The following is a 60,948-nucleotide window of genomic DNA, read 5'->3' as shown; positions in this document are numbered from 1 at the left end:
ATTTCCTGTGGTGGTTACCCCCAAAGCTTTCTTCCCGTCACATTTTGAAAATTGCAAGCCTCACATGACTTACTCATAAGTAAACATTCCCAGGGCAGAGACTTTTCCTGGCTGCCCTGGGTCCCAGAGGGCTGGCAAGGTACTGTTTCCAGGCCTCCTAAAGCCCCCTCTCTGGAACGCATGCAGAGACTGTGCCAGCAGGCAGCTTGTTCCCCCCATGTTCTCTGAGTTGAAAGAGGCCAGGAGGCCATAGCAACTTCTGACAGTAGGGCATGCTCTGAGGATAGCTCCTCTTCCACCCAGTAAACTTTTGAAACTGGCAGAAAGTTTAATTTGACCAGATTGTCCCACTTTTGGAGGGACATCTGGGGGCACCTGGTGAAATGTTGAAATTAAAAAATAAATATTACTATACTATTTTTCCGTTCTATGCATTCTATGAAACTTTCTGTTGCTCCATATAGACCAAATTTTTAATCAAGAACCCCCCCCCCCCACGGTCAATGGTGTCCCGCTTTACCAATGTTAAAATCTGGTCACCTTAAGGAAGTTGGAAGTTATTAGCTTTTCCTGCCTGAGAGCTCCCTCCTGATTGGTGCTAAACTACCAAAGTGGGCCATTCCTGGCTGAGGGCCATGACTTACTCATGAGTAAACATTCCCAGAGCAGGGGCCATGAATTACTTATAAGAAAACATTCCCAGAGTAGAGGCTTTTCCTGGCCAGCAGGGGACCATTTCTGGGCCTCTTGCAGCTCCCCCTCCAGAAGACCTGCAGAGGCTATCCCAGAATGCAGCTTGCAGCTTGCAGCTTGCAGCTTGCTCCCCCCCCCATGTCCTCTGAACTGAACCAGGCCTGGAGTCCAGGGCAACTTACTGGCAGCAGGGTATGTTCTGAGGCTGGCTCCTCTTCCACCCAGCAAACTGCCATAAAAGTGGCAGGAAGTTGGAGGTGGAGAACTGATTAGCCTTTCCTGGCTGAGAGCTCCCTCCTGATTGGGGCTCAACTATCAGGGTGGGCCATTCCTGGCTAAGGGCTATCTCCATCTCCTAATGGGGGAATATTTCCAGGGAGGCAATCAGGTAGAGAGTGAGTCATCTGCAAGCAATTTGAGCTGATTGGCCCTCTTTTATAGAGGACAATTTAAACTAATTGGCCCTTGTTGGCATAGTCCAGTTTGAGCTGATTGGCCCTTGTTGGCAGAGTGTACTTTGAGCTGACTTTCCCTAATTGGCAGAGTACAAATTGAGGTGATTTGACCTCAGTGGCAGACTGCAATTTGAACTGTGTGGCCCTCATTGGCAGAGTGCTCTGTCTCTATTGGTGGCACAGAGTCAATCAGGTAGTGGGTGACCTGTCCTTTGGGGAAATAGATGGTTTACTGATGATGATGTCCCCCTTCCCCAAATCTTGCCCTCTCAGGTTGAACCATCAAATATCCAGGACTTTCCCAAACCACAGTTGGCAGCCCTAGGAGGAGAGGGGTCTTAGGGAAAAGAAAATGATGGGTAGAAAAAGAGTGACAAAGATATCAAAATACAAATGACAGAGATTGTGAAAGCTTGGCATCCAAATGACTAGAAAAATCCTGAGAATGGTAAATTCTCTTGTAAATGAGATAAATGTTTTTTTTCAAGTTTCAGTATAATTCTGTCCAAATTCCAAGCAGACTAGGCTCCTCAAGGCCTAAAGTATATGCATAGTCTTTTATTTTTATCAAATTCTTATGGGGAAATGAGTTCTTTGGAACCTTTAAAATGCAACTGCAATAATCTCCTTGACCTCCATAGCTAAATAAAAGCTTCTCTGTCCCAGCTCTTCAAAAATGTTGCAGTGGAAGAAGGGACAATTATCAGGGGCTTTCCTCACTCCTTCAGAATTGCACAATGGTTGCCAATTGAAAATGCTACTGATTTGCCATTATGCACAACGTCGTTGACAATCTGCCACACACCTGAAACTGATCCGCAAAAAGCGCTTCGTTGTAGCGCTTTCAGGGAAATCCCCAAAAGTGGATTCACCCTCCGGAAAGCGCTACACTCCTGCAACCAATCTGCAACACTAGCGGGAAAGTTCTGTGCGTTACCATTGTTGCGGTTTCTACAAAGTCCCTCCCCCTGGCTCTCTCCTCTGATCTTCCGGCCAAGCGATCGCCATTTTTTTTTCTTCGAGCGAGCGGGGATCAACGCACCGGCGAGCCTCTGTTTAGAGGCTTCCCCGGCTTCAGTCCCTCCCCAGAGCTGTTTAGTCACTAAGCACAAACAACAAAATACATTTGCTGATGTATTTTCCCTTTATTTTTCACACTGTTTTCGGCCGAAAATCGTGCCCGTGAGGGGGGGGGATTTTTTTTTCCACTCGGGAGGAGCGTGGCAACGATGAAACGGCAGCTCAAACACACCTGCAAGCTGGATGGGTCTCTCCGTTGCAACGAATCAACACAGATTCATTGCAACGGGTGTGTTTTTTTAAAAAAACTTTCTTAAAGGGAAAGGGGCTGTTTGGGAGCATGCTAACGGCCACCCATTGGCTGCTTGACAGCCAGAGGCAGGACGAGCTTGGCAATAGCACTTCCTTTCTAGCGATTTTTGCCGAGACCGGAAGCCTGTGGGAAACGATACAAAACGCAACTGGATTCCACTACAAAGGCAGGCATGCATAATGATGAATTCCACTATTTTAAATGGCGATTTTTCGTTCAGCAAATAATTTGCTACAAGGATCCCGATGCGGAAAGCCCCTCATTGTTTGCCCCGAGGTCACAAAATCCAAGTTTTGCTCACCAAAATTTGACAGATGTCACTAGGTGTTCAGTTATAAAATGCACAGTATTGTCCAAACTAGCAAACTCTATGATGGTGGTAAGATCTCTCCCCCTATATATTAGTCATGCAGTTTAGTTAAGCCCTTGGAAGAAGGGCTCTCAGCTTCCCAGGTGATGATCTAGCACATAGCAACCTTGTCCCTGCACTCACAGGGCACAGTTAGGAGGACTAATTCTTAAAAGTACAGAAGTCTCTAAACTATAATTTTACCACTTTGTATATGGCACAGAGAATTTATTATTAACTTTATTCATTAAAAAAAAATCTTTTCATTTCAAGATCCAGCAGGTCCCTGAATTTTTGAGGCAAAGCATCAGTTTTCCATTTGTCCAGCAGATGTCTCTTTAGAATTACTTGTGACTATAGTTGGAGCCGCCAGACCCACAAAACTTCACTTCCATGGTACAGTTTGCAGCTAGGAACAAGAAGAATGCTGAATCAAAGCCAAGTGCTAATAACAGTAAAAATACTTCTGTAGTTTTATACATATACATATACCCTGTCATCATTTGGAGAGAGTATGTCTGTGAGAAGAATGTTGATATATACATTTAAGGAAATGCCACAAATGAATAGGAAAAGTTAAACTTGCTGCACACCTACAAACAAGCATTGTTTAAAAGGATTTTTAAAATGTAGCTGTTAGAAAATCAGCAATTATACCACTCATCTTTTAGAGGAAGGAATTGGGGAGGACTATAATCAGCTTCCCAACCATCCCCCAGCACCAGCGGTTGGCACACTTGCTGATTTTCAAAACACGCTTATACAGCCCTAGTAGCTGGACTGAGGCTTGAGCTGCACATGCAATACCTGTTGGCACGTATAATTTCCCCCCAAAAGGGTTAAAATAAGGAAAAGGCCTTTTTGGTCCTGGCCCCTGCCTGGTGGAATGAGGCTGTGGGCCCTGTGGGATTTGCCATCCTTCCGCAGGGCCTGCAAAACGGAGCTCTTCCGCCAGGCCTATCGTTGAGGCCGGTGCCCCGCCCTTTTTAGATCGGGGCCCCCCCTTTACATCTACATCAGCAGTGACCCCTGGTTTTTCGGATAGTTCTGCCACCATCAGGTAGGGTGGGTTGGGTGTTTTAGGTGTTTTATGTACTAGGGGTTTTATGGGGATTTTACATGTTACCCACAGTGAGCCTCAGGAGAGCAGCGGGCTAGAAATCTAACAACAACAACAACAACAACAACAACAATAATAATAAAATGTGCTCAAGCCTCTGTAAGGTAAAATGTATTGTAAAACTGAATATTAATATTTATTAAAATTAAAAACCCAAGGCTTAAAATATGGCCTCATTAAAATCCAAGTGTACATTAAAATCCAAGTGTACATTCAGGCTAATGCCACCACTGACCAGACACATTTTGGCATGACTACCTTTATAAGTGGTCAGGCATAAATAGAGCAGCATACTTAAAATTGACCTCAGCATATTTTGGAGAAATGCTGGCTCCTAGGATACTCACTGGATACTCAAAGTACTCATCTGGACCAGGGCCAGCTTTAGTGTAGCGACAACTTGGTGTAGTGGTTAGGAGCATGGACTTCTAATCTGGTGAGCCACATTTAATTCTGTGCTCCCCCACATGCAACCAGCTGGGTGATCTTGGGCTTGCCATGGCACTGATGAAGCCGTTCTGACTGACCAGTGATATCAGGGCTCTCTCAGCCTCACCTACCTCACAGGGTGTCTGTTGTGGGGAGAGGAAAGGGAAGATGAATATAAGCTGCTTTGAGACTCCTTCCGGTAGAGAAAAGTGGCATATAAGAACAAACTCTTCTTCTTCTTCCTCATCTTCTTCCTCTCCCTCTCCTTCTTCTCCTTCTTCTTCGGAAAATAAGAGGCCTTAAAGAATTGTATCTGGCCTTCTAGTCAGACTCGATTAAGGTCCTCAGTATCCTAAACAGTTAACAATTTATATCATTGTATGTAAAGGAACCAATTGTATATTTGTATTTTCCCCTGTATTTTATGGATGCTGCTCTATTTATGCCTGACCATTGATAAAGGCAGGGATGCCAAAATGCATCTGGTCAGTGGTGGCATTAGCCTGAATGTACACTTGGATTTGAATGAGTCTATATTTTAAACCTTGGGTTTTAAATTTTAATAAATATTAATTTTCAATTTTACAACAGGTACCCTACAGAGGCTTGAGCACATTTTGATCCTTTTTTTTGGGGGGGGGGGGGGCTTTTGACTTGGGTCAGAATATTTTCTCCTTTTTGTTGTGGGCACATATAATTCTTCATCAGCTATTTATATGCAGGAATTTGTTTCTACATGCATTCCTCATAGATTAATCAGGGTTATTTTCCTACTTTCAGATCTAAGAGGCACAATTTTTCTGAATATGGAATGGACAAAACTTTCTCTAATTGCAATCAAACTGATTTTATGTTCTACCATATGTATTATTATTTCATTGCATCAGATGCATTCCAGTTCAAAATATTTGCACTGACTTTCCTAGCATATGTATATTGCATGGACTCAAAGGCGTTGAATTTTATTTAAGTAAAAATGTCTTTCAAATAGTGAACTTCCGGTTCAATTAAATTATTGCCTCAATCTCTACCCTGAATAAAATACTTGCATTTAGTCCAAGACCTTGATATCCAACTAGAGTAAGTTTTATTGCTATACAATAAATCCATAAAAAGTTATTTACTGTGGCAGCGCTGACATAGCCTTACCACTTGTAATGTGAAGTGATGCTATAATTAAGATTGATGTTCATGTGAAGACAATTGTAACTATTGATATCTTGAGAATGCCTGGAAATGGAATTTCATTGATAGATGTTTAACCTGGAAGATATAAATTACAAAGTGAACAAAAGTCATATTAATTGAAACATGGGCAATGTTTGCAGTTTAAGTCTGGGGAACAACAAGAAAGAGCTCTATAGTACTGCAAGCTGAAATATAGATTAAAAGGAAGAAGTCCAGTCTTTACATATAAATATTTTAAAGGCTTTTTCAGGACAATCTTTTCAGGCTCTTCTTTCTGATATCACAGGAGAATCTTCCTGAAAGTTTTTTCTTTATGTACCTTAGTCGTTCACTCATGTATGAGTGAAATGGGGGTGAGGTGCTAAATTCACTGTGTCAAAATCATACACTCAGGGCCATCTACCACACAGAGGACTCACCCAGGTGTTATGCTGTGCTGACCCCTGTGTTCTTGCCATAGGCCGGCTCCCGATCTTTTCCAACAACCAAATGGGAAGCCTTTAGCTCGCTCTTCCCCATTTTTGCCCTCAGGATTTGTCTACACATGGCATATCCAGGGACAAGAAATCAAAACTTCCCACTGTTTGTTTTACTTGTCAATCATTGTCATGTGGCAAAAACTCCCTAATCCCTTTCCAATGTCATTTGAGCCCACCCCTCCAAGTCCAAAATAATTTTTTTTAATTACCATGATTGCCTTGTAATACAAAGCTGTTACAACCATTAAGAGGATAAAAGAGGATACTGCTGAACTGAACACCCCGCCCCCAATGATAGTCCCTATCCAGTTATAAACTGATACGATAAGCTGATAATATTAACAAATGCTGAAACATCCTCTGTTTCAGCTGATGTTCTTTTCACCAGTCACAAAAAATAAGCTGAAGGACTATTTGTTGACTTGTTCACGGCATTTCAGCAGGCCGTTCCTTCTTCACAGTACTGTATAGTGCTGTTGTGTGAGTTTACAAAGTCCCATGGAACTCAACTTCTCCTCTTGAAGTTCTTGAAGAAGTTATGTCAATCACAATCTATATAAATCAGTCATAAATGCTGTGTTTTAAGGAAAAATCCTACTGTTCAGTGTTTCTCTACATAGGGATCAGCAACGTTTTCACTCGTGCAGTTTTGCAAAAATCCAATGCACACCACACCCATTCAGTGGGCATTTGAGTTATTTGGACCCAGATCAAACAGCTGTGTGAACAGCTCACATTTGATCACCAGCAGTCAAACATGTTAAATATAACTGTCAAACACATTTGCTGTCAAATTTGCCATATCCCTAGAATAGCCAGCAGTAAACCGTGCCTCTACCATGCTATATAACATGTAATTACAATACAGCAATATTACAATATTTCTGTACTGCTTATCTCTGTACGAGCAACCGACAGGTCATTTGTAAAGCAGAGAAGTCACAACGCTTCTTTGTTAAAACTATGGGCCATTTCGCACAGAGCTCAAAGTTGCTATTTGGTTGCCGTTTGTGAAAGCGCTACTTCAAGTAGCGAAATGTAACTAGCCGTGCCCGTAACGCACAGCTGCGGTTTTTGCGGAATTTGGCACTTTCACTTCTCGCCACTTTCGTAACCCACAGGCTTCCGGTTCTCCGTCTTATCGCTACAAAGGAGGTCCCTTTTTAGCGCTTCTGGCCTCCCGTGCCCGTCAATCAAACTGCAGGCACACCTTTGACCTCGACCCTAAAGCCGGACTTGTCGTGGTTCCCTTTTTTTAAAAAAAACCCAGGAAACCCCGTAGCAACGCGTTATCGTCCAATCATTGGCGCCCTTGGAACGTGTTTTCTATTGTTTTCTAGGAACCAGATGCATTGACATGTTTGATTGGTTAATCCCCGCCCACAGTACACGCCCACAGGTTACCTGCTTATATGCACCTGGGCAGACACGCGGTCGGCCTCACTCTTTTGTTTGCGTAGCCTACTGCCCGCAGCACAGGTCAACGTTGCAATGGAGAGGCTTATTTTTCAATTGCTGGCTTACATGCTCGCGGTGGTCCAGCGCATGAATACCGCCTTGTCGCGTCGGACGTCTGCTATCGCGGAGTACCGAGAACGGGTGACCGGAACGCTGACCAGCAGCAGAAGACGTTCTGTAAGGGTAACCATGGCAGCCAAGAAACGCTGGCAAGCTCTGGCAGAGGTCCGGTTCCCCAGACAGTTCTGGGTGGACGAACGATCCTCTGACTGGTGGGAGAATTTTGTGTGGACTCGCTGGGATGATGACCACTGGATTGCCAACTTCAGGATGTCGAGGGGGACATTTTTTGAACTAGTGGAGGCTCTACGTGGCCGCATGGAGAGGCAAGTCACTGGCATGCGGCGCCCCGTTCCAGTTGAAAAAAGGGTGGCTGCCGCGTTGTGGTACTTGGCCACCCCTCAGTACTTCCGGACAGTAGCCCAGCAATTCGGACTCGGAGTCACTACGGTTGGCGATATCCTTAAGGAGTTCTGCCTCGCCATGGAGGCGGAATTGTTCAGCAAAGTCGTGTGCCTCGGAGACCGGCTGGGAGCGGTGAGTGTCATTCTATCCCCTTTGCCCTTTAAATTTTTTTTCTTGCTTGACAGGTCAGCAACGAAGACGCGATACACCCCACGCTGACATGCAATGGCTTATATTCTTTTCTTTCCCTTATTCCAGAGTATGGACGGGTTTGCCAGGCTTGGATTCCCGCATTGTTTTGCGGCCGTCGATGGAAGCCACATCCCTATCCGTGCCCCCGGGGGAAGCATAAAAGAGTACGGGAACAGGAAGGACTTTTGCTCTGTTCTCCTGCAAGGAACAGTGGACTTCTCCGGCCGGTTTATCGATGCCGAGGTGGGGTGGAGTGGCAGGAGGCATGATGCCCTTGTTTTCAGGGAATCCAACCTCAGGAAAGCCATGGACGAAGGGGTCTTTGTTCCAGGAAACCCCACCGCCACCATTGAGGGCGTGCGTGTGCCGGCGTTGGTCCTCGGGGACGGAGCCTACCCATTACGACGCTGGCTCATGACTCCCTACAAGCGGCCAAGGACGGACGTGCAGAGCCACTACAACCTCAGTCACTCCCGGGCAAGGAATGTAGTGGAGCGTGCCTTTGGACGTTTGAAGTCACGGTTCCGTTGTTTAATGTCACGACTCCATGTACATATTGACAATGTGACTCCGCTGATAATCGCATGTGTGATTTTGCACAACATATGCGAGGACAAGGGACATAACATCCCCTTCCCTGAGGACGAACCTGAACCTGTAGTCCTCCAGGATACACAGGACATCCCTGAAGCAAGGAGAAAAAGGATATATGCTGAGGGGTGCAAGGTTCGGGACGCCATAGCCACCCACATCTACAGAAACAGGAGGCGTGTTTAATTGTTTTTCCTACTCTGTTGTTGAATAAAGTTTTGTGTTCTTTGTTTAACCTTGTCTTGTGCGGTTTGTGTACTTTGCCAGCAAAAAAACGGGGATTCTCTGGTCCAAAAGCACTGTGACAGCCCTAAATGCTAACTCCCCACTGAAATTGACAAACACAATACGGAAGCGCTGAATGGGGAAAGTTCGGGGAGGCGGGTAGCCAGGAAGTATTGGCGACCCCTGTCAAACCGGAGGATCAATCCACTTATGTTCCAATGAATAATTTTATTGGTGGGCAGCTTTGATACATTTAAAAAACGGGGTGGTCGATCGGAGCAACGTACGTTCGTTCCCTAACCGTCATTCCGAAGATGCCGAAGCCACGGAAGGGCTCCTTCTGGCAGCGCGCCGAGGCTGAGGCACTTCTGGAGCTTGTGCTCCAATCGAAGAGTGTTGGCCGCCTTATGGCCAGCACCCACTGCCACACCAAGGGTGCTTACCTGGTGTTGGCTTCAAAGCTGAGGGAGAGGGGCTACGTCCGGACCTGGGAGCAGGTCCGGACAAAATTCAAGCGACTTAAGCTGGACTTCCTAAACAGTCTGGAACAGTGGGGGGGGATCCCGCAGCCCAGTGGGAGAACGGTCTTCCACGACCAGATGGTTAAAATATGGGAGAAGGCTGGGAAGCCCCCCCTGGACATGAGGAGGCATATGGGTGAGTGCTGCCCTCGTTGTGTTTTGCCCTTAAACATGCATGGAATGACTAGCTGCCTCTTTCCCCTGCTGTCCCCAATGAAATTCAAGAAGGTATTTAGATGCTGTCAACCCCCTCAGACTTAGCCAGCCAGTACTGTAGAACCACTTTGGTTATGCGCTTAGACTCTAACTGTGGTGTGTCCACCAGCTGTGTTTCATCTCTGTTTTGTGTGCTTTTAATTATGATTTGTCTTTTTCTTTGCCCAGCCACACAATCACCATCCAAGATGGCAACAGCACCTGAGCGTGAGGAGGGGGAGGAAGAGGGACCTTCCACCTCGGGACAGGCTGCAGGTGAGAGTTTTATGTCTGTGAGGGAGACCCATGTGTGTGTACCCCCATGGAGCCATATGGGAGCCTGATGTGATGCTTCCTTTTGGAGTGTGATCAAATTCTTTGTTTGATTTCTATAGCTGAAACTGTGGAGGCAAGGCTGCGTGCCATGGAGGCCAGAGTTACTTCCCTGGAGGCTCAAGTGGCAGAGCTGAAAGGGGAGATTGAGCAGCAAAGGCAACAGAGGGAGGCGGAAGAACGTAGGTTATGTTCCCCACTGCCCAACTCTTCTCACACTGTGGCTAAGGCCACTTAAAAGTGTATGCATGTAAACTAAAGAAATTTGAAAATATGTGTGGCACTAATGTGTACTTTTTCTCCCTCCCCACACAGTTAAGAAGAAGGAGGATGAGGACCTCTTCCGCCGCAAAGTCCGGGGGTCCGTGGGAAGGTTGAGCAGGAGAGTGAGGGAGATGGAAGGGGCTGGGCAGGGGAGCAGTGGGACCTGAGTTTTGTTTACTGTTTGTGTTTTGGGGTAGGGGTTGGGGGGGGGGGGCTCCAAGTTTCATTCCCTAATGTTTTTCCCCCTGTTAAATGTATACTTTTGTTAAAAAAAATAGGTTTTCCAGGGGGGTGGGGGGTGCTGGTGCTGGTGGGGCTCCAAGTTTCATTCCCTAATGTTTTTCCCCTGTTAAAATGTTTTTTAAAATAAAATGTTATTGCAAATTTTATAACAAGATTCCAGTGTGACTTCTTAAACTCGCACATATTTAACCCCACACCACACTCCTAAAACTCCTTGAACTAACACCCCTCCAACCTCCAACCCACACAGCAGTACCACAATATAGACAATCACTAGAGAGGCCGCTTTCGGCCTTGCAGATTCTACATTAGGGTACACAGAGACAGAGTCAAAAATATAAACTTTATTCAACAAACAACAAAACACAGATAACATGAAATAGAAAAAGTGGGCAAAACTAGGAGGGGGAGTACTTGTCTGCTGGTTTTATTTTTCTCTTTCCGAGAATAGTCCTCCTTCTTGTTTGGGTGGAGGCATTCTGAGAGGGAGTCGGTGGGGTGGGTGCTGGAAGTGGTGGTGTTGGTGTGGGTGGTGGTGGGGGGGGGGCCGATTTGTGGAGGGTAGGCCCTTTCCATGACCACTACAGCCCTCTCCATGAGTCTCCTTATCAGTCGCACCTCCTCCACGCCTTCGCGTAGGATTTGGTTTGTCTCTCTAAGGACTGCCCTCAATTTTCTCCCCTCCTGGGCAATGAGTGTGAGCATGGCTTGGTCAGCGGCCGCGGCACGCCGTGACTCCTCATAGCAGTGCTCAAGGAGCCTCTCTCCCACGCTTGTCAAGACGGAGACGCGCCTCAGCCTGCCGCGTTCCCTCGTAAGCCTCTCCTCTGCTGGGAGCGCACCTCTAGGTGGTGGGCTGCCTGGAGCCAGGGGTGGTTCCTCCTCCTCATCTGAAAGAACCTCTGTTGGCAAAAAATGAGAAACAAAACTGTTAGTAACATCAATAAAGTCAAAACACACCATGGTGGACATGGTGTTCTTTTTTGTCCCCGTGTTTTCCTGCCAAGAATTTAAACAATCCCCGGCGAGCACATGGCTATTGTTTGTTTGCCCATGGTGTGCTTTTACTTTTGCCTACTTTCACAGCAGGACTCTCAACAATTAAAAGGGAGCACATGGTTAGTGCCTAGCGACATTGTCCTGCAGCTATGGCTCGAAAGGAACAGGTCATGCACGCTCACCATCTTGAATCTGTATCCGCCTGCGCCGGGCAGGAGGTCCAAGCACCCCAGGCTGTTCCTCCTCCTGTGTTCCGGGTATGAAATCTGCAAAAAAAGGAAAAAAAACAGATCTAGGACCAAAGGGTGGCAAAGCCAGCTTCAAAGCCTACACCAGCAACGCAGAGGGACTCTCTTCTTTCTCTTAGCAGTGCTGCTGCCCTGCACAAACAGAAAAGCACAAAGCAGTTAAAACAGGCCCCCCCCTATTTTAACTAATACTTACCAATGTTAGTTGATGCCCCCGAATCACTATCCACGTCAGGTGCTGCTGGAGACTCTAGGGGCCCCGTCCCTGGCAACTGTGTCTCTGTGGACAAGAGCAGAAAATAGTGAAAAATGAGCAAGCATACACCATGAACCACAAAGCAAGCTCCCAAAGTAGTGAGCCAAAGTACTGCAGAAGGCCTATGGGCGAGGCATGCAGCAAATATTTTGGGGCTGTTGGTTAAACATTACCGTTTCAAATAGTAACCACATCAAGCACTCCACAGCCAATCATCTTATTAAATCTTTTAAAAATTAAAATTAAATTATAAAATTAAAACCGTTTCAAATAGTAACCACAGCAAGCACTCCACAGCCTACCATCTTTTAAAATCTTTTAAAAATTAAAATTAAATTATAAAATTAAAACCGTTTCAAATAGTAACCACAGCAAGCACTCCACAGCCTACCATCTTATGCGTTGCAACGAACACACGAGAAAACGATGCCCAAACGTCAGAACACACATTTGCTCAAAAGGAAATATAAAATAAAAAGAAAATCACTTACCGGAGGCAAGGGGCGTTTGCTCAGGAGCCTCCTCTGGCTCCCCAGGAACGATGGCGATCAGGTCCAGCGTTACCGATTCCGCGGCTCGTTGCTGGACGGGGGGTGGAGGGCGAAAGCTGGACGAGGTGCCCTCGCCGGGATCCTCCTCAGCGGGTGGTTCCTCGACCGGGGCAGCCGGCTTCCGAACCACCTTAAGGCTCCGGCCGACGCGCTTCGGCCTGCCGGATCCTTCCCCGTCTCCGTACAGCTGGCGCTGCTCCTCGAAGTAGGGGCAGGTAACCTTTTCGTTGCCGGAACCCTTATTATGGTTCACGGCACGCATGTACTCTGCCCTCATTGTCTTGGTCTTCGACCGGCATTCAAGGCCGGTCCTGTTGTGGCCCAGGGCGCGCATCTTAATGGCCACTTGTTCGAAGACCTCCCTATTCCTGTGGGAGGACTGGAACGCGTCCTGGATTTTCTCCTCCGAGAAAATCCCGATCAGGTCCCTGATCTCCGCGTCCCTCCAAGTTGGGCCACGGCCGGTTGCAGTGACGGACGAGGCTTGAGAAGACGATTCCATGTTGCTTTCGCTAGTAGCTGAGCAAAATGGTGGTGGGAGGTGCAGGGTGCAACGGATCATATACCTTCCCGCACACAAAGACAAAGGGACTAGCCGGCTCCTGATTGGTAGAGGGCAGTAGGGGACACGCGCATTGGCCACATTAGGTCACATGTCACGTTCAAAGCTCCTCGCGCGGGAACAGGATCTGCTCCTAATGGCCAGATTGGCGCCCTTGTTGTTTGACTTAACGCATGCGCTGATTCGTTTACACGCGAGAAGAGCAGTTTGAACATGCAGCGGGAGCCATTTTAGGAAAATTGTCCGCCATTACACAAACGCATGCCGGTGTTCAACCGAGAGCAAGTGCGGCAGTACTCGGCAGTTCCCCAATAATATTCACCAGCCACAGCATAAATCAACCAAACATGACATGTTACTGGCGTACGTTCGTTGGCACGCTCAGAGGAATGGTTTTTAAAATGAACGGGGGACGGCGACTCCGCTTGCCGGAGGTCTAGCCGCCAATGGAAGGGGTTGTCCGCACCCAAGCACAAGCACGCACCGGGAACCACACAAAGACCCACTACACATAAGCCGCCCCTCATGATATCACCACGAATCATGTCTATTGAACCCCTGTAAGCTAAGCAGGAGACTGCGAGCGGCGACCGTTCGTTGGCACGCTCAGAGGAAAATTTTTTAAAATGAACGGGGGACGGCGACTCCGCTTGCCGGAGGTCTAGCCGCCAATGGAAGGGGTTGTCCGCACCCAAGCACAAGCACGCACCGGGAACCACACAAAGACCCACTACACATAAGCCGCCCCTCATGATATCACCACGAATCATGTCTATTGAACCCCTGTAAGCTAAGCAGGAGACTGCGAGCGGCGAACGTTCGTTGGCACGCTCAGAGGAAAATTTTTTAAAATGCTCCCTGTACGTTGACTCCGCTAGGACTGGCCGATGGTAGACGGGGTTTTAAGCTTTGGGCAAATTTTGGGAACGTGACGGTGTGTGCCACTGTGCTTGTGAAAAACTCTTGTGGTGTCCGGGCAGAATTTCCGAAAGTGATCGTGCTTGAAAGCCAGTCGCTGTCCCGTTGCCTCGTAGATCCCCGCTCGCTCGGAGAAAAAAAAAATGGCGAACAGTTCGCCGGAAGTTTGGAGGACAGGCTCGGGAGGAGGGACTTTGAAGAACCCGCAACAATGGTTACGCACAGGTCTTTAGCGCTACTGTTGCAGATTGGTTGCAGGAGTGTATCGCTATCCGGAGGGTGAATCCAGTTTTCTGGATTCCCCTAAAAGCGCTACAACGAAGCGCTTTTGGCGGGTCGGTTTCAGGATTGTTGCAGATCGTTTACGACGTCGTGCGTTATGGCAAATTAGTAGCGTTTTCAATCAGCAACCATTGTGCTATTTTTAAGCCGTGGGAAATGCCCCTATATTAAAGCAATAGACCTGCCCCCACATAGCCACTGTGACCAGTTTATTTAAAGTCTTTCTTAAATAAAACCCTTGCACAGCCTCTGTAGGGATGTGTTTATAATATCGATCATTCTATAATTCGTGAGGGGAGTTGACTCTTGAACACACATGAAGCTGCCTAACATTGGTCCATCAAGGTTAGAACTGTCTACTCAGACTGGCAGTGGTCCTCCAGGATCTCAGGTCTTTCACATCACCCATTGCCTGGTCCCTTTAATTGGAGATACTGGGAATTGAACCTGGGACTTTCTGCATCCTAATCATCCTTTTTGAGACTTAGTGGCAGGTCAAGCAGTGGAGCCCAACAGATTTGGGTGCACCATCCCATAGCGTGGTATAAGGGAGGAGGGATCAATTTAAAATCAAACTCTCTTGGCTCAAAAACTAATACGGATCCCAAAACAAAATACTGAATGGGCAAGTGAAATGCTTAATGGTTGAAAATTTAGATATTCTCAGTAGGCCGCAGATTTGTAAATAAAATTTAATTTCATTCAGCACATCTTCATTTTTTTTGCCATGCCCTTTTTGAAATTAAATATTTTTGAAAAACCCATTACAGCTTTCACTGGAGTGGTTCCTTACTTAGAACTCCAAATGTTACTGACCAGTTACTGACCAGAGCCTCTCATATCTTGGCTTAAATCAAGAAACACTAGTTCCCCATGAGATTACATTTCAAGCAAGGTTCTTTGACCACAAGGTTCCATGGATTTTAATTAAAATTGAATGTCAACACATTTTTTCTCTTGCCTAGCTTTAGCCTATCTTACTCCCCCCCCCCCCATGTCTTTTTCAATGCCATGGTGTCCCTGCAGACAGATAATCTTGGCAAAAGAATCAATAAAGTCGTATTAATAATAATTAAACCATTAAATTGAAAAATTTTGTTTCCCCTCACCCAGAATACATTTGGCTTCCTGACTCTGTATATGTTATGTTTGTCCCTAAGAAGCTTTGAGGGTGTCAGATTCAGTTTTTTGCCCTTATTCCATAAAGCTGGTCTGATGAAACAAAATGGAGATTTGGGTCACAGAAGAGCAGCTATTTCAACCTTTGGGAAAAGGAGGCTTAATTCCCCCCGCTTTCTCAGTCACCTTTAACTATGTGATTTAGGCCCAGGAATAGCAGACTTTAGGCCTTTCTTTTGTTGAAATGTTGATTTGGTTAACTTCACTTTGTTAACTTTAGAGCCAGTTGCCAGCATTTATTTTGTGTGAAAACAAAAATGAATGCAGAACAGCCTTGATCATCAGGAATTCTTAAAGAAATATCAATGGTATCACTTTCATTTAGTATACATGCTTAAACAGTGTAACATCCCCACTTGCACTGTAGTATGAAGCTGTAGTATACTATATCACAGAGTGCTATATGAGAGACAAGGGTGGGTTATACATGGTGATTTAAAAGGGTCAGCATGCTGGCTTCAATGAAAATCTTTACATGCATAACCCACCAAGGGGGGGAAAAAGTTTGCATTTTCTTCTTCATGGTCCCACACAGGTAAGCAATGAAGGAACAATGTAGCAGTAGGGAGTAGATTTAGTTTAGTTTAGTTTATTAAATTAGATTTACTTTATTAGATTTTTAGACAACCCTCCTAGGAAGCTGGCTCAGGGCGGTGTAAAATAATGATAAAATACTCAATTACAACAGTGGAAAACTGGCCAGTTGGCAACACAAATCCTAAATGAATTCTCTATGTGGTTTGTTATTATCGCTTGTACTTTTTGATCATACTTTGAAGAATAAGGAAGGGTTCAGACCAAGGAGAAAGATAAGATGCAAGGGGCCAGAGCGGGGTCAGACATGGGAAGGGGGGGGTACAACCATGGATGTCCAGGAGAAAAGTAATGGAACAGAGAAAATTGTACACAGTTGGTGTGACTGAATAAAAGGAGAATCCGCAACCCAGCTTTGAAGTGCCTATGCTGTTTCATGAAGCAATTACCTAGAGCTGGAGCCCTCAAGAGGCTGCATTCATTCATTCATTCATTCATTCATTCATTCATTCATTCATTCATTCATTCATTCATTCATATGCTGCCCTTCTCTGGGGGCTCAGGGTGGCTTACAAAATGTTAAAACAATAAAACATGATTAAAGCCTTACCATTAAAATTCAAAAAGTCAAAAATCTCCCACCTTCTCTCCAGTGGGAAGAGAGGGGGAGTGAAGTGCTATGATGTTGTTGACAATGGTGTACTAATATCGTGTTGTACTGCGACTTTTCTTGCTTCTGCCTTTCCTCAGTGGCCTCAAGTTCCCCTACCTCAAGTTCCAAACAGGATTTTGAAGGGTATTTCTGCTGCAGGGAGGGGGAAAGGTAAGGAAGTTATACTCCATAGGTTTGCCAGACCCCCTGGTGGAAATGGGGTCCCCCATCACCAGGACCTCCTCTCCCACTACCAAGCAGCTGGCTGGTGGTAGAACTTATCAATAGAAAGAAGGCTTTGTTGTTGGCATCACACAAGAAACGACATCATCATCATCACGTCAGCAATTGCCCGCGATGTTTTCTTTTTTTGGGATAAACTATGGTAGAAACTGTGGTATTATAGAGTTTTTGTCTAATACCAGGGCATCGGTCAGAAGTTGATGGAATGATGACATCATTTCCTGTGGGATGCCAACAATGTAGCCTGGACAGTTCTCTTTCTCCTGGTAATTCCCCCAGTCCTCTGCCAGTTGCCAGGTGGGACCTATTAGCCCTGCTAGTCCGGAACCAAGCCCATATGTGCAAACGCCCATGAAATGTGTCAAATATTCCCCCCCTCCTAGAGTGATTGGATAGAAATAGAATGATATTACTTACAACCCCTCCTCCACAAGCCTCATCAGCAGTTGCTGGTACATAAAGGTTTAACAGAGAACAATTTGTCTGATTCTGATGGGAAAATTCTTCCCCCTTTGTTGTTAACTCCAGAACTGTATGTCATGTACTTTGCAAGTAGCTAACCTTGTGTCCTTTTGTGTACCGCTTTGTGTCCTTTTACAATGCATGTGATTGCATAGGCCCTTTTCTCCTCCTCCATTTTTAGAAGGTGGTTGTGATTTATGCTATTAAATGCCCCCCCCCACATATTCAATTCTCAATTGAACAACTTCATCATGTATACAGTTTATAATGAAACGTTTATTTGATGTGACTCACAGAGTCCTTCACTTTTCTACCTACTATTTACTGCAGTTTCCTCACAACCTTACTTTGCCCCTGCAGGAGAAGTTTTAAAAATACATAAGTGAAGCCCAGAAGGCATCTGGGAACTAGACAAAACTAGCAATGGAAGAATTGTGCACCGGACAAGGGAAGGGCCCCAAGAAACCTGGCTCTCTCTCCAGATGTGATTCTATGTAAGTCTTTTTGCTTACTGGGCTTAAAGTGAAGCTTGCTTTGTGATGTTCATGTAAAACTTCTGTGACAAGAATGTTTATGCACATTACATGCAACCCTCTTTCACTTTCACTTCTGCTTTAATAACAATTAGCAGTTTATACTACTCAGTGCATTCTAATCCTTACATTTTGTTTATTCATTTAAAAACTGATTTTCCACTGTTCCAAATAGTTCAGGGCAGCTTACTGAAACCAAAGGATTAAAATCCTGCTACCTACAATCAATCAAGTTAAAAATTTAAAACCTAATTAATTAATCCAAACACAGTTCAGCAATAATACAGAAACAATAGCCACCTGAATTCTTGGACACCCTGTGAAAAAGAACAGAATACAGAAAGACAGTAAGGACAGAGGATTACAGACTTCTAGTTTCAAAGCACAGGAGTCATGATTAAAGAAGTAAGCTCTCTTCAGAGAAAGTTACACTTGATGTGTGGACAAAACCATCAACAGAATTTTGGGACTGATCTACATTGTCAAATGAGTGTATTCCCAGAGAGCTGATCCTCCTGTATATGGGTCTCAGTGCCAACTGGATCAAGGTGGTTTGGCCATCCTCGTACTTTTAGACCTGTCGGCTGCATTTGATGTGGTCAAATATGAGCTGTTAGCCTGCTGCCTCACCGGGATGGGGATTAGGGCAACAGCCATTGCTGTTCTCCTTTCTCCAAAACAGAACACAGAGAGTGGTGGTGGGGGAAGAGTTGTCCTGCCCCTTCACGCTCCCTTGTGGAGTGCCACAGGGATGGTATTCTACCCCACACTTTTAAACAAATATATGTGCCCTCTGGCACAGCTGGTCCAGAGTTTGGGGTGGGCTCTCACTCAGCTCTGTCTCCTGGAAACATTTGCCAGATGTTTGGAAGCAATGTTGGGATGGCTCAGGCAGAGTCACTTGAAACTCAACCCCTCCAAGACAGAGGTCCTGTAGTTGGGCAGAAGATGATAGGGCCAGGAAGTGTACCTCCCCTATCTGGATGGGGTACAGCTTGTTGCTGCACCCACTGCCAGGAACTTGGGGATTATCTTTGATGCCTCCTTATCTATGGAGATACAGATCACTAGGGTAGACCAGGCTACTAGCACCCTACCTGTCCCCAGAGCATTTGGCCACAGCGATCCATGCAATGGTCACTTCCAAATTAGACTTCTGTAACTCGCTCCATGCGGGCCTTCACTTGTCCTTGACCTGGAAATTACATTTGGTACAAAATGTGGCTGCTAGGGTCCTCACAAGATCACCATATCCAGCATGTGCTGAGGTAGCTGCATTGGTTGCCAATCAATTACTGGATCAGGTTCAAGGTTTTGATACTTATCTTCAAGGCCATTCACGGCCTGGGCCCTGCTTATCTGCAGGACTGCTTGTCTCTAATGCCCCTTGCAGGGTGCTTCGCTCTGCGAGTTTGAATCTGTTGGTGGTTTCCAGCCCCCAAGAAGTGTGCCTAGCCTCAACCAGGGCCAGGGCTTTTTCAGTCCTGGCCCTGGCTGCTGGAATGAATCCTGGAAGAGCTGAGGGCCCTGCCAGAGCTACCACAGTTCTGTAAAGCCTGCAAGGTGGAGCTCTTCTGCCAGCCATTTGGTTGAGGCCAGGGTAGGAATATCTGGGTCCCTTCTCTAGGGTCCCCAGGCTGCCCATCCATCTAGGGTGACTGCCTCTCCTGAGGATGGTAGGTGGTTGGGGAACTGGGTCTGCAGTGGTGGTTTAAGAGAGAATTGATGGAATTATGCTGCTATTAGTATAAGTTTTATTCTGTTTTTATGGATTTTATTGTAAACTGCCTTGAACCGGCATGGTGGTCAATAAATTCAAATATAACTAACTAACTAACTAACTAACTAACTAACTAACTAAATAAATAAATAAATAAATAAATGGACAAACAAACAAACACATAAATAAATGGTAGTGGGCTCATAAAGTCTATCAAATTGTATATTTCAAATGTCCTAGTTTCATGGAATTATTATTTGCACCACTACTTTCTGCATTGTTTTTGCACATACACATGATGACAAAGAACAATCGATCAAACAAAACTAGATATTGCAGAAGATTCCAGAGAGAATGTTGGCTATGTTGCTGATTCAGAAAGAGCATATGTGAGACCTACTGAGCCTTGTAGATTTATAAGAAATAACATTTGGGTTAGGGCTGTGGTTCAGTGGCAGAGAATCTGTTTCGCATGCAAAAGGTTCAGCCTCAAGCATCTACAATGAAAGGATCTGGCAGTAGGTGATGACCCTAGAGAAGTGTTCCCAGTCATGGTAGAAAATACTGACCATGATGGATCAATGGCTTGACTCCATACAAGGCAGCTTCATGTGGTCAAGTTTTGCATTGTAGAACACACCTATCATAACAATGGCCTATCATTATCCATTGCAGAAGTAGTCAAGTTTTCAAACTGCATCAAGGAATCTTGTCTACATTTAATGATCTGGTCCTTTGATAGGATTTTGATAAATCTTAGGCTGCCATAGCTACAGTGGTAAAAATGCTATTCAAAACAGACGAGACTTTAGTCTAAGTGAACAGAGCCCTTACATCTCAATGAAATGACAGAGCTTTATAAACTGCTAGAAACTTCCCTGAGAGCCCGGGTTAAGTAGCGGTGGCCTCTAATCTGGAGAACTGGGTTTGATTCCCTAATGTTCCACATGCAGCCTGCTGGGTGACCTTGGGCTAGTCACAGTTCTCTCAGAACTCTCTCAGCCCCACCTACTTCACAAGTTGCCTGTTGTGGGGAGAGGAAGGGTAAGGGGTTTGTATGCTACTTTGGAACTCCTTTGGGAAATGAAAAGCAGGGTATAAAACTAGCTCTTCTTCTTCTTCCTACTGATTTCAGTAGAACTTAAATGCAACGAACTTTCTTAGGCTTGGGATGACTGGTTGAAAGAAAATGATGGCGAGAAGGAGATACTTAGGGGCTCTGAGTCTCTGGGATTTATAGTCAGTGAAATAAGTCCTAAAGTTGGCAATCAGTGGTACCAAAGCACCAGACTGAGACAACCTCATGAAACTGATACAAACGTAAAAGAGCTTTTGTAAAACCAAGTGATGTGTGTCTGCTGGCTGTTTGAATTACTTTGTCCTGGACTACTGTAGAGGTTGACCTGTTCTGTTATCCAGGACTGTGAGTTGATAAAGAACTTCTTGGAGGATTATAGACCGTGTGCTTTATTGGGCCATGTTATCTTTTACAAGCATGCCTGCAGAATCCCCTAGGATGGATGGGGGACAATATTGAAACCACTGAGATGAATCTGTTTCTAAGAAGGAGCAGGGAGAGCTGCCGTAGCATCGCCCAGGCCCAAGAACTGATCTGATGCAGCACATTACAGTTTAGTTTATAGCTAGGATATATCCCTAGTTACCAATATGATTATAGACAGTTAAAGATATTGAAAACCGTCAAGCCAACCAATCAGCCATATACTATATGAAGACATATCCTTATGAGACCCTGTTAAAAAAAATACTGGTTGTTTCTTATAGGAAATGGGGGGAGGGAAATATTCAGTACCATATGTTATGACTACTCAATAATTCCACATTTCTTTTAACAAAATTCAGATGTCTATCAAAACCCACTGACAATGAAGTAGCTTCAAAAAGAAGTCACTTCAAAACATTTTTTTTTCACTTCGGCCTGATTTTCCATATTTGCTGCACAATAGCCTGTTTCCTGGGTTAAGGTAAATCTACTTCGATTGAATTTTGTCATCCAAATATTAATTTTCACAGTGCCCAGAACCTGTCTTGTGGACAGATCCATGAAGATGGATATTATAGATATGTGAGTGGGAGGAACTTGTGCAAGAGGAGTTATCTTTTCTTCCCCTTCTTCCAGCAGCAGCCCTCCCTTCATTCCAAAACCCATCTGCTTAGGGCCAGGAGATTCTTATGAATAAAGTGTTGTGTGGCTTGGAGGGTGGAAAGAGGAGGGAAATGGGACAAAATGGCTCCCTGCTTGGCATAGCATGAGCAGGTATGCACTCTGGTTGATGCATACTTGTGCCCATATGAATGTTGTTCATTATCTTGTGTTTCTTGTACTAGGATGTGCTTGGTCACACTCAAGCAAAGCAAGTTAATGGTTGCTCTTTTTAAAAAGAACATGGAGTGATGTGATGTGATGGAAGCTTACCTCTAGATGAGTCATGTGTAGTGATACTATTGTTCATATGCCTGCCAGATGTGATAGATGGGTATCTAGCACCTAGTGACATAATGAGTGTATATGTACATGGCATGCACATGTGCCACAAATTCCTTCTCTTTTTCTGTTCTGTTCCCATGCTGCCACTGCAAAAGACACAAAACTGTCAGGCTTTCCAGTCTTCCCAGCTGCATGGGACTTTAGGATTCTATTGTAACACCATGCATAAGTCAGAAGACAGTGAATAATTTAGTTCTAAGAAATCAAGACATTCTTTCTTTCATGATAGAAGTTTGGCTGAGCAAGGTGGACCCAGGTCTGAGGTTAAGGTGGCAGGAGCGGCAGGAGAGTGAGTCTTCTAGACCAGGGGTAATCAACCTGTGGTCCTCCAGATGTCCATGGACTACAATTCCCATGAGCCGCTGCCAGAAAATTCTGGCAGGGGCTCATGGGAATTGTAGTCCATGAACATCTGGAGGACTAAAGGTTGACTACCCCTGTTCTAGACAATAACTTCTTTATGACTAATTGGAAAACTCTTATGGACTCCTTGCAGAAAAGAGGAAAGAATGGCTGGATGATTTGCGACTTTAGAGATGAAAGAAATTAAATGTGGAAATAATTTTAATTTTAATTTTAATTTTAATTTTAATTTTAATTTTAATTTTAATTTTAATTTTAATTTTAATTTTAATTTTAATTTTAATTTTAATTTTAATTTTAATTTTAATTTTAATTTTAATTTTAATTTTAATTTTAATTCAAAGAAGTAATTTTGATATAAATTGACAACTTTGCATCATAGATTATAGTTTATGGTTCAGTTGACTGGAAACTTAAACAAATATTGTTATGAAGTTGGGATGACTTTTTTCTTATTTTATATGTCTGTTTTTATCTGTATTAGAAATCTTTAATACATTTTGTTTTGGGAAAAAGAAACATCTATATGCTGGTCTATAAGAAAGCCTTAAAATGGCAGTGGACCTCAGGAAAGGAGGAGGAAAGAAAGTTGCCTGATTTTTTCATGGGGGCTCAAGCAGGCAATCTCCCATCTGTAGTCTGAAAAGGAAGAGCTCTAGGAGGACAGCATCATGTGGTAATTGGGTGGTATATCAACAAAGGCAAGCATATGAAAAGGAGTAAACCCCCAAAGTGTTGAGTTGTTGCTTTATATGTCATGTTTAAGGAAGGATTTCTTTGTTTCTTGCAGCTCTGACCCCTGGTTGAAAGCTGCCACTGCACTGTCTTCTGCTGCGCCTCTTCTACTGCATTTGCTGTCAAGACTCTTTTCCGGAAGCCACTTTCTTCTTCCATCATGTTGACAAAAAACAGAAGTGAGATTTAGCTCCGAATATCCTGTTACTGCCAAAGTCGTAGGGAGATGCTAAGATGGTTTAGCTGTGTGCTACACAGTTAAACTCTCTGGGAGTTATTACAAAGAAATTCCATTAGCAATATTTAAATGCCATCTTTGAAAGGCACTCAATAATATGTGTGTTGGCGCTGATCAAGAATAGTACCTTTAAAGATGAAAAAGTAATGTGGCTGTTAGTTTAACATAAAAGTGTCAAGCTGTGGGCAGTCTCTTGTCATTTAAAGAATCTGGGCTATTCCTAATGGGAGCGAGGTTGAAGGGAGAAAGGAATGTGGGTTCTAAAAATTGTACATGTGCATTTCTATATGGAGAGATTATTTGTTCTGGCACACATGCTACCAGCCCATTTGTGGGGATAATGCAAACAATTGTAAAATGGCACCACCTTGAACCCCCTTAAGGAGACACTTAGAAGGCGGGGACTGTTATTAAACTTATTTTTAAAAGCAAATGGTTCTGCATTCATGAACATTATAGTGAGAGGAAATGAATTCAAAGGGGGTCCTTTTAGAAAGGCTTGTTTTCAAGTATAGACTCTTCCTACCTGATTTTAAGAAGATTCTGTGCCAGCCGGAGGAAACAGGCCTTGCTCTCTTGCGAGATGGTGCAGTTAGTGGGCAGACCATGTTGAGAATTGCTGATGAGGCGTTTGTTCCTCTCACCTGTCAAGCTCTGTTAGAACACTTGGGTGTATGCATAAATAAAACACATTTTATTTAAAGCAGCCAGTTTATTCAAGCAAGTTATGGTGAAGCAAAAGTTTGCTTGGAAAGATTTGCTCCAGAGAGTGCCATATGGCTGGGTAGCTCTTTGTATTATACATACACACACACACATGCGTGCGGGCACATGCACACTTCGGTAAAATGCAGTGCTTATTATATATACTAGATATTACAGAACTAATATATAGTAGCTTTGTAATAATTGGTGTTCAAATACATATACATATATGTTTTTGTGTTTATATATTTATTTAAAATGCACTACATTTATATATATACACACACACATGCACACACATGCATATTTAAATACCAAATATTACAGAGCTACTATATTTTTTTAGAAAAAACATTAAGTTGATGTTTTACAATGCAGAAAAATAAGAGGAAACCTGTCATATTCTGGCAGATAATTTTTGGAAAGAAGAGACAGAGAGAAACTTACAGTTTAGGCCATTTCACATACCATATATAAGATTTTTTTTTACAAAATTTACAAATAGTTATGAGTCAATTATTCTTTTCCATCTCATTTTTACTGATCAACATAATCTAAAATTGGACTATTTGTATTTATTAATTCGCATGAGGGTCTGTGTATCCTTTGAATCAAGAGTCAGTGATCAAAACATTTTTGATGGACTAGGCCAGAAATTGTTTCATAACCAACAGGCTCTGCAAAACTGAATGTTCTGCATGCAGAACTTTTAAATTAGTATAAGCAGAAAACTAGCATAACTGGGAGTATTTGGGATCAAGCCTGTGCTTCTAGCATACAAGATCTCACTGATGGGGGATTTCTTTTTATAAATCTGGTGTTCTCTCAAGTGTTTTTTTTCCTGATTAAAATTTTCCAGGCTCCATGTAATGTATTTCTCCAGTCAGGCCCTTGGTTTTGACTTGGTTCAGAGAAAGGTTTAGCACTGGGACTTAGCTCTAGCCATGGAACTTGTTATGAATGCTAGGACTCATTCATAAAAAATATGATTTCTGAGCATGATTAGAATACTCCCTCCCCCAAATAAATGCAAATAGTTTCCATCATTTAGAGACTAGGGCAAAAAGCTTGTAAGGAAATGGCAGAATCAGTCCCATAAGAAATACCAAAATACACAGCAAAACTTGTGCTTTGCATATTTGTGTCTAACCTCCAGGTTAGACTTCTCTAATTCACTCTACATGGGCTTACCCTGGTCTTTGACCTGGAAACAGTAGCTGGTGCAGAATGTCCTTACTAGATCATCTTGGAGGGCCCATGTTCAGCTATTGCTGAAACAGCTACGTTGGTTGCCAGTCTGCTTCCGGATCAAGTTCAAGGTATTGGTTTTGACCTTTAAGGCTATACGCAGCTTGGTCCAACCTGCCTGTGGGACCTTGTCTCCTTGTGGCTTGTCTCCTTATTCCCCTCGCCTAGCTCTCTGCTCAGCAGGTATGAATCTGCTGATGGTCCCAGGGCCCCAGGAAGTACTGTTGGCCTTGACCAGGGCCTTTTTGGTTCTGGCCCCTACCTGGTGGAATGAGCTCCTGGAAGAGCTGCGGGCCCTTGGGCCTGGAAAACAGAGCTCTTCCACCAGGCATTTGGTTGAGGCTGGGTGGAAAGACCAGGGTGATAAGATCAGGCTACTCCTTCCCCCTCCCCCTGGGTATTAGACTATGTCTGCACCCTTAAACAGTTTGATATTCTCCTGCCATTTAATGTTTTTTATGGTTTTATGACAGTGCTGTTAGGTGGCGTTCTTTATGAGATCCAGGCTCAGTGAAATGTCATGGGATAGTATCATTATTCCACCAACTTTGGAAATTAGAATTTTTATTGATTAATTGGGATTGGGGTTTTATTGATTAGAATGTTTATCTATTTTATATGTATGGGGTTTTATCTTTATATGTAAACCACCACGAGCCACCCTGTGAGTGGTGGTATATAAACAAACAAACAAACAAACAAACAAATATTGTATTGAGAACAGTAGCTAGAATCACAGAATCACAGAATCATAGAGTTGGAAGGAGCCATACAGGCCATCTAGTCCAATCCCCTGCTCAACACAGGATCAGACCAAAGGATCCTAAAGCATCCAAGAAAACTGTGTATCCAACATTTGCTTGAAGACTGCCAGTGAGGGGGAGCTCACCACCTCCTTAGGCAGCCTAAAGGTCAAAATTTTGCAAATAAGCCTCATTTGTATCTCATTACAATTCTGATTTCTGTATTTCATTTTTTTTGTTTTCTTTGATGTAGAGTCCACTCCACCTCTTTTCATTGTCTTGCTGTGTTCCCTTCTTTAGGCTCACTTTTGAAAATGCCACTTCATAGTTTAATGCTGGTCTTTCTTCTAGGACTAAATATTTCTAACTCTCTTCCCTTCCTTTGATTATCTAATATTCTCTGTGCAACAAATATTCCATCCAAAGCTTTCATCCAAAACTTCCACCCTCCATGTAGGAGTATTTCTTACAGTGATTGGATGCTAGTTACTGAAAGCCTAGAAGTAAATATCAGCTATTGCTCAGTTGCTTGCTTCAGTTGTCACTAAGACTGTTTACGCACTAGGAACTAGCCCCAGCTCCCGTACAGGAACACAAATCGGGGGTGGGTGAGGCACACGGGGCCAAATGCTCCCCCATGTGGGTGCAGGAAGAGGTGGGGCAACCTGCCACGACTAAAACTCCAGCCTGCAGCCTGGCATGAAAGCTCCAGTGCATAAACAGTCTAATTGTTGTATTTTGCTTTAGTGCTATGTCCTCCTGTTTCCCTTCTTTGGCACTTTGATCATGAGCACTATATAAATAAGTAAAATGCAATGTCAAATGTGCAGTAAAACTATTTGGAAGTTTTCTGGGTGGATCAGAATCAATGTTCTGCTCGTCTTATAACAACAAATTAGCTTCAAATGAAATACCAGAGGACTGCCACCATACAAACCTTGGTTATTTTATCACTCATAGTTATCAAAATTCATTGCCTACCCCTGAGTGACTTAGAGAAAACAGCAGTCCAGTGTACCCGCATTTCTGGTCATCTGCATGATATTGATGTCTCCCAGTCAGCCCACATAAATGAGAATAATATGATTTTCTCATTATCTTAACCTCCTGCTCATCCTTTGTCAAAGAACTCTCCCTTTCTACATCCCTCACAAATATTTTAAGCTGTGAATAAAGAAGAACACAGCATGGTAAAATCTACTTCGCAATATTATAGTACTAAGATCAGAGAACAGTGACTACGAAAGATAAGACCGTTGGGAATAAGATTTTAGAAAAGAAGCTGGGGTGGTTCCAGTAAGGAAATATGTTGGGAGAGCCCACATTTATATCTACCAAATGGAGGACATTATGCCATGCTGCCCCTGATTTTTGGCCTGGGGATAGTTGCCCCAATTCTTCCCAGTACCACAAAGACCTGCTTCTCCCCATCTGCCCAGGATTTATTTTATTTTATTTATTATATTTATATACCTCCCTCCCCGAGGGCTCAGGGCAGTTTACAGAAAGCAGGAAAAGATACAGATAATATATGGTAACAGGTGATAACAGTAATAATGCCATGGCCCTGTCTCCAGAGGGTGCCTCTGTACCACTGCCTGAGCTCATTCTGCCAGCTCCCTCGGATGATACCATAATAACTTAACAAGATCATAACAATAACATTATAAAATAGAAATTGCAAGAGCCTCAGCTCAACTCTTACTGGGACCCAGTGGGTAAAGCCGATTAGTGTCAGTCGTGGGGGGGGGAGCTTGGGGGCCAACTGGAAGCGGTGGTTTGGGTTAACCTCAACCAAATGCCTGGTGGAGGAGCTCCCTTTTGCAGGCCCTGTGAAACTGTTTAGGTTCTGTCAGGGCCCTGATCTCTGTGAGTTCGTTCCACCAGGTGGGGGCCAGAATGGAGAAAGCTCTGGCCCTGGTTGAGGTCAAGTGGGCTTCCTTGGGGCCAGGGACCACCAGTAGGTTGGATGTAGTAGAGTGCAAGGCTCTTTGAGGAGGGTAGGTGGAGAGGTGGTCCCTCAGGTATACTGGACCCAGATTGCTTATGGCCATAAAAGTGATAACCAACACCTTAAGCCTGCTCCCACATGTGGCAGCCAGGTCAGCAAGGTAGAGCCATGCTGCAGTGCATTATAACTTGTTCTTAAAAATAAAGCCTCATGCTGCTCTGTGGCACTGCTGTGTGGTGGTAAGCATTTACTGAATCTTTTTTAGGAGGACTCCTTTAGGAGGACTCCTTCTATGAAACCAGAGCCGTGTGGGGCATTTCTTTTCATTTTTAAGAATGAGTTATTGTGGGTAAGGGTGAGGAGAAACCAGCCTAGGTGGCGGCAGAGGCAGGAGGACTAAGTGGGCAGCCTAGTGAGCATGAGCTGGTGGAAGTGATGCTCAGAGGTGGTGTGTGTGTGTGTGGGGGGGTTGTGTGGGTGGGGAAAAGGATGCCCCAATTTTTCTGCTTCCAGAAAGACCTGGCCCAACATATGCCCCACTTAGGCCTGTGGCAAAAAAGAGATCCACATTCCCTTACCATGAAGCAACTGAGGTCCTGAGAAAGGCCAGGCCTGGGATGGCTCCGGACCGGACCCGATTTCACCTGGAAGCGGAAATTAGACCTGCACCCAAACAAGCAGTGATCCCAGCCAAATCCCCTGTGTGAAAATGGTCAAGTAGAGAAACTGTAAATTTTGTAACACACATTTGAAATTGGAACATACTATGTTTTGTAGCCATGATTCCATGTAAGTTGAACAGCTTGACTCAGGAGCTGTGTTGGCAGAGTTTTGTTTCCTTGCAGTGGTGGAGTTGCCTTGCCATGTGCAGGGTTTTTTTTTTTTTGCTGTAGGTAAGATTGATTTGACCAGGGGACAGGAATAGTTATGTCAGTTTGTTAAATGATATGAGAGGGGAACTCTGCCCCCCTTAAAGTTGTATAAAAGGTACACGTGTGAATAACTTCAATAACACAGAAATATAAAATGGTAAACTTTAAAAAAAACCTACATCTTTATAACTGCTGGTGGACTGATTGCTTTACTTCCTTTCTTCATACCAGCAACAACAGGCCTGAGGGGAGGGGCATCTGTGAGACTGCGTGTGTGATGTTTCACCATTGGCTGTATTCCACTTGGCTGTTGAAGTACTTAAAAAATAACCTGAGAAATAGACTGGAACTGTTCACACAGCAAACTGATTGTCAGGCAATTGGCTCCACGTTTGTGGCTGGTGAACAGACTTTTTGGGTGTTTGTGAGTCCCTAAGACACAAGCAGGAATCCACTGAATGGTAAGAGTAGAATGGCAGAGAGAATAAGCCCTTAACTGGCCCATAATAAGTGAAATAGTTCAGTAAACAGCCTATTCTAAGCCTGAAATTGGTATAGAGGACAACTGAAGCTTATAAAACTTGTCTCAAAAACACAAGAGATTATTCAGAGCACAGAAATGACTTCTTCTTGCTGAGAAGAGAGCTTAGACATGCTGAAAAGGGCAAACTCATTTACAACGTTAGTTATGATAAGTGGCTCCAGTCAAGCAGCTCAGGTTGGGAGGCTCCCAGCTGTTTGTGTGTGTTCCTCTGGGTGAAGGGGTGTAATAAGAGTTCCAAGAATTATTTAGAGGTTTTAACGCCCTTGTTCTGTTTCAGAGATTGAAGCAGAGCAATTTCAGTGAACAGATTTGTTAGCCTGACTTAGTGTAAATGGATAGTCTACTGATTTATTCAGCAACACCAGAAGAATGAAGTTCTCCATTTCAAATAGTGCAGCTCAATCTCAAAGTTTTCAGTGCTCTATACTGTAATGGCAAGGCATACTCTTTAATTTGAAGGTTTGTCTCCTAGTTGTCTAGTATGCTGGGAAATCTAGCGGGTCAGTTCTTGCTCTTATAAGGGTAGTGGGTGGGATACTATCCAAATTACAGAGATGTCAAGAGTTGGGAGGATCTTCCTGTGTGATGTTCACATGCCAGAAATGTTTTGATGACAATTGTAGAGGCTTATTTGATGCCTTTCTATTAAGTGCCATTATTTCTTTCAAAAAAATTGTTCTTAGTTTGCACAGAACATGTCAGATAGTTCACAGTTCTTTCTATGCCTGAAATTGATGGAGAAGACATCTGAAAGGGAGCCTTCCACTGTCATTTTGAGGAGTATCCGAAATTACCCAGAGAATAGTTTGGATTAGAGAAATCATACGGTATCCACGTTTGAGTTGCCAACCTCCTGGTGGGGCCTGGAGACCTGCTTTTATAACTGATCTCCAGACAACAGAGATCAATTCCCCTGGAGAAAACTATATGGCAGTGAACCATGCTGAAGTCTCTCCTCTCCCCAGGCTCCACCCCTGAAATCTCCAGGGTCCATTCCACACAACAACCAATGTTGCCAAATGTTTGCAGTATGCAGAAACACTATATTTAATAGCAGAATTTTGTCATTCTGCACACCTGAAATTTTAGCGGAATACTGAAGTCTCCAGTAGTGGTCTATTTATTCCCCACAGGTTTCCGGTCTCGCTGGAATCGCAACAAAGGAGGCTATTTTTTTCCCGCACTTCTGCCTGCCCCTGGCTGTCAATCAAACAGAACAGCCAATGAACTGTTGTATTCGTGCTCCCGAAAAGCCCTTTTCCCTTTAAAAACTGTTTTTTAAAACCCGAAAATACCAGTAAAGGTAAAGGTAAAGGTATCCCCTGTGCAAGCACTGAGTCATGTCTGACCCTTGGGGTGACGCCCTCCAGCGTTTTCATGGCAGACTCAATACGGGGTGGTTTGCCAGTGCCTTCCCCAGTTATTACCGTTTACCCCCCAGCAAGCTGGGTACTCATTTTACCGACCTCGGAAGGATGGAAGGCTGAGTCAACCTTGAGCCGGCTGCTGGGATTGAACTCCCAGCCTCATGGGCAAAGCTTTCAGACGGCTGCCTTACCACTCTGCGCCACAAGAGGCAGTAGCAATGAATATTTGTTCACTCATTGTCTCAGAAAGACCTTTTTCACTGGCATTGGAGCTTGCGCTTAATTGTTTACACCCACTTCAAGTAAAAAATTATTTTTTTGCGTGTGATGGGTGCAAGTTCTGGGCGAAATTACAGGCAGTGTCGAACTGGGGGCTGTATTGTGCTTGGAAAGTTTAATGACTATTGCAGAAGTGAACTTTGTTTTACTGTTAAGCACTTCTGAATTGCTTGTGAAGGAACCTCAGCTGAAGAAGCCTCGCCTTTGATTATTCGTTGCTTTTGGTGGTTTATGGGGGAAAAAATGGCAATCCCATCTCCGGAAGCTTGGTGGTGGGAGCTAGGGAGGGACATTCTTTCTACTGCTGTTTTGAGAATGCACATGTCTTTTGCTGATGTGTAGTGGATTGTGTTCAGAAGTCAAGCTCTTCTTTTGGGGAGAATCCACTTTTTATTATTCCCCCCAAAGCGCTATAAAATTCCGAATGTACGATTTTCGCCGTGCGTGCGCGCGGCGCGGGCACGGCCCTGATTCCCTCTCCCTCCCCTCCGGCAGTAAGGAGCTTCCCGGGCTGCAAGCTTTTGGCCCGGGGAAGTTTTTTACTGGGGGGGGTGGGGAGAGGGAACCGCGGCCTGGCGCCCTGGCCTTTGCGGCCCGGCACCGGACCGCGGACTGCAGGTTGGGGACCACTGAGATAAAGTATGTCCACAGCATTCCCCTGATCCAGCAAGGTAGTCACTTTTTCAAAAAAAGAGAAGGTTGGTCTGACATGACTTAGCGAAACCGGTGCTAAGTCGTAGAAATCACAGCTCTCTGTTCCAGTTGCTCAGGGACCAACTTTTTGATGATTTGTTCCAAAATTTTCTCAGCTACAGATGTCAAGCTGATGGGTCAGTATTTACCCAGTTCCTCCTTTTTCCCTTTCTTGAAGGGAACATTTGCCCTCCTTCAATCATCTGGCACCTCACCTATTCTCCAAGAAGTGTCAAAAATAATTGCCAGAGGTTCAGAGATTACATCTGGTAGTTCTTTAAGTACCCTTGGATGCAATTCACCTGACTCAGAAGACTTTGTTTCATTTAAAGAAATTAGGTGTTTATAGACTGCCCCTACAGTGATCCTAGGCTACCATTCCCCTCTCCCTGCTGTGATATATTTTTGTCACATTGAGCTCCATTTCCCTCACAAGAGAAGATGAGGAGAAATGAGTTGAGCAGTTCAGCCTCTCTTCATCATCTATTATAATTTTACTTTTTTTGTCCTCACAGTGGTCCTATGGTGTCCCTACTCTTTTTCTTACCTGAAATATAACTAAAGAAGGCTTTTTTTTTGCTATGTTTAGCACTTCTTGCTAGCCTAAGCTCATATTGAGCTTTAGCTTTTCTAACACTCTCCCTACAATCATTGGTTATTTGTTTACACTCATCATTGGTAATAAGGCCTTCCGACAATTTCCTGAATGACTCTTTTTTATTCCTCAAATCATTTGACAGCTGATTATGGAGCCATCTTGGCTTCCTTAGGCTCCTTCCATCTTTTCTTCTCAAGAGAATTGAGAACCTTCAGTAACTCCCAGCCCTCTTGGACTTCCATCTCCTTAAGTCTTTCTGTCCATGGGACTCTACCCAATATACATTTAAGTCTGTGTGAATATAACAAACTTTCCTTGCCCTGGAAAGGAGCCAAGGCAAGGTACTCATCACAAGGCACGTTGGGGTGATTGGGGTGGGTTGTGGTGATTGGGGAGGATTAAAAAGGGCTGCTCCTCACCAGAGGCAGAGCTCAGACAGCTGGAAGCACGTAGGGAGAGCTGCTGCTGCTGCTGACCAGGTGAGGCTATTGTTGTGATGATTGGGGAAGATTAAAAAGGGCTGCTCCTTGCCAGAGGCATGAGCCGACAGTTAGGAAAAAGACTCAAAGGCATAGAGCGAGATGGTTCTCGGGGCCTTTGGATTTCAGGCCCTTGCAGAGGAGGTACAAGAGCCAACGAGGGAAGAAGTCCCAAAACAAAGTCTAAGACAGGGTGAAGAGGCCATGAGGATAGAAGGAAATGGTGTTGAGAAAAAAAGGAGAGTACTGGTAATTGGAGACTCCCTACTAAGAGGAATGGATTGTCATGTGACTGGGCCCGACCCCCTAACCCGAGAGGTGTGTTGCTTGCCAGGGGCGAAAATTAAAGACATTTCAGAACAGCTGCCCAAAATCCTCAAATCTAGGGATCGCTACCCATTTGTGATGGTCCATGTGAGAATGAATGACATGCCTGTGAATACCATCTCTCCTATTAAAACAGACTATCAAGATCTTGGGAGGAAGCTTAAGCAAATGGGGGCACAAGTGGCATTCTCTTCATTCTTGCCTGTCAAGGGAAGAAGAATGCGTCACGAGAGGAAGATAATGGAGGTGAATCAGTGGCTGCGTAGTTGGTGCCAGCAGGAGGGATTTGGCTTCTGGGACCATGGGATAGGCTTTCTTGAAGAAGGCCTAGTAGCACCTGATGGACTGCACTTGTCAAAGTTGGGGAAGAATGTGTTTGGCAGGAACCTGGGGAGATTCATCAGGAGAGCTTTAAACTGAAGCCACAAGGGGAAGGCGACGTTCAACATAGGGAGTGTAAGGAAGGAGACCGATCGGGGGCAGCCCAACAAGGAAGGCCAGCTCATAGGGAACCAAAAGTAAAAGGATTCAGATGCCTTTATACTAATGCTCGAAGCATGAGCAATAAGAAGGAAGAGCTGGAATGTCTCATGCTGATAGAAAGGTATGATCTAGTAGGCATCACAGAAACTTGGTGGAATGATTCTCATGACTGGAATGTAATAGTGGATGGATATGAACTGTTCAGAAAAAAACAGAATAGATCAAAGAGGAAAGGGCTTACCTGTCAGGAAATTCTAGTGAAGGAGAGTATATCTCCAGTGGAAAGCATCTGGGTGAAAATAAGCGAGGGGAAAACAAACAATGTGGTGGTTGGTGTCTGCTACTGACCGCCTGACCAACGAGAGGATGTGGATGCTGCACTTTGTGAGAAGCTTGGGAAAATATCCAAGCGGCAGGGCCTTGTAATCATGGGTGACTTCAATTTTCCAGATGTGTGCTGGGAAACAAACTCTGCAAAGCGTCCTCAGTCATGCAGCTCTCTGACCTGCCTGGCTGACAATTTCATTTATCAAATGGTAGATGAACCCACAAGAGGTTCAGCCATACTGGACTTAATACTGACCAACAGGCAAGAGTTGATGGATGGGGTGAAGGAGGTGGGGACACTAGGGGGAAGTGACCATGTCCTCATAGAATTCCTTTTGAGATGGGGGGGGGGGCAAGGAAGCTTGTAGCCAGACGCGGATGTTGGATTTTCATAGGGCAAACTTTAATAAACACAGAGACATGGACGAGAATGCTGGAAGGGAAGGGAGCATGTGAAGGATGGGTGCTATTCAAACAAGAGCTATTGCATGCTCAATCCATGACTATCCCAGAAAGATGAAAACACTGCAGGAGCTCTAAGAAGCTTATTTGTATGAACAGAGAACTTCAAGAGAAACTAAGGAAGAAGAGGGAAATGGAGGGAAATGGAGGGAAGGACAGAGCTCTAAAGAAGAGTACCTACAGGTTACTTGGCACTTTAGATCAATCATCAGAAAGGCCAAAGCTGAGAGTGAGCTAAGATTGGCCAGGGAAGCCCATTGTAACAAGAAAAGATTTTTCAGTTATGTGAGGAGCAAACGTAAAGGAGGCAATAGGCCCACTGTTCGGTGCAGATGGACAAACTCTAACGGAAGATGCAGAGAAAGCAGAAAGGCTCAGTGCCTATTTTACATCTGTTTTTTTCCCAAGGGTCAAAGGGTTTAGGCACATCTAGAGATGGCAGTAGCCAAGGGAGGACTGGCAAATACTCCGGAAGATAGAGACAGAGTTCAACGAGATCTGAACACAATGGAAAAATGGGCAAATGAGAACAATATGCAATTTAATAAAGATAAGTGTAAAGTTCTACATCTGGGTCAGAAAAATGAAAAGCACGTCTACTGGATGGGGGATACGCTTCTTGGTAACACTATGTGTGAACGAGACCTTGGGGTACTTGTGGATTGTAAGCTAAACATAAGCAGGCAGTGTGATGCAGCGGTAAAAAAGGCAAATGCCATTTTGGGCTGTATCAACAGTTGCATCACATCTAAATCACAAGATGTCATAGTCCCATTGTATACAGGAGCAGTCCGCAACCTTTTAAATGTTGCAGCCCACTGCGAAGAAGTGGGGGAGAGGGTGACCCGGGGCCCGTGCATGCGTGACAGTTCCCCGCGCAAACACATATGCGCGGACTTGCTGTGCATGCGCGTTTGTGCTCAATGGGGGCGCAAAAGCACACGCACGGTAGTTTCGCGCTTGCACATGCTCGGGGTTGCCACATATGCACGTTTGCTCTGTGCATGTGCAAAACTGCCACTCATGCGCGTTTGCGCCCCCATTGACGGCTGATTGGCTTGCAGCAAGAAGCTCGCCAGGCTTCTTTGGCGGCTGATTTGTTTGCGGCCTGGCGAGCTTCTCGCTGTGTGTGTGGGGGGGAGAGGGAACCATGGCCCACTGCTGAGGCTCTTGCGGCCCAGCACCAGGCCACGGACCAGGGGTTGAGGACCACTGGTATACGGCACAGGTCAGACAACACCTGGAGTACTGTGTGCAGTTCTGGAGGCCTCACTTCAAGAAGGATGTGGATAAAATTGAAAGGGTACAGAGGAGAGTGATGAGGATGATCTGGGGCCAAGGGACCAAGCCCTATGAAGATAGGTTGAGGGACATAATAGCCCTCTTTAAGTATTTAAAAGGTTGTCACTTGGAGGAGGGCAGGATGCTGTTGGCTGCAGAGGAAAGGACACGCAATAATGAGTTTAAACTACAAGTACAACGATATAGGCTAGATATCAGGGAAAAATGTTCACAGTCAGAGTAGTTCAGCAGTGGAATAGGCTGCCTAAGGAGGAGGTGAGCTCCCCCTCACTGGCAGTCTTCAAGCAAAGGTTGGATACACACTTTTCTTGGATGCTTAGGGCTGATCCTGTGTTGAGCAGGGGGTTGGACTAGATGGCCTGTATGGCCCCTTCCAATTCTATGATTCTAACTGCACCCTCTTTTACTCTTGGTAGTGTAAACTGAGCGGCTGGCTTATAGGTAGGTGATTAACCTAGAAAGTTTCTTAGAAAGAAGGTCCAGTCGTAAAAGGCTTATGCTAAGCAGACAAAGATACACAAATGAGGGAAACTAGGAAGACCTTAAAAACAAGACAAAGTAGCTAATGCCAAAGGTCATCACTAAAAGATGATGGAGCTGGCAAAGGTGGACAGAAAGTGATTCTTGCTAGTCCATATTTCAGGGATTCCAATTAGAAAACTGGGGGATTGTACCAGTGTACCTTTGCAGGGGTGGCTCTGTTGTCCAGAACAATGAACACTTTCCTTGGGATGTTATGCAGTCCTAAATACAGTGATACCCTTGTAAGGCCATCACAGTCAATGGGCTTAGAAGGATGTACTTTGGTTTAGGATTTCAGTATTAGTGACCTTTCTCTGCTTGTGAAATGAAGGTTTGGGGCAGCTAGAATCCACATGGAAAATCAGCTGTTTGTACCGTCATAAAGATATTATTTATGGACTGTGGATCATATAATTTGGCTCACAGTGCCAAGTAAGATTTGCTGCCCTGAATGGATGCTGTGCAGCAGCTGAGTCATCCAGTTCTGTATGGGCTGTGAAGATACCTATGTTGATGGTATTAATGTTGTTACTCAGAAACATTGACTTATGCTCCTGGTTCAAAGTAATCCCTGAATTAACTTCTTGTTTTAGTGGTTGGTAATGCTGTTCTTGCCCAGTAGTAGTTGCACTCAATCCTAAACTCTCTGTTGTAGCTCACTGAATCAGTCAGCTAGCAATTCACACATGTTCTTTATGATACAGTGGCTTGGCAAGTTTTAGTAGAGGCATGCTGTGTCTCATTACTGTGGTGCAAGAATGCACAGGACTTTAATTAGAGGCACTCTTATAAGGCCAGTTGCCGGCTCTTTCCAGTGTGTTTGCTGTGGTGGAAAATTATCCTTGTACATTTTAGATTGGTACATTTTTTACAATTGCATGTTATCTTTTTTAAAAGAGGGAATGAGTATGCTTATTAAGGTGGCTGTATTTACTCTTAATGCAGTATATTAAGCCTCTATTTATTACAAAGGGACTTGTCAACTTTGTAAGTAGGTATGCCACCGAAGCACAGCTATTGATTATAAATGTTTCCAAGGCACTTTGCTTTCATTAAGGAAGGAGAACATTTGGTGGGATGTACTATAGATTTTAATAAAATGTGCTTTATGTGTATTGCTCCTGTTTCTTTTGTCAGAATTGCTCTTCTTTTATGTAAAAAGGGTTCACTTTAAATGGAGCTGAATCTACCTTAAGTGGGAACATTCTTTCAGGTTGATATTTATTTAAAAAAAATATTTACCCTGCTTTTCCTGAGTTCAAAGCAACTTAGTATATATTAAAATAACCAATGTGTTATTCTACAAACAGCCATTAATTTATCATTCCATCATTTTAAAAATATCATAAGTGGTTGTTAGAAAGTCATATAATTTTGAGACTATTCATGCACATTCCTAATGGTACCAACATCTATATTAACTGGCAAAAATGAGCTGATGATGGCATATCTTCTAACATTGTTATTACTGATCAAGGGTGCCCAAAGTATAGGCTCCTTGCAGTGTATGAGCAAGTCCCAAACAAATATTTTACTTAAATACTTCATCATTGAACTGCTAGATTTGAGTCCAGAAGCACCTTTATGAATCAGCAAGGTTTTGGGTGCTATAAGTTTTTGAAAGACAATGTTCTCTCCTTCACGCATGGGGAGATGGAGAAAGAAATAATCTCAGTAAAAAGTGCAGAAGTATGCATGCTCAGAATATTTGTGATCTGGGCTTGAACACTCAATCAATGGGGCAAAATCATAGAATCATAATGTTGAAAGGGGCCATACAGGCCATCTAGTCCAACCCTCTGCTCAATGCAGAATCAGCCTAGAGCAGTGGTTCTCAACCTTGGGGTCGGGACCCAATTTGGGATTGCCTGGCCCCTTCCAGGTTGCCCGCCGCCGTGGTGGCAGATGGCAGCATGTGGAGGCGTGTGGTGGTGGGCGGCGGGCAGCAGTGTGTGGAGTTGAGTGGGGTGGTGGTGGAGGCTGGTGGCCAGCGGAGGTGGGCAGAGCCATGGCAATGGCTGCCTCCACGCTACCTTGATTGTTGCATGCATGCATGTGCATACACGTTTCCAGTGCCCCACTGGCTTCTTCTGCAGCTGCCCAGCCTGCCTGGAGGGTTGTGCAGGCGCCTGCCAAGGAGTGCGCTGAAACATTTCTCTCAGCTCTTTCAGAGCTGGCAAGAAAGTGATTCCCCTCCCCCTGCGGGTCCAAAGTTCCCCCATCACACCCAAATCCGTCTGGAAAGTCCCACGTGCTCTTCAGCAGCCCCCCCCATGGTTAAAAGAAGGGAGAAAGGAGAGAAGCGGCAAGCCAAGGGAGCAAGACACGCACCCAACCCCCCTCCCCCAGACAGGGCCCTCACTCCCCTCCAGTCACTTCCTGCGGGAGGTCGCCCGTGGCCATGGCTGGGGGCAGGGCAGTGGAAGTGCCTCCACAGCACTAGCTGGCAGCTCCTCTGGCTGGGTCCCCGCTGGGCTTTGGGGCTGAAGTTGGGGTCATGGTGAAGAAAAGATTGAGAACCACTGGCTTAGAGCATTCATTAGAATTATCTGTCCAGCAGCTGTTTGAAGACTGCCAGTGAGGAGGAGCTCACTACCTCCTTAGGGAGCCTATTCCACTGCTGAACTACTCTAACTGTGAAAGTTTCCCCCCTGATATCTAGCCAGTACTACCCTACATGTAGTTTAAACCCATTACTGCGGGTCCTATTCTCTCCTGCCAACAAGAAAATGGGGAAGACTGAGGGAGACATAGAACAAATTTAGAGTCCAGTGGCACCTTTAAGACCAACAGATATTCAAGGTGTTCACGGTTTGAGCGTTTGTGTGCATGCACACTTCCTCAGATACAAAGTTAGAAACAGTATTTAAAAAAAAAAGAATAGGTAGGTCATACAGCACCACCTCCATCTCAAAAGCAGGACTGAAAAAGCACTATTTTACTTTTTTTTTTTTTACTGCCAAGTTAAGACTAGGAAAAGTAATGTGAACACATGCATGCACAAATATTTAAATAAGTGGCCTTATTAAAAGTGGGTGTGGGAGGATCTTTGGGGGGCATCTCATTTAACTCTTTCGCTCTATTTCCTTTCCCCTTTCCCTGGCAGCATTCATAGCCTCCTCCCCCTTTTCCTGCTTCTTTCTCTCTTCCCAAACACCAGCCAACCAATCTTTATCTGACCCTTCTGTTTTCAGCTATCCCTTCCATATTCATGTTGAAAGTATTGGGAGAGCTACTTCGAGGAGCATTCCAGTAAACAAATGTTTTGGACTCTAGCAAGGTTCAGGGCGAATGAACTATGGGCTCTTTCCTCTGAGATGGAGCAAAACAAACGGCAGTTCCACACACTGAAAAAAATAGCATTACACCAGCAAAATGGTGTAACAATAAAAAATAATGTGCCTTCGGCCATTCCTCACCTTTTAGCTCTCTCGCTTTCATCTGATGCCTTCTCGCACTCTCTGTACTCTGCATGCTTGCTTGAAGTGGTAGAAGAGAGCAACGTGCTTTACATGTGACTCTCCTCCACCTATCAATCAAGCCAGGCAGCCAATCACCTTTCTCCATGTTTTAAAGGGCCCACGATGACAGCTATTTTTTTAAAGTAAAACTTCTCCATTGAAACAACTATGCATCTAATTATAGGTGCATAGTGCTTTTTATAATGCCACTCCTTATGGAATCACGAGCCTTGAATCTTTTAAAAATGAATCCCTTTCCCGATTTTTTTTTTTTGGGGGGGGGGACTTTAGACTTTCTCCATATTCATGTTCTGTTGGTGTACCTTAAGCTACCTTTCTACTCTGTCTGATACAAAATTATTCTGGTTCATTAAACAGCATGTCTCTTTAAATGTTTTCTAAGAAAAACAGGCAAAACCCACAGAGGTGCTGCAAAACAAGTTTATTCTAGTCCAACACATTTGGGTTAAAATAATCTTATTTAGTGGCAGTAAAACTGACAATAATAAAGAATATATGAAAAAATGCTTAACAATATACATCTTCAAAGGAAATGTCAAATCCATAGTCAGATCAAAATGACCCAATTGCATTAAAAGAATACTTATTGGTTATTTATATCTATATCTATATCTATATCTATATCTATATCTATATCTATATCTATATTCTGCTCTCCCCCGAAGGCTCAGCGCGGTTAACAGGGAGCAGGAAACAGATACAGATAACATGAGGTAACACATGTGACAACAGCAATAACAGTACAGCAACAATAACCCCAACATGATAACAGCAATAATAATATGATAGAACTGCAAAGGAGCCTCAGCTCAACTCTTACTGGGACCCAGTGCGTTAGGCAGATTAGTGGCGGTCATAATAGGAGGGGGGCGGTCTGAGGGCCAACTGGAAGCGATGGTCTGGGTCAACCTCAACCAAATGCCTGGTGGAGGAGCTCCCTTTTGCAGGCCCTGCGGAACTGTTTGGGTTCCGTCAGGGCCCTGATCTTCTCTGGGAACTCGTTCCACCAGGTGGGGGCCAGAATGGAGAAAGCTCTGACCCTGGTTGAGGTCAAGCGGGCTTCCTTGGGGCCAGGGACCACCAGGAGGAGGTAGGTAGAGCGCAAGGCTCTTTGAGGGGTGTAGGTGGAGAGGCGATCCCTCAGATATACTGGGCCCAGACTGCATATGGCCTTAAAGGTGATAGCCAAACCTTAAGCCTTAAGTTTTAAAAAACATTTATATGTCACGTCTCCAGCTGATGCTTACAAAATAAAAACAATGCAACAAAATAATAAAAAGCAACATAATTATTATCACCATCACCAATAATAAATAAGTCATAAAAAAGGCAGGGAAAAGCATAAAATAGCATTTGGGAATCTAAGAGATTGAACTGCTCAATTAAAAGCCTGGCTAAAAAGCAGTCTTTGCCCTGTTACCTAAAGGACTGTAATCTAGGTGCCAGACAAGTTCAAGGGTGAGGGCAGCACCTGTCTCCTGTTACCACCCGCCTCACTTTGGCCCAGGCAGTTGTCTGGAAGGCTAGATGGTCTGGAAGAACACAGTGCTTCAGAAGCAAACTATGAACCATATTATGCATGTAGTTTTAATGTTAAAAACATAAGCAATCCCCATTTGATTAAGATAAATAAAAATGTCAGTGTTTTCTTAGGACCAACATGACAATGACAGCAACCCTTCCCCTACCCTCTATTTTCTCTACTGCAGCTTGGCTTGCAAATCACTGTCACTCACTGTGACCACTTGTCCTGTTCCCAGTGCTTCCATTTTGGCTGTATGTTATAGCCCAGAATCGTGTTTAGAGATAAAACTGCATGTTGCAGCTATAAAAGCACTGTTGCATCCATAGTCTGCTTTAGCCACAAAGAACTACTGTCTGTGTGCAGCTAGATGAATACATAAGTGAAGAGCTACCTGCAGTCTTAGAATTATTTCATGCAGCACTATCATGGCTGCAGTATTACCTTACCTGCAGTATTTAAAAAGGGATCTAGAGGGGAACCAGGAAATTACAGTCCAATCATCCTAACATCTGTCCCAAGTGAAGTAGTAGAAACTGTAAAAGATAGAATTGTTAGGTACATCAAGGGTAAGGTGACCAGATTTTAACATTGGTAAAGCAAGGCCCCATTGACCAGGGGGGTTCTTGATTAAAATTTGGTCTGTATGGAGCAACAAAAAGCTTCATAGAATGCATAGAATGCAAAAATATTATTGTAATATATATATATTTAATTTCAACATAAGTACAATTTCTCTTTATCCGAAGTGGACGGGTTGCTGGGGAGGATGAGGGCAACCACCTGCCCCCTTGATCCCTGTCCGTCTTGGCTCCTTAAGGGGAGGGATGGACGGATAGGTGAGCAGCTCAGGGATATTGTTAACTGCTCTCTCCAGTTGGGGGAGTTTCCTGAGGTGCTGAAGGAGGCGATGGTGTGCCCTCTCCTCAAGAAGCCATCCCTGGACCCACATGACCCTGCAAGCTACCGCCCAGTAGCGCATCTAGCGTTCCTGGGTAAGGTGGTGGAAAGGGCTGCGGCGGACCAGGTCCTAGCGTTCCTGGAAGATACTTCGGCACTCAATCCATACCAGTCTGGCTTCCGCCCTGGTCATGGGGTGGAGACTGTGTTGGTCTCCTTGTTGGATGACCTCCGTCGCCAGCTTGACCGAGGTGGCTCTGCTGTGCTAGTTCTTTTAGATCTGTCGGCCGCGTTTGACATGGTCAATCACGAGCTGCTAGCGAGCCGCCTTGCCGGTACGGGGATAAGGGGTACAGCGTTACGCTGGATACGCTCCTTCCTCCAAAACCGGACACAGAGGGTAGCCGTGGGAGAGGATGTATCGGGCCCTTACCGGCTCCCTTGTGGGGTCCCACAGGGCTCGGTGCTCTCTCCTACATTATTTAACATCTTTATGCACCCTCTGGCTCAACTGGTACGGAGCTATGGGCTGGGTTGCCACCAGTACGCTGATGACACCCAGCTCTTTCTCCTCATGGATGGCCACCCGGACTCCCCCCCAGATCCATTTGCCAGATGTTTGGAAGCCGTAGCTGGATGGCTCGAGCAGAGTCGCCTGAAACTCAACCCCTCCAAGAGGGAGGTTCTGTGGTTGGGCCGTAGGGGGGCAGATCAGGAAGCGCGCTTACCCTTTCTGGCCGGGACGCAACTTAATATCGCATCTCAGGCCAGGAATTTAGGGGTGACCATCGATGCCTCACTAACACTCGAGGCTCAGGTTAAACAGGTAGCTAGCCGGGCATTTTTCCATCTTCGCCAGGCTCGGCTACTAGCGCCCTATCTGTCCTCCGAATACCTGGCCACAGTGATCCATGCGACGGTCACCTCTAGACTAGATTTCTGTAACTCGCTCTACACCGGCCTGCCTCTGGGCTTGATCCGGAAACTGCAACTCGTCCAAAATGCGGCTGCTAGAGTCCTCACAGCTACACCATGGAGGGCTCACATCCAGCCAGTTCTGAGGCAGCTGCATTGGTTACCGGTCGCCTTCCGGATCAGGTTCAAGGTTTTGGTTTTGACCTTCAAGGCCATCCGTGGTCTAGGCCCAGCATATATGAGGGACCGCCTTTTGCCCTATATCCCCCGCAGGGCTTTACGCTCTGCGGGGGCTAACCTACTGGTCGTTCCCGGCCCCAAGGAAGCCCGCCTGGCCTCGACTAGGGCCAGGGCCTTTTCGGTCCTGGCCCCAACCTGGTGGAATGAGCTCCCGGAAGAGCTGAGGGCCCTGCGGGAATTACCGGCATTCCGCAGGGCCTGTAAGACGGAGCTCTTCCGCCAGGCTTATAACTGAGGCCGGGCGGAAAGAAGATCAGCCCCCCCCTCACAAACTGGCGGTAGAGAGCGTCACCCCCCACCGTAGATGAGGATGCGGAGAGCAAATGAGTAGATTACGCCATCGCTGTTACAATTACTGTAAATCATTGGTTTTTATTGTCATTTTATGGTTTTAGGGGACGGGGTTATGTAAGCCGCCTCGAGCCTTCGGGGGGAGGCGGGGTATAAATATAAATATAATAATAATAATAATAATAATTTGCCAGGTGCCCCCGGATGTCCCTCCAAAAGTGGGACAATCTGGTCACCTTAATCAAGGGACAAAGTCTGCTGAGAGAAAATCTGCATGGCTTCTGCAAAGGGAAGTTTTGCCTCACTGATCTTTTGTATTTATTTGGGAAAGTGAACAAACATGTAGGGAATGGTGACCTGGCAGGCATTATATACTTAGACTTTCAAAAGGCTTTTGGCAAGGTGCCTCACCAACGATTCCTAAGTACACTTAGCAGGCATGGAATGAGAGGAGGGGTTCTCTTTTGAACTGGTGAAATGACAGGAAGCAAAGAGTGGGAATACTGGAGGGAAATAAGTAGTGAGGTCCCACAAGGACTGGTATTGCGGCCCATACTATTTAAGTCATTCATAAATGATCTGGAACTAGGGGTGTGAGTGTTGTGGTGGCCAAGTTTGTAAATGAAACAAAATTATTCAGGATGGTGAAAACCAAAGTTGACTGTGAAGAGCTCATGAGGATCTCCGCAAACTGGGTGAGTGTGAGACAATATGGCAATTAAAGTTCAATGATGGTAAGTGAGAGGTGATGCACATTTCAGCAAAAAAAAAAATTGAGCATAAGCTAATGGAATCTGAACTTGCTGTGCCTGAGAAGGAAAAAGATCTTGGGGTTGTGGTGGTCACCTCAATGAAAGTGTCAACTTAGTGTCCTGCAGCAGTGAGAAAGGCAAATTCAGTAATATCAGGGCTCCGGCAGGCTCACCTACCTCATGCTTTTGGGAAGGGTGGTATATAAATATGAAAATAAATAAATATAAATAAATAGAGGGTGTCTGTTGTGAGGAGAGGAAAGGAAAGATGATTGTAAGCCAGTTTGAGACTCCTTTGGGTAGAGAATAGCGGCATAGAAGAACCAACTCTTCTTCCTCTTCCTCTTCCTCTTCCTCTTCCTCCTCTTCCTCCTCTTCCTCCTCCTCCTTTTCTGAATATCATGAAAAATGGAGAGCCTGATGTGAGGCAGCAAGCAGGACCATGACTGCCAGGCCACCCACAGTGCCTGGACTTCAAGCCTCCTTCAAACCTCTGCAGACTTCATGGTTACCACAGTGTGGGGGTTGGCAGGTGACTGTGCTGCTGTAACACTGGCTGCCAGCTATGTGTACAGTCCATGACTTGACTGATATCAGCGGCAACCATCTTAGTAACTCCCATGCCATGGTAACAACATGATGCTTGAAAAAGCCTGCTCTAGAGGAAAGGGTTGGCCACTGTGTGAGCCAGGATGGTGGACTACTAGATGGACCAAAGGTCAAATGCAGCAGGGCTCTTCTTATGTAGCTCTAGTTGCTTTCACACATATTTTCCTCTGGGTTGAAAATTCATCCTGCCACTTCTTTGAGGAGCTTCCAAATGACACATAGGCCTCCCAGGGCTTGCTATGACTTCAAATGAAATTTGCAGAATGACTGAAGCCATGGACTCCTTTTGGAAGCTCTGGAAGCAGCCAATACAGGAATGGGGGTGGAACTATGCATCTCTTTCAAAATGGCAAAGCTAAGCTGTTTTCTTTCTCCCTTCACCCCCTTAGCAGGCTTTCTTTTAGTATACAGCTGAGTAGTGAGCAACTCAGCAGAGGGGTCCAGGTAGAAATTCCATCTGTTGCCCCTTTAAAAAGAAATAATAATCATACATATTGGGAGGATCACTTGTAGTATAGTCATAACACGTAATGCTTGAAAGGACTACTGTCTTCCTGTCTGTCACTTCCAATGTCCGTCAGTTCAGAAACTTTTATGTTAACCTTCCAGTATCATGTAAACCCTCCTGACAAGTATCAGCAACATAAAATGGATTAAAGGTAAAGGTAAAGGTATCCCCTGTGCAAGCACCGAGTCATGTCTGACCCTTGGGGTGACGCCCTCTAGCGTTTTCATGGCAGACTCAATACGGGGTGGTTTGCCAGTGCCTTCCCCAGTCATTACCGTTTACCCCCCAGCAAGCTGGGTACTCATTTTACCGACCTCGGAAGGATGGAAGGCTGAGTCAACCTTGAGCCGGCTGCTGGGATTGAACCCCCAGCCTCATGGGCAAAGCTTTCAGACAGCTGCCTTACCACTCTGCGCCACAAGAGGCTCATTTAAAATGGATTAGCTAGTGTTAAATCAGAAAAAAAAGACAGCATGTGCTGACATCCTGCCAATGAGGGCCAAATAAGACTTTGTAAAATAGCCTCACGTTGGTATGAAATTTATAGTGGGAATAAAACATATTTGTTTAGCTCTCTGAAAAGCGCAACTAGAGATTCTGCAACTCTCCTGCCCTTATTGATTCTGAAATTAAGTTTCTCCATCTAAATTGTTTTAGAAGATTTAAAGGTGTCTTCTTGGCTTTCTTTTGGTCAGCCCTTTTGAATGATAATTGCTGGAGCTCATTCCTCTTGTCTCTCCTCTCTGTTTTGTGGGCTGAAGGGATCTCTTAATGGAAGGAAGTGCCACACGGTAGGTCAGAGAGCAGGCAGCCAAAAGAGGTTTCCTTTTGTCGGCATCATATTTTTATTCCGTGGGGAGGCAACATTCCTCTGCAAAACAATTCACTGACTTTAAAATAATACATAATAACTACAAAATTACCAAATGTCAGGTAAACAAAAAGTTATTAAGGATGACCTTATTAGTTCTATCTGCAATTCACAGACCAAGGTAATTGTCAAGTCTCTCTGTTATTAGGCTGAAATAATAGTTTAGGGACCATCAACATTAAAATTTCATTATGATGGGACCAAAAGGCTCATGTATAATCAATAGTAAGAATCCATTATTATTGACTTGGAATGAATGAAGCATGAACACATTTGTGCAGATATGAACAGTTAGCAATCTTTTGAATAATAAAGAATTAACACTACTCAGATAATGCCATTCTGGGAATTGGTCTCCACTTTAAATTGGTACTTGTCTCTGTGTTATAACATCTGATTCAGGTCCCTTGATAACTTCCATTAAGCTGTTTTTCAAAATACCTGGTGGCTATAAGTTTGTTGTATTCATCCCTTTTGGATTACATAGAAAGTAACCAGTAAGACTGGCTGACTAGGCTACAGACTTGAATATTCTGTGTGTAATAATGTTATGTATTTGAAAAACACTTGTCCTACCTTTCTGCAAAAAATGACTGAGATGGCTAACAATAAAAAAATAGATGCAATGAAGCAGTAAGATGTAAGAACACAACTCAAAATTAGCAAAATCAATGAATGATTAACAGAAATTAAACATAGACTAACATAAAATTAGCAACATGGGGTATCTTTAAAAATGTAGGCTTGTATTCAACCACTTTATTTCAAAATCAGAAAAGCACTTCGGTCTTCAGAAAAAGGGACTGCAATTTCCATTGATTCCCTCTCTTATTGTATGTTGGCAGAGTTTAAGTAGGCAAAGAGGGGTGTAAAACCAAGCTGCTTAGAAGAATAAAATAATTTTTATTAAGAAGAGAAACAAACTTTGTATAGAAAGAGGATAAAGAAACCTAGCAAACATAACTGTTGTTATGCATTCATTCTGTCAGTTCTGGATGCAATGAGGGAGGAAGGGTCCTCAAAGGAGTAGGACGTCTCCAACTGAGCCAATCTGAATGCTGGTGGAGACTATTTGGGAAAAAAAATCAGGATGTTCTGTTACTAACTATGCTAATACACATCTATTCCATATATAGGATATTATTCATATGGCTTTGAATCATATTCTGAATGATGCTGGCAAAATGTCATTTGCTAAGTTTCAGAGGATGATGATGAACTAAATTATTACAGGTAAACTATTACCTCTGTGACATTTCAAGGTATTTGGGGCTATGCTTCTTGGAATGCAGGGAACACCCATATATACAAGTCAGCCTTTGTGCTGCTTGGAGGAAAAGACAAACACGATGGCCCTCCTGCCCTCTACCCCACATATCCCCTCCGAACATTATGTTTGCTGCGAGTAAATGTGGAGGTACAGACTATGTGATAACAGATCTTAATCATATTCCCAGGAGGACAAGAAGATAACATTTTTAAAAGGTACAATTAATATATAGGATGGATTCTTTCTCAGTCAGAAGTGTGCTGTAAAATTCCCAAAATACCTTGAAATCATTCCCCAGGGGAATTTAAAAAACAGAATCATCTAATGTTTCCTTCCAGTAAAACTGCAAACCCTCTACTTTCAGAGCATAACTTCTTTGCTTTACTGCAAGGAGACATGTCTGTTTTAGGAATTTGAAACACACCTGACAAACATGTATTTCACATTAATTCTTTAGCTGTACCTTTTCATGCTCTTCATCATTATTACTGTCTTTGTTATTATTGCCACCTGGTATGCCTCCTTTCCCTTTGTTCCATATTACAAATGGCACATGCTACCTATTTTTCAGAGAGCTGTAAAAATAAAATCTACAAATTCAGATTTTTCCATCACACTTGTGGTAGGAGACTTGGCTGGGAGGGCCTGAGTGGGCAGCCTGGTGAGCGAGGCAGCAGCCAGTTGAAGATAAAACAGCTTGTGACTAGGGCACCTATACTAGCATTTTATAATGCTGCACTGTTGTGTGTTCAGATGCTAGTAGCTGTGGACTAGGAGGTATGCTCCTTCAGAAATATGAAGGGGTCTTGAAACCTGTTGTGTATTGCTCCAGAACACTGACAAATTCTAAGGCACATTATGATCAAATTGTAAAGGAGTTTCTAGCAGCAGTATGGGCATATGAAATATTTTCTGAATATCTTTGTCGTCTAACTTCCAGCTTTTCAAAGATCGTAAACCTTTAGTAAAGATTTTGACAAGGCAACAATAAGACATCAAGGACTTCTTTTCCAGGTAGAATACTGCCCAGGCAAAATTCAAGTAGTAGCAGATACACTGTTATGCCATCCTCTGAACACTGGTGATCCTGATTCAGTCATATTTGTAGAAAAAGTTAGATATCATAGAACCACATAACAAGGCTTGAAACCAATTTCAGATTCTTTAACAGCTACAGGCTCTTACCACCTCTGATATGGAGCTACAGTGGATATTTGAATTCATGAGAACAGGATCGGCACTGCACGTGCATTCAAATCCTGTTTTGCAGAACAAGGGGTTAGTTCTCCATGGAGATCACATTGTTATCTGGACAGGGAAGAGACAAGAATTACTACACAAACTTCATACCAGTCACCAAGGAATTACAAAATGCCAGAAACATGCACACTTTCCATTTGGTGGTCACAAATAGGTCAGGATCATAAAACTCTGATACATACCTGTGAATTCTTTCAAAAGAACAAATCTTTTCAACAACAGAAAGAACCATTGCCAGACAGAACTTGAGAAAGGGTCAGAGCCAATATTTGTGAAACTCAAGGACACAGTATAAAGTCTGTACTCCATGGGTTACCAGGTCAGTATACACAAGAAATCAGAGTTTTGTAAAAATACATGTGAAGTTTATTAAATACTTTCTGAAATAGTTTTTGTTTCTAGAGAACACTCAAAAGTTTTGCAGCAGAAGAAAACAAGAAAAGTTATTATTTGATGTAGTGGTTAGGAGTACGGACTTCTAATCTGGCATGCCAGGTTCGATTCTGCACTCCCCCACATGCAACCAGCTGGGTGACCTTGGGCTCACCATGGCACTGATAAAAATCTGTTCTGACCGGGCAGTGATATCAGCGCTCTCTCAGCCTCACCCACCCCACAGGGTGTCTGTTGTGGGGAGAGGAATGGGAAGGCGACTGTAAGCCGCTTTGAGCCTCCTTCGGGTAGGGAAAAGCGGCATATAAGAACCAACTCTTCTTCTTCTTAACTTTTACTATTTAACACATTTATAGCTTTTACAGACTTGAAATTCCAAAAGGTGGAGGTGATGCTTAAGCAATCTCTATGTAGCAATGCATTTCAAGGCAATGATATCATACTTGAGACCTTGATACACTAAAACCCCTCAAAGTTAGCCTCGTTTGCTCTGGCTCTTAGTTCAATTATAGTCTCCAGTGAACTGGCATCATGTCATGGTAACTATCCAATCAGGACACATTCTCACTAGAACTCTATAGCAGACTATATCACCACTCCTAATTCCCATCCAGTGGGCAATAGATTCTCAAGACAATCCCAATTATGAGATACATCATTCTCTCTGATTAGTCAGCCTTGGTAATCAGGGCACCACAAAATTAAGCTGGTTACAAACAAGATGGCCTAATCCTAACAGGCTAAAGCATGGACGGCTCAATGGAGTCTGCCTACTTACTCAACAGCAAGCACAGAAGGAAAATCTAAGGGAGAGAATAAAACCCCTCTTTTTCCTGTCCAGGAGCAAGTAGGTGTTGCCTTCATGAAACAAAAGCCCTTAGGTGAGTCAGCGAAAATATGCTCAGACATGCCTTTGGAACTGGCTAATTTTTTTCTCCTGCAACCATTGAGGCCAATTCTGCACCAGCAGTGCCACGCTGGACCACTGCCAGTGTGTTGTGGTGGAGCTGCATGCTCCGCTGATTCCTATAACCTGATGGGGGACAATTTTCAGCGGTGGATCCTGTCGGCCTTGGATTTGTGCATCTTGATGGATGCAACTGGGGCAGAGAGGTTCTGTTGTGCAGGGGAGAAAAAGTTTTTTTTCTTTTAATTTGCAGGAAGGTGGCATTGCATTGTTACATAATCCCAACTTCCTGCAGATTAAAAAAAAGTGCCCCATTCTGCCCCATGGTGCCACAAAGTGCCGTGGAACCAACTCGGGCAGTTTTTTGTCCCTGTTGGCATGCCATAGGCTCATCCAAATCCATACCTGTCTGTGCCTCGGTAGGCCCTGCTGGCTGCCGGGGCAGCTAAGGGAACATCTGGGTTTCCTTAACACGGGCAACTGAGCCCTAAAGCGTGCCAGGCATGGGAGGGGTCTGGACCAATGGTAATGTCATGTGGAAGTGGGAATTAGCCCTGTGCGGAATCGGCCTGAGTATCTCAAACTTTGTGTTTACAGCAAACAGCTGCACAAGATAGGCCTTTTCCAATTCTCTTGCTGATTGCATTCCAACAGTTATAAATGCAGAAGAAAGAAATGTAGTGAAACATAATCTTAATTTAGGGATGGTACAAGGGAGGAGCAACACAAATGAAATAGGAACTAGAGAGTGGAGAGCAAGAAGGAGGATGCAAAGCAAAGGCTGGGGGAACTTTCTACTCTTTTCCTGTCTGCGTTATGGAAATGTAATAGTTAAATTACTGAAGTTCTTGGTACTGATAAGACAGAGAAATGACATTCCTATTAGATTCCTACTTGCTATGCACAATTTGTAAAGGATATGGGAGAGGAATCCGTGGTTCTAGTCAAAGGGCAGCATGAGCAGTAAAAAAAACAACTCTACTAGCTGCAAAAGCCTGCCTCAAACACTGAATGCCCCTCAAAATTCTGAATGCCTCATAAGATTTATAGGCTGCACTCTGGGGAGCTATAGGGGTCTGTTTAATCATCACTGGTCTGTATCTATCCCAACCTTTCCCTATGAAGGCAGCATACCCAGGTCTCCAGAGAATGCTCCTGTCTAAGCACTGTCCAGGGTCAGGCCTATGGAAACAAAGTTGCTGTATCATGTGCCTTCCAGTCATACCTAGGGAATCTCTATTGGATTGCTCTAGCCACAGTATATGAAGATGAAGGTGAACCATAAGCTTATTAAAATAATCTTAGCATACCCAGAAAATTAATTATTTGATATCCTGTCTCAATTTTTGGAATTTTATTTTGATGTAAGCGTTTGACATTTCCATATCCTGTCTGAGGTAAGAAATGAAGGACATATTGTCAGTTCAAATGTATGGAAAAAATGAAATAAGGGGCAATTTATTTTACTGTAATTCAAGTCTGAAGCTGCAGTGCTTCAAGTTTTAGAGTAAAAGGTTCATTCAGGACACATAAAAACATTTAAAAGGTTCTAAGGAGCACATGCCACAAATCAATGACTAAGTTGTTCAGAGCAGCGGTAACAATGAATATAGCTAAGCATGTATAAATCTAGGAAGGAGGAAACCTTTTTCTTATTCTGTCAAATCCCCTGCTGATTTATAAAACAGACAGACCAATTGCCAGGAAAAAAATCATCAAAGTGTGCCCAAGAATTATACAGTCGTTTAAAAACTGCAATGCCATTGTATTCCCAACACAGAGGATTCATCACAGATACAGCTCCATAATTATAATTGTTAAAACATAATTCCCCCCCAAACCAAATCTTATTTCTGTATTAGATGGAGTGGTCACTGGAAAAACTCTTTGTGTACCTGAAAAGAAGAAAAGAAATCCTATTTTTCTCCCATTGAGTAGTCTCAATCTTTTCTCTTTTAATGCTAAAACCAATTTGAAGTAATCCTTTTCAAAGAAATAATTTTTCCACTAAGAAGTTGCATTTATAAAACTCTAGGCTTTCTGTATGATTTCTCCTATTAAAGGAAGAAATCAGATGTGAAGTACAATTTTCAGATCTCCCCTTCAGTGCTTCCTTTGGGTTTCTGCTCCCCCTGCTAAACTGTTTGATCCATCTTGACTTATATATGAATGTTTGTTGACATCAGAATGGATCCTCTGGTACCATTATCAAGAACGGTAATATCTGGAGAAGAGACAGGCATACCTGCGCTCTTTTCAAGGACACAAGAACGATTTCACTTCTGCTTTTTTTGTAGTCTGTTTTGGAAACCTTCAAGTGAAAATGATTAAGGCCCAGTGCTTGCTAGGATAATATAGTTTCAAAATGTAGGGGTTTTTTTTAAAGGTATCTGAAGAAGTATGCCTGCACACAAAAGGTTATACCTAGAATTAGACTTTATTGGTCTTAAAGGTGCTTCTGGATTCAAACTTTGTTCTGTTGCTTCAGACCAAAATGACTGTCCATTTAAACCTCTGTATATGTGATGACTAATTTTCTGTAATATGCGTGTGTGAAAACTGCTGCAATCATATTGTTTTGCTCTATAAAATTCCGCATAGTGGATTCCTTCCTCCCTCATCATTTTTTCTCCTGCCTGTTTATTTCATCTTTACCCTAGAATCAGGATGTGTGAACTGGCACCCAGAATAGGAACTTTATATTTAAGGAGACATTATCGCAACATTAGTCTTGATAATGTGAAGGAATTTCTTTCCCTCCCCATACTTGAATCAAAGCAGATCAGATTATGCACAACAAGGGGTACTAATCAAACATCATCAGTCCCTTTTAAGCCATTTGGGAAATCTGTCTAGGGGCTGTGACCCTGCACACTTGCTTTTGTGAAAATAAACTGCATTTCATCCTGAAGGCCCATTGTGACTTATCTCATCCATGTTGAGATGTCACTAATCATTGAGTGGAGGGAGTCTTTCAGATGCACATAGTCCTCTAATCACACATGTTTAGTAACATCCAGATTGAACTATTGGTATGTACTCTGTGTGGGTTAGCCTTTGAAAAATGACACGAAACAGGTGCTCCAAAATGCAATAATAAATGTGATGGACAAATAAAACAGAAGTTGTTCCCAGTGCAAAGGACTTCCTTGTCTTGATTGCAGACACACAGCAGGCAGATACAGGTCATTTCTAGCCATCAGAAATTGTCAAAATACCAGTCCAAAGTCCACATACCAATTGGACCAAACTCACAGCTTCAGGTTCAAGGGGAAATCCAAAAGCAGGGTTCTAGAGCACTGGCCAGAGTTAGAAACAAGGGATTCCATCCATGATATAGACTGCAAGGCCAGTGTTTAGCAGACACATTGCTTCCACACAGCCATTTCCTTGGAGGAAGAGATGGAGGGAACTGCAGGTCAGAATGCACAATGCCAGGTTAGCAACACAGCACTGGCTCCACATCAATAATGAAGAATATTTGTAGGACCACTGCAGAGGTGGCTGGCAGGGGAAATATAGACCATTTCCACATGAGGAATCTGCCCATTGACAGCCTTCGAATGTTGGTGGCTTTTAGAGCCCCTTCCACATGATGTCGCTTGCATCCCAAGGCTGTCAAGGAGCTGGGTCAAGTTTTGGCCATTTTTAACTTGCAATGTGGGAAATCGCCAAAACTGGATTTACCAACCTCAGTCACACATCCTATTGGTGAGCAATGAGTGAACAACCAGGGGCAAGCCCATATGGATGGGGAAAGGCACTATAGTCTCTGCAGCATTGTCCCACCATCACCCTGACCCTCCCCTCTCCATTTCCTGCTCTGAGTAATTTTTTTTTAAAAAAATGGCACAGTCCACATTGCAGCATGACTGCAAACCTACATTGTCAAAGGTAAAATCTTCTTTAAAGTGTCCACAGTCTTTTTGGGATCTGTCAAGCAAAACATAGCCCTGCTTCTGTTTTCTGGAGGTGAGGAATGAGCTGGGAAAATGGCCTGAGCACTTTGTTTTAACCCAACCATTTACACAAAATGTTTTTTTTCGGATCCAGAGACCATGTCCTTCTCACAACTTGGGCAGCCAAAACCAGCCCTGTTTCTGTTTTCTAGAGGTGGGAAATGAGCTGGGGAAAAGGGGGGCAGGTGATCGGGCATCCTTCTGCCAATCATACAGGGGTCTGAGCACTATGTTTTGAAGCTAACCATTTATACAAAATGACTTATTGGGCTCCATGTTCAGTGTCTCAGAAATCCACACAGATCTAAATAAAGTCCCAAAGAACAGGAATCCCCCACAAAAAGAGGAGAGATGCTGTATCATCCTGACGTTTCTCCGTAGTAACAAGACAGTATTGATTTATATTAAAAATGCATCTATGTTGTGGCATTACTGCACAGCAACACCGAATTGCCTTAAAAATAAATAAATAATTTCAGTGCTTGGTGGGAAGGGGAGAAAGTTTCAGAGAACTGCTGTACTGTGATTGCTGGCTTGCTGTGATTGACAAATCAAGCAGTGGGGGGAGAAGTTCATCTTGTTTTCCCTTGCAGCCTTGTCAGGAGGCAAAAATCCGTGATGAGGCAGAGGGATAATGTGGGAGGGGTCTCCCCGTGAAGAGGGCTGCAAACGTGAGGTTTACCATCCCACGTTTGCAAGCAGGAAACCACTTGTGTTTTAGCCCTCCATGTGGAAATGGTCATAGTGTTCCATAAACTCCATGGATGAGAGATCAAAGGTACGTCTTGTTGCTGAAGTCTGTGCAAGACCATACGCACATGTTCAGCATGACTAGCTGGATTCTGTAGATCAGGATGTCACCCAAGAAAAATGATGAGGTATCTATTCAGTCAATCTCAGAACACATCATTCATGAAGGTCTAAAACACAGTGGGAGCGTTGTACCACCAAAACAGCATCTCCAGTTGTTCATATCGCCCATACCCGAAGGTGAAAGCTTTTCCACTTGCTCTAGAGATGGATATGCACTAAATTATAGGCACCATGGAGGTCCAGCTTTGTATATATCTTGGTTTCCTGCAAACACTCCAAAAACTTTGGAAACAGAGTTAGGAGGTACCAGATAGCGATCTTGTTGAGTGCCCTGTAGTTATTGCATAATCTTAGCACCTCGCTTTTCTTTTTTACAAATCAGACAGGAGCTGAAGTGGGAGAAGTAGAGGAGTGTATAAAACTCCCTCTACAGACTTTTGGACAGGAGATTCTGGAATGCTGCTAATTCAGGCTCTGACAGAGAATATAGCTGACCTTCTGTTAGAACATTGGTTCTCAACCTTCCTAATGCTGTAACCCTTTAATAAAGTTCCTCATGTTGTGGTGATCCCCAACCATAAAATTATGCAAGTGTTCTCTCACAGAAATTAAACAGAAACTGACCAATGACACGAAGATCCATTGTTCATAATTGTATATAAATTGTTTTTTTTTCTGGGGTTTCTCTGTTCAGTTATGCCTCTTGTCCCATCATGCCAATCTTGCTTTTTTCCGCTGGTCCAGGCAGACAAACACTCTCAATCTACCCCACAAGGCTGTTGTGTGGATGGCGCCCCCCCCGGCCAAGCTGCTTGCCCTGTGAAAGGGTCATTCAACCCCCAAAGGGGTCTCAACCCCCAGGTTGAGAACCACTGTGTTAGAGGAACTCTGGGCAGCATGTTGGTAGCACAATCATACAGACAATGAGGTTATAGCTGATCTTTAAATACATCCCAGAAATCCACATATTTCTCTGGAGGGTCTTGCAAGACTTTATGGATAGCTGCCCCCATGTCCTCTGAATGTAACTCATTTGGGCAGGGGTCTCTGAACCACAACTCCTGTTGAGACCAATTGATAATTAGATCATGGAGACCCAACCAGGACATACCCAGCACAATGGGCAATTGAGGCATGAAAGCTTTCAAAGAGAGGAGAGCAAAATGGAGTGGCAAAAGGGCTGCCACCATTTCAGCCTTACAGCAGGTCATTTAAATCTAATAGCTGATGGACCCATCACTATTCAAATACAATGGAAAATTGAAGGAGTTCTCTGTTGAATTGTATTAAAATTGAACCTTTTGAAGCCATTATACTATCAAATATTTAATATATTGTTCTACCTGACATAAATAAGATATTTATTGTCTTATTCATTAAAATGGTTTGTAAATATTTTTTGAAGTTTCTGAGTTGAAAGCCATTATATAAATTGTGGTTCTATTAATGCTGTTTGTTGGATATGATTATTATGTATTCTCCTGAGAAGATGTAGTAAATACTCAAACAATTTCCCCCAAAGAAATTATAGTGTTCCATTTTGCTTTTTATGTATATTAACTCATAAATACATTAGATAGAAATTCATTCTGTTAGAAAGGAATAGAATTGATAAATGAAAAGAATTTACATCCAAGTAGTCTGTTTAGTACAAGATTCTTTGACCCTCAGATGGTCTCATGAGTTAAGAGCAGACATCTTTAATTTTTTTCAAATGAAGTGAAGGTGTGATCCATCAACAGATAGAAGTATGAACTATTTAGAATCCTGTCTGTTGGGCTTTATATGAGTGCAAAAAGCATCTTAAAAGTTTAAAATTATTTTATCGCTTTCACAGCTATACTACTAAATCCCAAACAGTTGTTCTTGTTTTTTCAGAATAAATAATTCACTTGGGGTGGCATTCGTGGAGCATGATGAGCATTTATTTGTAACAGATGAAAAATCTAATGGTGTATGAAGAGGCATCTATTACTTAAACATGATTTTAAGATGTCTGCCAAAAACACTTGTGAAAAGAGACCCCCTTTCAGCTCAGCCCCAGCTCCTGCCACTGGAGTCCTTTACATAAGCTGAATTGTAAAGACTATACTCACTGTCCAGGGTGGTGATGAGTGAGGTGGATGCAAGATGGAAGTCAGCTTGGTATAGTGGTTATGAGTGGTGACATCTAATATGGAGAACTGGGTTGGGTTCCCACTTGGTAAAGAATTAGATTGAGATCCATGTATATAGATTAGCCTTTCTCAATTTTTTTACTCTTCAGAAACCACTTAAATATTCCTTAGGCTTTGAGAAACCCCAGAAGTGCTATGATGTGGAGGATATGATTGGAAAGCATAGCTGTGTACATGCCCCTCCACTTCCCATCCCCTCCAGGGCCATCATTGGCCGTTTGGGGAGATGTGAATGGGTCAAGATGACCATATGTGGTCATATCACCTGATAAATGTTTAACAATTAAAAAAAAATAGAAAACTAAGGGCAAAGCCCATTGCTGTCAGGAATACAATGGGTGCAAGATTGAGGGGAGGGGGGTGGCGTGGAAGAACTCTGTGGATGGCCTCCCCCTCCCACAGGACCTGGAAAGGCGGCAGGTGGCTGTTCTCCAGATGGCATCTCAATAATGCACGCTGAACAGGATTCTAGTATAACAAAGCCTGTTTCATAACTTTCTTCAGCAGCATTAGCAAAATATCAGGGCATATGTTTTCAGTGAAACCTGGATCACAGTGGCTCGTGTCTCATTTCTTAACTAAGCGACTGCAGGAGGCATTCTTCTTGTGCCTTCTGATCTTCCACGGCATTGAGAACTTAGAATCATAGAATCATAGAACCATAGAGTTGGAAGAGGCCATGCAGGCCATCTAGTCCAACCCCCTCAATGCAGGATCAGACCAAAGCATCCTAAAGCACCCAAGAAAAGTGTGGATCCAACCTTTGCTTGAAGACTGCCAGTGAGGGGGAGCTCACCACCTCCTTAGGCAGCCTATTCCACTGCTGAACTACCCTGACTGTGAAAAAATTTTTTCCTGATATCTAGCCTATATCATTGTACTTGTAATTTAAACCCATTACTGCGTGTCCTCTCCTCTGCAGCCAACGGAAACAGCATCCTGCCCTCCTCCAAGTGACAACCTTTCAAATACTTAAAGAGGGCTATCATGTCCCCTCTCAACCTCCTTTTCTAAAGGCTGAACATTCCCAAGTCCCTCAACCTATCTTCATAGGGCTTGGTCCCTTAGCCCCAGATCATCTTCGTCGCTCTCCTCTGCACCCTTTCAATTTTATCTACATCCTTCTTGAAGTGAGGCCTCCAGAACTGCACACAGTACTCCAGGTGTGGTCTGACCAGTGCCATATACAATGGGACTATGACATCTTGTGATTTTGATGTGATGCCCTTGTTGATACAGCCCAAAATGGCATTGGCCTTTATACCGTTGCATCACACTGCCTGCTCATGTTTAGTTTACAATCCACAAATACCCCAAGGTCTCGTTCACACACAGGGCCATTCCGCACTGGGATCCATGTAGCAAATTGTTTGCTGAACGAAAAATCGCCATTTTAAATAGTGGAATTTGTCGTTATGCATACCTGCCTTTGTAGTGGAATCCAGTTGCATTTCTATCGTTTCCCACAGGGTTCCGGTCTCGGCAAAAATAGCTAGAAAGGAAGTGCTATTGCTGAGCTGTGTCCCGCCCCTGGCCGTCAAGCAGCCAATGGGCGGCCGTTAGCATGCTCCCAAACAGCCCCTTTCCCTTTAAGGAAGGTTTTTTAAAAAAAAACACCCGTTGCAACGAATATGCGTTGATTCGTTGCAACGGAGAGACCCATCCAGCTAGCAGGTGATGTTTGAGCTGCCGTTTCATCATTGCCACGCTCCCTCCGAGTGAACCCCCCCCCCTCACGGGCGCGATTTTTGGCCGAAAACAGTGTGAAAATAAAGTGAAAATAAAGTGAAAATAAACCAGCAAACGGGCTTGTGCTTGGTGACTTTAAACAGAGGGACTGCAGCCGGGGAAGCCTCACTGGGTAAACGAAGGCTTGCCGGTGCGTTGATCTCCGCTCGGAGAAAAAAAAAATGGTGATCGCTTCGCCGGAAGATCAGAGGAGAAAGCCAGGGAGAAGGACTTTGCAGAAACCGCAATAATGGTAACGCACAGAACTTTCCCGCTAGTGTTGCAGATTGGTTGCAGGAGTGCAGCGCTTTCCGGAGGGTGAATCCACTTTTTGGGATTTCCCTGAAAGCACTACAATGAAGCGCTTTTTGCGGATCGGTTTCAGGAGTGTTGCAGATTGTCAACGACGTTGTGCATAACGGCAAAACTGTAGTGATTTCAATTAGTAACCATTGTGCTATTTTGGATGAATGCGGAAAGCCCCACAGTGTTACCTAGAAGCGTATCCCCCATCCAGTAGGCATGCTTTTCATTTTTCTGACCCAGATGCAGAACTTTACACTTATCTTTATTAAATTGCATCTTATTTTCATTTGCCCATTTTTCCATTGTGTTCAGATCTCGTTGAACTCTGTCTCTACCTTCCAGAGTATTTGCCAGTCCTCCCAATTTGGTGTTATCTGCAAACTTGATGAGTAGTCCCTCCACCCCCTCATCTAGATCATTAATAAATATGTCAAAAGTACCAGACCTTGCACCGAACCCTGAGGTACCCCACTACTCACCTCCCTCCAGTCTGATGAAACACCATTGACAACAACTCTTTGAGTGCAGTTCTCTAACCAATTCCCTATCCACCTGACTATCTGAAAATCCAGATTGCAGTCCTTCAACTTATCCATCAGAACATCATGGGGAACCTTGTCCTTTTTTATTTGGTTATTGTGCAGTGGCCATATTTTAGTCTGGAAAAAATATGTAAGTTCTTTTTAAAAGTCATTTGAAAAAGCCGCTATGGGAGAAAGCTAGATGGGAAAAGAATGAGAATGAGAGACTGATTATGCATGGGGCAGGAAATCCATGGTGGCAGCAGCAGGGCAGCCCCAATTGTGCACGGCGCTGCTGCCATCCCAGCCCTAGCCCGGCACAGTGCCCCGGAAGACCTGGGATGCTGCGGGCACCGGCGGGGGCTAGGTTGGGCATAATCATCAGAGCTGCAGAGCTGGCTGAGTAGTCCCCTCTCTCGTGCATGTGCAGGAAGCGCTGGGGCATGCTGCTGTGCATAATGGGTCAGAGAGAGGCAAGCAATGGAAAATCCCATTACCAAGGGCAAGCAGGAGAAGGTTTTTCCAGCCTCCCAAAGATTTTGAGAGAAAAGTAGCAAACCTGGGACTAAGAAATTCCTGGAGATCTGGGGTAGGGCCTGGGAAAGACAAAATTTGAGGAGGGGAAGTTGCTCAGCAAGAATAACCAGTCATTTGAGGGTTGTTTTGAACCAATCACAAGCATATGTTAACAGCCATGATGTGTCTTAGGTTGTAGTTTAAACAAGTATTTAAGGTGTAGTAGTTTTGCCTGTTGTTCAGTTCTTTGTGTTCAATAAAGCTGCCTTTTTGTTTGTTTGGAGCTGAAGTGTCTGAGTATGACTGAACCTACAGACTTAATACAAGTAATGACAAGCCAATTTGGAATGTTTCTCATTAAGAAAACATAACTAAAGCAGAATCAGATTGCTGTCGCCCTCCTGCCCCCAAATTCCTCACCACTCCCCTATGCTCCTCAAATTCCTTACTGCACAGCTTTCTCAAAAAGAAGTCATTTCAGACTAAACGTATCTCTCTCTCTCTCTCTCTCTCTCTCTCTCTCTTTTTTTTTTGAGAAAGTTACTACCCTGATGAATCAGGGGAATGCTGTGGATATAATTTACCTCAA

At 44.0% G+C, this 60,948-nt stretch overlaps 2 protein-coding genes across 2 annotated transcripts; one reads left to right on the top strand and one right to left on the bottom strand.

Annotated features, from left to right (window-relative positions):
* Window positions 1-9,691: 9,691 nt before the first annotated feature.
* On the top strand, window positions 9,692-10,469 carry LOC143828752 (uncharacterized). The gene is made up of 3 exons (XM_077318994.1): window positions 9,692-9,969; window positions 10,089-10,208; window positions 10,342-10,469. Exons 1-3 carry the CDS (start codon window positions 9,735-9,737, stop codon window positions 10,455-10,457), a joined length of 471 nt encoding a protein of 156 aa, XP_077175109.1. The 5' UTR covers window positions 9,692-9,734; the 3' UTR covers window positions 10,458-10,469.
* Window positions 10,470-10,862: 393 nt separating this feature from the next.
* Window positions 10,863-23,441, bottom strand: LOC143830964 (uncharacterized). Its single transcript, XM_077324186.1, has 7 exons — window positions 23,342-23,441; window positions 22,110-22,181; window positions 18,238-18,269; window positions 16,782-16,867; window positions 11,977-12,191; window positions 11,715-11,798; window positions 10,863-11,435 (listed from the first exon to the last, which is right to left on the bottom strand). Exons 1-7 carry the CDS (start codon window positions 23,439-23,441, stop codon window positions 10,882-10,884), a joined length of 1,143 nt encoding a protein of 380 aa, XP_077180301.1. The 3' UTR covers window positions 10,863-10,881.
* Window positions 23,442-60,948: the final 37,507 nt, after the last annotated feature.

The sequence above is a fragment of the Paroedura picta genome, chromosome 2, assembly GCF_049243985.1.
Source record: "Paroedura picta isolate Pp20150507F chromosome 2, Ppicta_v3.0, whole genome shotgun sequence".
NCBI lineage: Eukaryota > Metazoa > Chordata > Lepidosauria > Squamata > Gekkonidae > Paroedura > Paroedura picta.
Note: the sequence above shows the minus strand (reverse complement) of the source record. Positions and strands in the feature narration are given on the sequence as shown.

What these genes read in the sequence shown, in the direction of transcription:
- LOC143828752 (XM_077318994.1), top strand. Translation starts at nt 9,735, where the DNA reads ATGCTGTCAACCCCCTCAGACTTAGCCAGCCAGTACTGTAGAACCACT. An exon ending in CACCTCGGGACAGGCTGCAG is followed by an intron (nt 9,970 to 10,088) that starts GTGAGAGTTTTA and finishes TGATTTCTATAG; the next exon opens with CTGAAACTGTGGAGGCAAGG. An exon ending in ACAGAGGGAGGCGGAAGAAC is followed by an intron (nt 10,209 to 10,341) that starts GTAGGTTATGTT and finishes CTCCCCACACAG; the next exon opens with TTAAGAAGAAGGAGGATGAG.
- LOC143830964 (XM_077324186.1), bottom strand. Translation starts at nt 23,441, where the DNA reads ATGATGGAAGAAGAAAGTGGCTTCCGGAAAAGAGTCTTGACAGCAAAT. An exon ending in GTGGCAGCTTTCAACCAGGG is followed by an intron (nt 22,182 to 23,341) that starts GTCAGAGCTGCA and finishes TTATGTCACTAG; the next exon opens with GTGCTAGATACCCATCTATC. An exon ending in TACACATGACTCATCTAGAG is followed by an intron (nt 18,270 to 22,109) that starts GTAAGCTTCCAT and finishes TCTTTTTCACAG; the next exon opens with GGTGTCCAAGAATTCAGGTG.